Here is a 72,089-nt window from a genome sequence, read left to right as displayed (position 1 = left end):
GATAAGATTTCAGCGCATATAATAAAAATATAGGAACAAAGCGGATCCCCTTGTCTGATACCTCTAGTTGGGATGATGTAGCCATGGGGTGTACCATTGATGTTGATTGAGTATGTAACTGTTGTGACGCATAGCATAATGTAGTCTATAAAGGCTGGTGGAAAACCAAGTTTTGTAAAGGAGGTTCTGATGAATCCCCAGTATAATTTATCATAGGCTTTTTGGATATCAAGTTTGAGAGCTATTTTTGGATCTTTGGTTAGGTTAGAGGTTTTGATGTGATGGAAGAGTTCTCCAGCAATCGCTATGTTATCGTCTATTAATCTTTGTGGGACAAAAGCACTTTGAAAAGGGCTTATTAAGAATGGGAGCATTGGTCTAATTCGGTTGACTAGAATTTTTGAAATGATTTTATAGGTGACGTCACAGAGTGCTATGGGTCTGAACTGAGATGGTTTTGATGGATGGTCGATTTTAGGTATTAGTGTTATGTTCGTGTGATTCATGAGAGGATGGATATTTAGGTTATTAAAAAAACTTCGAACTATTGCTATCAATTGGAGATGAGTTGTTTCCCAGAAAACTTTAAAAAGCTTACTTGTGTAGCCATCCGGACCTGGAGCACTTTCTGAATTTATGGAGAAAAGGGATTGTTTGATTTCCGTTGTAGTTACTTCCTTTGTGAGTAGGTCCGCTTGTCTGGGAGTTAATCTTGGTCTGATATTTGTGAAAAGGTCTTCATTAATCACCGTAGGTGGGGCCGTATATTGCTGAGTGTAGTGATCTAGAATAAGTTGAACAACGTCTTCCTTCTTGTCAATCCAGTTGTTTTGTGAATCTTGTAATTGTTGTATATAGTTACAGGCTCTGTGGATGGTAGCTTTAGTATGGAAAAAGGTTGTGTTGAGATCCCCAGATTGTAACCATTGAATTCTAGATCTTTGTTGCCAGTATGTCGCATGGCATTGTAAGAGTTCTACATGATCTATCCTTAGCTGTTTTTCTTGATGTAGCCAGAATTCCAGGTCAGATCCCGATTGGGTTGCACATTGATGTTGTGTGTTCTTTACCTTGGTTGTTGATTTCTTGATCATAGTTGATAGGTGGACAAAGGTTTGTTTGTTCCATTCTAAGAGGTTTTGTCCAGTTGTTATGAGTTTTAGTTGGAGGTCGAGGGTAGGTTCACTATCTTGTTGTTACTCTCATGCCGATTCGACTATTTACTTGAGTTGGGGATGAGAGAGCCATAGGTGTTCAAATTTTTAATTTTTTGTTCCTTGCCAATCCATTGCTTTCCTTTGTAGCAGTATTGGGGCGTGATCAGATGCTATTCTTGGAAGATGAGTTATTGCTGCATGTGGATTTGCCGTTCGCCAATTTTGGGTTGCTAAGGCTCTATATAATCTTTCTTGAATGTTGTCCTGCCCCATTTGGTTGTTTGTCCAGATGTAAGGGTCTCCCCGGAATCCCAGATCTATAAAACCCATTTGATCCATCAGAGTGACTAAAGGTTGATATTGAGCATATGTTACTTGTCTGCCTCCTTTTTTTTTCCGATTGGTGTAGGACGTCATTGAAGTCTCCTAGCAATAACCAAGGAATGGAAGGATTGACGTTGCTAAAGATTGTTGGGAATTCCTGCCATAGATTTTTCCTTGTATCCGGATGCGGTGGTCCATAGATACTCGTGCAGAACCACGATTGCTCTGGAAGTGGTGGTGTAACTTTTGTATGAATGTAATTTTCAGAGTGGAATAGAATTTGGATATTTAGGTTATATTTCCACATCAAACATAATCCGCCTCGCCTTCCAATTTTTGGGACTGTGAAGTAATTATTGAATTGGAGGGTTTGTAATAATGTCCTCATGTGTTGGTCATTAGCTAATGTTTCAGAGAGAAACAATATGCTAGGTTTGTGAAGAGAGACTAACTCTTTTAAATGTTGAATTGAATGTGGGAGATTTATACCTTGGCAATTCCAGAATAGAATAGTCATTATGAGGATTAGATATATTGGTTCAAAAGGGTTTTGATAAAGGAGGTTAAATGAGAAGACTAAGAGGGAAAGGGAGGGAAAGGATGAATAAGGTTTTAAAGGGCTTTCAAGGGATTATGCTAACTTGAGCGATGCTTAAGACAAGATCAAACTCGACAAGACAGAGAAATTGCAAAACGAATGAAATTGAATTGATAAGACCAAAATAGTTCGAGAGGACTTACCTGGGAATTAGTCAGATCAGAGGGGCATGGGTTTTGGATTGAGGGTGTCATTTCTTCAAACCCGGCACGTTGCAACAGAGGCACTAAGGAGGTTAATGAAAAATGATTTTTTTTTCTTTTTTTTTAAGCAAGAAAAAGAGAAAATCGCACAGGAAGGTGATGTCCAAGGATAACAAAGTTCCTAGATTATTGAACACTAAACACAATAATTCTTTAAAGAAAATCCACTAGACAATTAAGAAGAGATTAAAAAAAAATCCTACTGAAAACAATTAAGAAGAGATTAAAAAATCCTAATGAAATTTGGAATAGGTAAGCCTGGCTAAATCAAAAGAATAAACTCATAAAGTCAAACAAGGGCATCTTAGAACAGCAAGGGACGGAGACTATACAAGACTAGCGTAAATAGAAAGGAGATGACCAGGAGCGGACATTGGCGGTGATTGTACATAGGTAAAAAGAGGGGATCAGACATAGGCAGGGAAGGCAACGAACCAAGTTTCCAAAAACAAATTGCATAACAAGAATCACACTACTTACTACTATATTATCAAAAGGACATTAGACATCCCTCCTAGATTAATTCAATCAAATCTGGAAAACTCAGGTACCCATTTTCTAACACTACCACAATTTCTAAAAAAAATTACACAATCTTAGAATAAACTATTCATATCTAAAACCACACCACCATGCAAATTCCTAATTGCCCTTCAACTACAAACCCAAAATGGAGCACTAGCAAGCCTTCCCCAGATCAACCATTCAAATCTAAAAACTCTTGGATCCCTGTTTTGATCACTACCACAATTTTAAAAGAGAATACCCAATCCTAGAATAAACCAATCATATATAAATTTGCACCATCAATCAAATTCCTAATTGCAATTCATCTACAGACTACTACCACACTTACATAAGAAGTTACCCAATCCTAGATTAATTAATTCATAAATAAAATCATGCCAACATGCAAAATCCTAATTGCATTTCATCTACAGACTCAAAGAGGAACACCAACAAGCGAAAGAACAAACAGTACAAGAGAGCCCCCTGTTTAACAAAAGAGAGCAAACAATAATCCACAGAAAACATATGTAAACAATTCAAAAGATCTTAATTCTTTATAACAAAACAATCAAAAAAAAAAAAAACACAGAATGAAGAAGAACATGAAACCAAACTGATTGAGAATCCTTGTATCATAACCTAAAAAACAAACCCCTTTGAAATCCCCTAAAATGTCAAGCCCTAGAAAAAACCCCATCGAAGAGTTACCTAAAATTGATAAAAGGAAAATCTAATCAATCCATACAGGAACAGGATTAAACATTAGACATCAAAAGTTCCGGTCTAGTTACTAAATCCTTCAAGAAATTCTTATTACAACAGAGATGTGAACAGATCTAAACATCGGAAAGTAAAAAAATTGGAAGAATACCTCGTCTCCGTCGACAGCCTCTCGTGCCTTAATCAAATCCTCAATTGCATCCCCATGCTCATAATCTACTTTCACCCCCAAGCAGTTCTAAAAATTTCTATCCAGACAGAAAAAAATTCGCCATGAACCGCCCGAGAACGAAGAGACAAGTCCTCTAGATGTTTTAACAGCCATCACCTAATTAACTACTAGTTGATGTTAATGTATCAGCTCATGATCGCTTGAAATTAGAAGATGCCTTTAATGGAATTTCTTCATCTTTGTCCTAGGCATCCTAACCACCTTTAAACAGATCCATTTGGGGGACTGCAAGTTCCCTAGAAGAAGAATAATGAACGGTACGGTATGCAACGCATCGTATAGCGTTCTGTCATTCTCAGCTTTTATTTGAATAAAAATTGCGCGTAAGACCATATTGAATTTATGCAAAACTATATGATTTAAGGAAGACGGGAAGATGATTAAAATCTGCTATGTATTTTTACGAGATAAAATCTCTTTTATCCGGACTTGTTCCCGGACAAAATGTTTTCGGTTTTCGGAAAAGAGATTAAGAAGCTAAACAAAAAAAGAGAACGTGAATGAAAAAGAAACGGGCGGTTGGGGATATAAAAAATAATTGGGGGACATAGAAAAAGGACAAAAACGAGAGTTAAATATCAAATTAGGGTCACCCATTAGCTAAGTATTTTAAGTAATTCCTAGTTTATCCCTCACTAATCAGGATTAGTGATTAATAATAATTAGTAAAATCTTAAGATTATTTGATAAATGATTAGTGTGTATTATTATTTGTTTTTGGTTGAGTAAGGTGAGAGTAGGAGGGAAAGAAAATTTGAGAGGGAAATTATTTTGGTGAAAATGGAGGATGATTGTGAAGAGAGAATTATTACTAAGAGGTTGATTTTTTTTCTTTGAATCCACCATTTTTGCAGCTGAAAAAGCTCGGTGCCGGCATGGACGTGGTATGAATACTATGCCGGAAGCATCCATACAGGCATGGTATTCATACTACGTCCATGCCGGCACCAAGCTTATCCAGGGGGTTTTGAAATTCAAAACCTATTTCGTTTTGAATTTTTTCTGGTTTTCATCACTTCCGGCACAGTTAGTTGATTCTCGAGCATGCCGGCATCGTCTTCCGGCATAGTATGTTGCTTAAATTTCTATGCCGGCACACGATGTAAAGTATCCAGAGAATTGAATTTTTTTCACTTGACTACCGGCATTGATAGATTTCTATCGAGCATGTCGGCATTTAGTTAGGCAATGAATGTTAGTTACCAAGCATGCCGACACCGTTTGCCGTCATGGTTTTCATCAATTCCGGCATGGTCTTCATCACTACCGGCATGGTCTTTATCACTTCCGACATGGTCTTCATCAATTCTGGCATGGTCTTCATCACTACCGGCATGGTCTTCATCACTTCCCAATGTAAAAAAAAATCGTTTTGAAAGTGAGGAGCCGGCAGAGAAGGAGAAGAAAATTTGAAAGGGAGTGGGTAAAATTTAGAATTTGAAAGGGAATGGGGAATAATTGGGTTTCAAACCCTGACCCTAAAAGAGATTAATAAGAAGTGAAGATGGAAATGGGGGATATGATTTTGTTTTTTGATTTTAAGTTTTCAGATTTTTATTTTGAGGGAAGGTTATTTTAGTATTTTCATACCCAAAAATCACCCCTTAACAAACACTACTGGTTGGGGGAAGTAATCTATATCCCCCAATTGGTTTTTATATCCCCCAATCGCGCGTTCGTAAAAAAACATTCGGAAATTGGGTTAATTGTCCAAATATTTTTAAAACACAGCTTTGATAGACGAGTAAAAATTAGTATGGGTGAAATGGACACCAAAAAAATAGCAAGAATGAATCTGGATTCATCTTGGGTTAAACATAGAAAATAGCGAAAACTGAATGCATCATGATATAAATTAAAAATAAGAAAATGGGTAAGATGAAACTGTTTACATCCTGGCTATTTTTATATTCTCGCCCATTTAAACAATATCGAATTTTACATGTATTTTTCACCCTGAAATTGTCGTTATTGGGTTAATTGAACAATTTTGTGAAAAAAATTCATCATTATTTTTTTCGAATCTCTTTATAAAAGTGCATCATTTTTATTGCTAAACACATTGACCAACCATCAAGCAGTTTGATGGTTAGTATGTTCCCCTCCCACAGCGGAAGTAGGGGTTTCGTCACGGTTGAAAAAATTGCTTAATGAGTTAAGGGTGAGACATATAATCTAAGATGACAAAAAAATTCTCGTCTTCACTGTCATCAATCTTGTAAAGCTTATTCAAATTCATCTATTTTTTCATGATCTACTCCTAATTTTGATATTTTAACATATTTTTGTTTTATTTTCGAGTAAGTTTTGATTACAATCGTTTTTATTAGGGTTATGACCTAGGTTTAGGTATTTCTCTTCTATCTCCGATTTTCAATTTCTGTTAATCTGATCTTGATGTTTAACTTTTATTCTTAGATTTTCTAATCAGTTATTTATTTTGATTTTTAATCTTAATTGTTGCTTTGAAGGTTTTCTCTCTGTTTGTTTTTTATTTTAGGTCATGAGATGAAAAAGGTGCAGAAGTGGGGTTTCAGTCTATCATCATGAGATTAATGAAGAAAGAACGCTTCAGTGAGGGGTTGGTTCTTAATGAAGATAGATTTTCCATTCAAAGGGTATGAACTGATTGCTTTAAAGGTTTCATTTACTGGTACGCATCGAGAATGGATAAAAATTTGAGATATCTTTTGTTGAAGGTTTTTTAACTATTATATGAAGAAGATTAATCTATTATCGAGATCCTACTTATTCTGTAGGGATTTGACTTAGCAGGACTGATGCTATTACTGGTATAAGGAATTTTTTGAAAATTGAATTTCAAAGTGTTGCTTTTTAGGTCTATTCTGTAACAATAGGTTAAGATGATTAAGTATAGGGTGATTTAACTACTGCAGAAGAATAATGAATTACGTTAATCTTTCAATGTGTTGCCTCTTTTAATGCATTAAAAGTTGTGTATTTATTTTTTATTTCAATTATAAAAGTGTTTTAATCTACATTGAGTGTGATTAATGAAGTTAAATACAGTTCTTATCTGGTGAAGATGGTTATCTCAGAATTCTTATTACATGTGGCATTAAAGAGTATGACCTGTTATCTTTTGTTATGATTCTCTAAGGAACAGATAGAGTAGGACTTATGAAATGTTGCTTCTAGTTTAATATTTGATACTTCTCAGAATCAGTGTTGTCAAGGCCTCTAATGCAAGCATGCTTGTTACTTAACTTCAATCCTCATTCTGCTTTAGTGTGTGAAGATACATCAGAAAGAATCCTACATTTGGCATTTAGTTATTAAGGAACACAAGCTTTAATCAGATGATTCTCTGTGCAACAAGTTTAATCAAAATGGTCTGAACAAATTATGCAATTAAGTGTCCAATTTTTTTTCATTTCTCTGCCATTAATTGTCACTTCTCAATATTAGTGTTGTCAAATAGAGGCCTATTTGATTGCTACTCAATTACTCTGCTAAGTCTACTTAATTTTGAGTCTGTTGGTGTGAAGTAAAGTGCATTAACTATAGATGAATAGAATTATCTCTCTAGATTCAATGTCCTGTCTTTTCATCTGCCTGCTTCAATCCTTTGGTCTTCCCTCTTCTGGTATAAATATGAAGCATTATATGTTTAAGCTTTTCATCCAACACTCTTTCTTTTCTATCAGTTTCATATACTTGTACCTTCTATTGATTTGCTTCTTTAGAAAGAATTTAAGACAGTTAGTTGTAATGGGTCAGTTTAGTAAGTTGGCATGGCCTGCTGATCAAGTGAGAGTACTTGATTTAGATGAAGATGTTGAAGAGTTCCCATTTAGGTTTGCTGCACTCCTCTGTGATGACAGTAAGAACTACCATAAGACTTCTGTAAAGCACCAACTCAATAAGGAATGGGAAATCAATTCTCCAGATTTCAAGTTAGCTAAACCTTTTATTAGGGGAATTGCGATTCAAAATTTGTTTGTGGTGATGTTCAAGAGGAATCAGGACAAGGAAATAACATATGCTGCAAGGCCTGCTTTACTGTTTGGTCGAATTTTTGCAGTTCAACAACTTAGTAATGTAGAATCCATCTTTGATCTGGTCTGAGAAATCACTCTAATGCCTGTGCAGATCAACATTCACTCAGACCTAGTTAATAAAGGCTTGGTTAGAGAAGTACTAGATCAGATAGGCAACTTTGTCACTGCTGACTCTCCTACGGGTAGTCTATATGAGGCAAAACTCATGGTACCTCTAAGAATTCCTCTCACTAGGAAGGTTGTTTTTAACACAAACAAAAGAACATATATCATGTATGCTTTCTATCCAAAATTGCCTTTTCGGGCATGTAAAAGATGTTTTGTTTTGTATCACAATGAAAATCAGTGCAGGGACATTCAAATGAGGATTCTAGTGAGGGCTCTTCCATCTCCAACTAGGCGTGCTTCACATGTTTCTGTTACCAAGAGGCAATCACTCTCAGAAGTTGGGGAGAGCTCGAATTCTGGTAGCCGTAAAGATGCTTCGTCTCCAGATGTTGTTGGCACTACTGTTGAACATTCGAAGCCCTCTGCTTTCTCATTCAGTCTTCATCCATCTGCTCCAATCAGGAATTCTGGATCTTTTTTCTTTGCCCCTGTTTTTTCATCAACAACACCTTGGTTTGCTCCTCTCACTATTAGGGAACCATCAATCAGTAGCACTCATAATGTTAATGGAAATATTGGTATGAACTTCACTGGATTTGCGCAATCTTATGAGAACATTACCTTTGGAACTGATGGACTGGTGCATGATAGGAAGGTCAAAAGATCTCGAACTTCTTTCGAATCTTTTGCTCAGGGTAATAGCTCAGGGTCATCTTCTTTTACCATGATCCACACTCCACATTGGCCTCCAGTCACTTCATTGCCATCTTTCAACCCTCCTGCTGAAATTGCTTTTAATTCGGGTGGTTCTTCTTTTTCATCTAATATTGGTAATGTAGATGCAAATGTCTTTTGGTCCACCACAACTTCTGCTTTTGCTCAGACTATCTTCTCAGCACCGGGATATGTCTATAGTACTGCTTCAAAGATGAATTGTGACTCTGAAATGATGATGTCCTCAAACTCTGATAAGGATTTCTCATCTCTTGCGGAACAAAAGGAGGAACCTTTGGAAGCTAGAATTATCGAACCTATGCCTCTGACAATGCTACCTTCGGAGCCGGATATTATAGATGAAGAATTCGAGAAGGAAGTTGATCTCATGATGATGGACTCTGACCCTATGGAAGCAGAGCCTTTGGATTCTCATAACCTAGTAAGTCCATTACCTTTAATCTAAATTTTCCCTTATTGTTTAACTTGCTCTAGCATCTTTTAATTTGTGTGATTCATTGTTGCATTAAGATTTGGAGGTTTTTCTTTTAATTACATCATGAAGTTTATTTCTTGGATTATGAATGGATGTTGCTCAGATAAAAAATGGTTGCATCTTAAAAATCTTTATAGAAAGCATAGACCTGCAGTAATCTGTCTTATTGAAACAATGGTAGATAGTGATTTTGTAAACAAATTTACTCACTTTTTGCCTTATGATTCTTGGTATGTTTTCCTGTTGTGGGTAAATCAGGTGGTCTGGCATTAGGTTACTTTAAAAATTCAAATATTGAAGTTTTAGGAAGTGCTCATAATATGATACATTTGGTATGCGACATCACCCCTGTCATCAAAAATTGTCTTGTTTCCTTCATATATGGTTCTTTAAGTAATTTAGGTATTATAAATCAATGGAATTATTTGAAACATTTAGCTGATTCAAACAACAGACGATGGCTCTTACTGGGTGATTTCAATTTTATATTGAATACTTCTGAGAAACAAGGTGGTAATCCAGAGAATTCCCTGGCTTCTGATTTTGTTAGAAATGCTCTATCTCAGTTAAATTTGCATGATGTTTACTCTTTTGGTAATCCTTACACTTGGTGTAATAGAAGATTCAAGAATCCTTCTGAGTTAATCTTTGAAAAGCTTGATAGAGGTTTTATCAATGATAAATGGGTATCGCTTCTTCCTCATACTAGGGTGACAAATTTGGGTAGATTATTCTCAGACCATTGCCCTATTCTTCTCCAATGTTTTCATCAAGTAGACAGTCTAGCTATTCCTTTTAAATACTTCAAATGCCGACAGTCTAGTCCATATTTTAAAGAGGTTCTTTTACGTTCTAGGGGAAAGGTTTGTAAAGGTTCATATAGCTATGTTATTACTGGAAATCTTAAAAACCTTAAGCATGATCTTAGTAGATGGAATATAAATACTTTTGGTCATATTAAAACAACCATTGGCAAGCTGAATACTGAAATAGAAAAACTCCAGAATATGACTTATAATCCCTCGATTGGTAGTTATATTATTAATTACTCTAAACAATTAGATTTTTGGTATGACATAGAGAACACTTTTTATAAACAGAAATCGAAGATAGATTACTTCACTCAATACGACAAGAATACTAATTTCTTTCATAATACAGTTAAGTTGAGAAACATGTACAACACGATATACACTTTAAAGGATAATCAAGGAAATTGGTTGTAAAATAGGGATCAAGTAATGTCACTCCTTATGGATCACTTTAAACGGATTTTTTCTTCTTCGATGCCATGTACTTCTGATATTGATGATGTGCTTAGGGATATTAAGCCAATTATTACAGAAGATATTAATATTGGTCTTGTTGCGATCCCTACTGTTGAAGAGATCTTTTCAACAGTGAAAATTATGGCTCCTTGGAAATCCCCTGGACCAGATGGTTTTCCGGGGGTTTTCTTCAGAGATAATTGGGAGTACGTCCCAACTGAAGTAATTAATCATGTTTAAGGTTTTTTCCGCAACAAATTTCTTCTTAAACAGCTTAATCATTCTTTCATTCCGTTGATTCCTAAGGTAAGTAACCCCTCGACACCTAATGATTTTCGTCCCATAAGCTTGTCCAATACTGTTTACAAAATAATATCAAAGATTTTAACAAATCGTTTAAAACCTATATTAGAGTCTTTAATATCTCCATATCAGTCTGCATTTATAGCTAACCGACAAATTCATAATAACATTATTATTAGTCATGAAATATTGCATTCTTTTAAGTCTAAAAGAAAAAAAAAATAAGGATGGGTTATGGCCATTAAGCCAGACTTATCGAAAGCTTTTGATCATCTTGAATGGACTTTCATAATTTCAATATTTAAGAAATTAGGTTTTTCAGAGGATTCGTGTCAGCTGCTACACCAATGCATTAGTACTGTGTCTTACTCTATACTAGTTAATGGTTCTCCTGGAGAAATGTTCTTTCCTACTAGGAGAATTAGGCAGGGATATTGTTTATCTCCTTATATATTTATTATCTGCATGGAAGTTTTCTCGCAACTTTTAGTTAAAGGTGAAAATGAAAATGTAATTCAGGGTTTTAAATTAAGAAAAAATAGTCCTCCTATTTCCCATTTATTTTTTTGCAGATGACTGCATGTTTTTTTCAAAAGCTTCTCTTACCTATGTTAAAAACTTAATGAAAATCATTAACAAGTTTGCGAAATCTTCAGGTCAAGCTATTAACCTTGAAAAATCTGGCTTTTTCACCAGTAAAAAAATGCCCCACAAACACATTAAGATGATTTCTAAAACTTTAGGTATTAAATTCGTTAGTAGTACAGAAAAATACTTAGGTACGCCTTTGTTTGTTGATAGGGATAAAACTAAAACATTTCGATTTCTTATTGAAAAATTTTACAGTAGACTTGGTAATTCGAAGAAAACTAATCTTAATGGTGCAGGAAGAATTGTTGTAACTAAGCATGTTTTAGCTAGTCTGTCTATATATCAGATGTCTTGCTTCCCTTTTCCTAAAAAAATTACTTCAAAAATTGACTCCATTCAAAGAAAGTTTTGGTGGTCTAAGAAAAATTAAAGAAAATGAGCTTATTTTCGCTCCTGGAGGGACATTGGGACATCTAAATTAAATGGTGGTCTTGGCATTAGGAACTCCTTTGCTACCAACAGAGTTCTTATTGCGAAACTAGGGTGGAGAATCTGTAAAACCAAACTCATCTAGTTTCTATCTTGCTTAAGGACAAGTACTTCCTAAACCAGAATTTGCTTGAAATAGATAAAGCTGCAACAACCTCTTCTTGTATCTGGAAGGGTATTGTAAACAGTTTGGCTTTTCTTAAGGCAAATATAGTATATAAGATTAATGATGGTAAGTCAGCAAGGATTTGGAATCACAATTGATTGTCTGGTTGTTCTTCTCCACCTACCCCTTGTAGTTCTAATTTTAGTAATTATAATCTGGTTAGTGACCTTCTTAATACTTATGATAACAGTTGGAATGTTGGTCTTCTTTACTCCCTATTTTCTCAAGATGATGCAGTTAGGATCATGTCTCTTAGGATAGATGTTAACAAAAAGGATGAAATTATGTGGGCCCATACAAAAATTGGTCAATTTACAGTAAAATCTGCATATAATGTGTATATGAATGAACCTGTCAATTCTGAAGATGTTTCTTTCTGGAAAAGGGTGTGGTCTTTAGATTTTTTACCAAAAATAAAGTTTTTCATATGGAAGATTTTTGCATATATGTTACCTGTCAATTCTCTGCTCAAGTTTTACAATTCTGCTATTGATGATTGTTGTCCTTTGTGTACAAATGAAGTAGAAACTGTGATGCATATGTATGTTCATTGTACGATTGCTTCTCATATTTGGTTTTCTCTCTCATTGCAACATCCAATTAGTAGTGATTATGATTATGATTGGATTGATGATATATATAATTCCTGGTTTGACAACAATTTAGAAAGGTCCCCTTATGTTGTGAATTGGCCAAGTGTTGGTGCAGTGGTTCTCTGGTCAATCTGGAAACTCAGATGTGATGTTATTTTTAGAAAGATTACAATAAATCTGGACAGTGTCATTATGGATATTAGAAGATCCCTTAATACTTATATTCTAGTTCCCTCTAAGCATAAGAATGTAACTTTAAAGACTGTGAATATCCCTAAGCAGGGCATAGATCACATTATTTTCATTGACGGTTATTTTAAATATTTTAACATGGGTATTGGTATTATTATGTTTGATATTGCAGGAAGCATAAAGAATTGTCATGCGGATTTTGGAATGGTTCACAGTGCTGTTGTTGCTGAGTCAATGACGCTAATTTTGGCTTGCTCCTGGGTGAGAGAGTTGAATCTTTCCAATGTCCTCTTTGTTAGCGACTTTCTTCAGTTGATTCATCTGGTGAATGAAGAAAAAGGAGAAATTGACTGGAGGAGTCTGCAGTTTTTAGAAGATTGTCGGAGTTCTTTTTCTTGTTGTGTGAATTCTAGGCTAGTTTATGTTAAGCGTGTTAGAAATAAAATAGTTAATCGACTTGCACGTCTAGCTAGGAAATTCAGCTTAAAAAACATTTGGAATCCTTCTCATCTTTTCCTACCACCCTTTATAGAAGAAGAGCCTTTGACTGATGTTTGTAACAGTTTGTTAAACATTTGGAATCCTTTTCCTCTTTTCCTACCACCCTTTATAGGAGAAGAGCCTTTGACTGATGTTTGTAACAGTTTGTTTTTGTAAAGTTATGATATGTTTTCTCGGCAAAAAAGATAAAAAAAATGGGGCCATGTCTTTTTCCAAACCATAAAAAAAAAAAAAATTAAACTGGGGTTCAATTTAATATAATCAGCTGAAAGCTATAGGTTTACGTGGAACTAAGAACAACTGCAGTGGTGTGAGTATAACCAAAGATTAAAGACCAAAAAAACGACCAAATTTGAGTTTAGTCTGGTATGTGACACTACGGGTAGAAGACTAAATTTGGTCGAGCGTGCACTATACGTACGCCCGATGAGATTCCAAAAACAAAAAAAAAAATTAAACATAAAAAAAATGGGGCAGAGGTATAAATCCCGCCCCATATATAAAGTGAATTAGAAAAAAGAGTTGGGCGGAGGTATAAACCCCGCCCCACCCAAAAGAAAAGAAAAATAAAAAAAATAAATGGGGCGGAGGTATAAAACACGTCTGGTGTGGGGCGGGGACTTTATACACCCGCCTGGTGGTGGGGCGTTAACTATACGTTCGCTCGACTATATTTGGTTTTGATCTTGGTCTTGAACCAAATATAGTCTGGGATTTGGTCTTTGATCCGGATTTTAATCGATAGTCTGTCCGTTGTGTCTCGTTTTTTGACCAAATATTTGGTTATAATGGCAACTGCAAGATGAAACTTAGCTTATATAAAGACAACTCTCTTCATTGATGTTTAGAAAATCTCTCAAAACTAAACACAAGCTCTAATCTTGCTCATATGATCAACCACAACTTTGGTGATCACATATATATAGAACTATGAATTCCTTTTCCTAGTCCTATTACCTTATTACATGTCTTTCCTTTTCTTAGAACTAGATGACTTCTAATTCCCTTAGGATTACACCAATTTCCTAATCTTGTCCTAACCAGCTTGTTAGTGACTTCTATGTTGAATTTAATTCAACATTCTCCCCCTTAAGCTTCAACTGTGCTTGTGAAAAATCTTGTACGTATGATGGTGCTCTCGTCTCCCATGGCTCGGTGTAGACAAGCTCTGATACCAATTAATGGCAACTGCAAGATGAAACTTAGCTTATATAAAGACAACTCTCTTCATTGATGTTTAGAAAATCTCTCAAAACTAAACACAAGCTCTAATCTTGCTCATATGATCAACCACAACTTTGATGATCATATATATAGAACTATGAATTCCTTTTCCTAGTCCTATTACCTTATTACATGTCTTTCCTTTTCTTAGAACTAGATGACTTCTAATCCCCTTAGGATTACATCAATTTCCTAATCTTGTCCTAACCAGCTTGTTAGTGACTTCTATGTTGAAGTTAATCCAACAGGTTATACTCGCCCATTGTGGTTGCTCTAACTGAAATGAACCATAAGCTATTAATATTTTCAGCTGACTATTTCTTTGAACTTCTTTATAAATTAACAAACAAGTTCATATAAATGTAATCATATTTTACGACAATAATTCGTATGAATGGGACGCATTATATATCTCCCTTTTGTCTTTTCTTTTGTGGTTCTTAGTGAGATACTTTCTCTATACTTTCTAGTAAAATTAACAACATATACTATGGAAACTTATGCATGCGACATTTTTGCATTTGTTGCAATTTATGCACGCTTGGAGAGGTGTGCAATTTATGCACGATATCTCCCAGCTGCAAAATAGGGTTGCTTGTGGTTCATATGTCCATTAGATTGGCCCGACTTTTTGTCGATGAGCGATAATTCATGTGCCAAGATACATACTATTAAGTTCTTTTTTTTTGTTTTGTTTATTTTTTTCTTCTTCTTCTAAAAAACATATTAAGGTACATTGTTAGGTACTCTTGTCCTACTTTACCCACAGAATTGCATCTTTCAGTATCTATCGGTACAGTATCAATCACGGATAATGTACTGTGCATCTTTTAGCTGTTTTTTTTTTTTTTTTGAAATTTACACGTTTACCATTATTTATCCTGGTGAGATTGGGGTATACCCTAATCTTAAAAACTAAAAAACGTTTAATCTTCTTCTAATCTATCTTCTCTAATCCCTCTCCTCTTCTCCTTCCTTCATCTTATTCCAAAAATCAACCAAAAATTTCAATTTTGATATTCTACTAAAAATGGTTTGATCCAGTAGCAAGAGAGATTCAATAGGTAACATGAGAAGATCCTAATCAAAGGGAAAAGGTAAGTAAAAAGTTGGAACTAGCAAACCCGAAAATCCAATCCCTGAGAATGTTGAAAAAAATCCTCCACCCGTGAAAAGAAGACTGTAAGTGATTTCTAAACTCAACTTATTATTCAGATGTGTAATATGATTGTTATATTAGGTTAAAAATCGAAAATTATGATTATCAGGGTTTTTGGTCGGCAAGGTCGATAATTTAAAACCATGCCGACTGTTGTTGTTTGTAAGCGCCGGCATGGTATCATTATGAATAATATGCCGACTTTTCATCGCAGCCATGGCGACTGTTAGACAATAACCAGGGCCGGCAGGGTATATTAACAAATCCTGCTGACTTACATCTAGTCGGCATTGTCTTAGACTTGTACCATGCGAACTTTAGGTCACAAAAACTTGATTTTCATTAGTTAAGTGTCGGCATCATTGTTGTATAAGACCATACCGACTTTGTATTCGTCGGCGTGGTTTATGATTACAACCCCTCCGACCATTATTTGGTCGGCATTGTGTAGATTCTAGACCCTACCGGATGTATTACCAGAACCATGTTTCAATGTTTAGAATTTTCATATCTCTTATTTGTGAATTGTTTAGGTTCCCAAAGGAAAAAAAAATGATCTACCTTGTACGGTAACTGTAGAAGAGTTATTAGAATTTATTGACGGAATTCATCCCAATGTACAAGATCCTAAAGATGAAACTGAAGAGAATTTCCCTGTAAGAAAGTTACTTCTGATGGGTAAGAAAGATCCTGAAGAATTCCTAAAGTTTATGCAGAGTCCTAGCAATCCCCTCAACTACGTTGAATGCACATCATCAAGGGAGGAAGAAGAGGAAGAACATTTTTCAGGGCACGTGACTTTTCTGGAGTGAACCCCTATTAGAATGAGGCTGGTGACTACATAGGTCCAGATAAGGGAAAGATGATGGTGCAAAAGCTAGTGATGGGGAGGAAGATAACAACAATGAGAAGGATCCATGAAATTCTTAAACTTTATTATGATTCACTTGGTTTAGAAACTTAGATTGTGGTTTGAACTCTTACATTATGTTTGTTTTGAACTCTTAGATTGTGGTTTTAGGCTTGTTAAACTTATGTTAATTTTCAGTTTCAGTTGATTTAGAACTTATTCTTTTTTGTGCAATTTTAGACAATATTAGAGTTTTACTGAGTCGGCATGGTGTGTAAACTCTACCTTGCCGACCATGCTAGGCTTTATATGCCACAATGCTGTCAGGGAGTGGTGGTCGGCATGGTTTGAAATCTCGATCTTGCCAACTTAAATGTTAGTTGCACTTTTCAGGTACAAAGTACAGCCCATTGAATGCTCAACGGCTAGAAATTTTAAAATCAAGATATTAGGTGTGTTGTTATTATAAAAGTATTCTCAACTTCATCTTCAACCTTGCATAAATAATGGAAGTTTCAAGTGAAACATAACCAAATATTTGTAGTCTTTGTACACTAAGTGGTCATTTTGCAAACGATTGTCCCTTTGAAGGAAGCAAATGCACTATTGAAGGTTGTAAGGGATTCTTATTTCTCATGAAAGCTGCAGTAGGAGATGCATATCATCCGTATGCTTCAAAATGCACTTATTGTGGGTTTTTCTATTCGATAGATGAGCGCCTAGCTCCGTATGAAGATGAAGTTGATAAAATAAACCTTCTACCATGCACAGATCCATGTTGCGACGGTAAGATGAAGATAATTACCTATCCTAAGAAATTGTGTGCTGGAAAAAGATACTATCTATGTCCCAAATGTGTTAGGGGCTTTAATTAAGGTTTGTATGCTCTAATTAAGTTTTTAAGATTTGTATTCGATGTAAAGTCGGCATTGTACTAAATTAAAAGCGCGCAGGTGAATATACAGTCGGCAGGTTTCTCTTAATACACCCTGCCGACTATAATGTATGAGAACATCCAGAAACAAGTTTTTTTTCTATTTTGATCGGCATGGTTATCCTCATAGACCATGCCGACCACGGAAAATCCGGCAACCTGACGAAACCAAGACCCTGCCGACCCTGGGACGGTCGGCACTGTAGGTGGGGAAAAACCTTAGCGACCGTCCCAGGCCTTTTTCCTGTGCTTTCATGCAGTGCAGCCGGTAGCCTGACGAATTTATAACATGTCGACCCTGTGATGGTCGGCAGGGTCGTATGACAAATACAATGCCGACCAAAGGAGTATACAAAAAAAAAACACATCCATTTCATTCATTTGTAGTACGCCAAAGTACATTACACAAAACACGAATGTGATTACAAAAGTACTCCAAAAAGATTCCTTATTCCCTAATCATAATCACTCATCACTCAGATCTATGGGAGGGAGTTCATTCAAATCTATTGAACCTCCTTTAGTCAAATCTATGGGATATTTGCTAGACTCATCTAAAACATTCCAAAGGTCCATGTTGTCCTCATAAAGTTTCACCCATTCCTTGCTCTTGTTGTTTATGAACTTCTCTCAGAAACTAAACCTACAAAGAGGAGGTAATGGACATTCCTTGTTGAGTTGTAGACCAATAAAATGATTTTTATCCACCAAAGCCATAACAATTCTTCTATGCTTGAGTTTCTCCACACAAACCGTATGTTTCGGTGCAAATGTTATAGATAGTCCTTTACTAAAAAAACGTACCACGCATGACCACGTATCCGCCAATAGATGGCCACACTCCGGCATTCTCATCCAATGCTCCCATTCCAAATCATTAGTGTAATGTGCAGAAGTATCGGGACCCCTAATATTGTGAGCTTGAGGCTGATCCGTCATCCGTACCAATGCAACAATCTACAAAACATCAAAGTTAGTTGATATGTATTACCAAAGTCGGCATGGTTGACATATAAACAGTACCGACCACAAAGTACCTGGCATGGTAGAAAAATCCAACAGTGCCGACCGAGATATAGTCGGCAGGGTCTACGTATCCACTACAATGCCGGCGTAAGCATTTTCAAATCGCGACTCCTGTGCAAAAAAACTAGAAGTCGGCAGGGCTCAAAGTTTCTTCCTTGCCGACACGGGTACTGCTCATGAAAAGTCGGCATATTGTTCAAATATAAACCACGCAGGCGCTTAAGGTCGGCATGATCGACAAGCGTCGACCTTGCCGATCCTAGGAAGCAAAAGTGAAAAAAAAAACCCAAAATCGATCATTTGCATGGAAAAAATCACAATCTTCACCACGTAGGTTGTCTACCTGATTACTTGCAACTCCATTCTCTTCTTCTGAGTCATTGGATTCTACGTTTGGCTCAAGATATTCATCACTTCCATTGCCATCTTGAGTTTGAGGAAAATAAAAGTGAGGATCATGCATGTAATCCATTTGATCATGATTTGGTAGGTCATCATACAAGTACGCATCTGTAGGAGGAAAGTTAGAAGATTCCCCCACTTCAAAATATGGATTTGAATTCCCCACCCCCAAACCTCCTCTACTACTTTATACTCTTTCCTACTCTCAATTATTTCCAAACCCACTCATATAATTCAACTAACTAACCTAACTAATTTAATTAATCTAATCATTTCAATTAAATTAATGTTAATCATTGCATGGACAATTTTTCCATTTAGAAAGTACAAGGATAAAGGGTGGCTTCTTTTACTTCATAATGATCTAGCTTTGTCTCATTAGATATACCCAATTAATTTGGATATACTCCAATCAAGCCAGGTTATTTATGCACGTTGCCAAGATGCCTAAAAATATCATATTGTATTGAGTCAAAAGGAAGGTCCTCGAGATATTTTAGCAGCCATCACCTAACCAGTTGTTGTTAATGCATCTACTCATGATCGCTTGAAATTAGAAGATGCCTTTAATAGAATTTCTTCATCCTTTTGCTCTTGATCATTAGTTCAAAAGGCATGTGAACGAGTTGCTTGCATTAACCTTTAAAGTCGACATAGGGTGCACGCCCTTCTTAAAACACATTCATTCTCACGGGCAAACTCTAAACATATTGATTGAACATATTTATAAAATTATCATGTATTCATTCATATTTATGAACAACCATATGAAATCAACATATACATCAAATACTTACTTTTACCATCGAACACTAACAATTCTTCATTCTAATTAGTCCCTACGTGAATTCTCAAGGCACACGATGTTAGCAGGGATAATTTTACCGAATTTTACCCCTTCCAGATTATAGTACAAAAGACTATCTAAATAGTCGTCACTAACAGTTTTCCAACCTAATTCAAAGACATTCAATATTTTACTATTTTATTTCATGAAATGGTTGTATTCTGCATTCTGCATTCTGCCACTTAATTCCGTCTATTTGTTTAAGTCAACTTGTATTAGATGCCTAATTCTAAATGCCTTATGCCTAGTTTCAATAAATCCACCGAGCCCATGTATGCACTTTCCAAAGGATAAGAACTTGGCAGATACTAGTTAAGCATCAAAGAATAACATAACTACAGTTTCCTCCAATATCACTGTGCAATAATCTATCCATACTTATTTTTGAGGACTACAACGTAGCCAAAACCACCATCATAGGTAAATTCACAATACATTATTTTTCTCGCTCGATAGTTATCATCTTAAAGCTAACTGGTCTCTTCATAGAAGGCTATATATTAAGCAAGAATACACCCCCTGCTGGATCATATTTTCATAAAACGCGTGATCAATGCAGATCGAATGATGCATCATTATTAGTTTATGAAATGAAGTTCACAGCAATAATATTATGTGCATAATAATCCTGACCTATTGAGCATAGGTTGGGTAGTCGTGTCTTATTTTACCAACAGCATTGCACCTTTCGATTATCTATAGTTACGCTATATCAATCACGGGTAGTGTACTGTGCACCTTTTAGCTCCTGTCTATAACTTACGTGACTCCATTTTACAAGTTGCCAAAATATCTGAAAAAATATCACAATGTTTTGAGTCAAATGGCATGTCCTACAGATATTTTAACAGCCACCACCTAACTGGTTGATGTTAATGTATCAACTCATGATTGCTTCAAAAAATCAACTCATGAGTCATGATGGCTTGAAATAATTTCTCCTTGCTTAACTCTTGAATAGCTCAAAAAGAATGTGAATGGGTTGCCTGCATTAAACTTAAGATTTAATAGTCGACATAAGGTGCACGCCTTAGTTAGAACACATTCCTATATGGACAACTTAATCACCTTTAAAAAAGAAAATCATCTCGCTGATGGCGAGTTCACCAGCAATCTAGCATGTTGTAGTATCGTAATTGTGGATTAAACAGTTTGATTTCATCTCACGATTCTCACCACTCGTATACACCGAATTGCATCCTCATACAGTACCTTATATGGTATGAACATGATTAGGTCGTCTTGTTGGAATCATTTGACCATTCCCATTACCGAATTTGAACATGATTAGCAGTTGACAACACGTTGTGTAGCATGCTCTATCATTTTCAACTTTGATCTGACAAATTATTTTGCATAAAAATATCTTTAAATATTTAATATATGCAAATCTATATGATAGGGGACGATGGCAACACGATTATAACAACTAAATAAAAATGAAACAACAAAAAGAACGAAAAACATTCATCATTGTTTTTGTGTCTAATCGCTATAAAAAGAAATGCATTACCGTGAAAGTTAAAACAGGAGTATGATTTTTTCGTATTCAAACATTGCCAATGCCATGCCCACCAAGTTGTGCTATATCCTATATGGAGTATGAATGTGATCAGATAGAAGTTGTAGGTTTATATGGAACTTACTGAACTGAGCTAGAAGCTACTTATTCCGTTGATAAAATCTATATTAAAAATTGAACATCCGTTTAGATTAATAAGTTCCAACAATACCTCAATTACTAATTACTTATACCTTCGGGTACTACGCATTTTTATTGTAATTTGTCTTTACAGCTCAACACATCTTAAGAATTCATTGTCTTATCATTCCCGTATTAGCAGGAATAATCTCATACATATATAAACCGTAGAAAGATGATCTAAATAGTTGTTTCCACTCATACCCCAAAAAATTGTCATGTTTTGTTTACTTGGACGCTTTCTCACTGTCCCAACCCAAAAACAGTCTAAGTAATTGGTCTGCATTCACCTCCTAATGTAATGCCATGTGCTTTATCGAGATTCAAATCTTCCAAAGTGTCCATGTAAGCACTTTTCAAAAGGATAAAAACTTGGTTGTTACTAGTTAAACATGTATGATGAACACAACCTCAGTTTCCTCCAATATCTCACTGTAAATATAATCTGGATACTTGTTTTCGATGATTGTGGTAGCAAACTTCAAAAGTAAATTAACAATCTTTTTTTTCTTTTGCTTCATTTGATCGTCTCAAAGCTAACTGGTCTTCATATAAGGATATACATTAAGAAATACATCTGCTGCTCGATCATATTTTCTTGTGCATTTCAAAATCATAAAAATCGTGTGATCAATGCAAACTGAATGGTGCATCATTAGTTCGTGAAATTAAATTCACAACAATAATGCCTCAGAATAGGTGCCTGTTTTGCTGATTGTGGCCGGACATGCCGTTCGGAGGCAACTTGCATGATATTGCCTATGAGTGATAAAGCATAGAGGTACATCAATTATATTCAAGCACCCAGAAACATATTATATACTCCCTTCGTTCATTTTTAATAGGCTGGTTTTTATAAATAAATATTTTTTAAAAAATAGGTTGGTTTCCTAATTGGGAAAGTCAAATGTTACTTTAAATTTCTGGGACCACTTTTCTCTTAACTTCTATTGATGACAAGTGTCATGTGGACCATTTCACTTTACTTCTTTTGCTGACAAGTGTTATGGGGACCATTTCACTTCACTTCTTTTATTGACAAATTTCATGAGGACCACGTTGAATGATTAGTTCTCTTAATTTCCTTAAATTTCTCTAAAAACAAAACCAGCCTATTAAAAAGGAACGGAGAGAGTACTTCATAAGGAGAGGCTTGAAATGACAACCCATCTCTGTTATATGTCTATGCTTGTGTTCAGCAAGACCATTTTGTTGATGTGTATGAGGACAAGAAACTCTAAACAGTATCCCAGACTCATCAAGAAACTCTTTGAACTTCCCTTTCACTAATTCCAGGGTACCATCACACTGATTTTTTTTTTTATTGAAGCAGACAATATATTCTCAATAGTAGTCTTTGAAAAGACGAGGGTAACCAAATACACCACAATATTTTTATTTGATCACAACCTATTAAATCTCTACCGTGTATAAACCTCTTGGAGCAACGATCATTCAAGGAATATTTCAACACAGTGTCCACTTGAAATAGGGTTAGTCCGAACTGGTCTAACACGTGAATAATTATATCAGACAAGTTGGGAAATCCAATACACTTTGTGTGATCGTCTATGGATATGAATCGAGACAATACTACGACAAAGTGTTCACTTGATAACCGAAACCTTATAAGATAAATATAAATTGCCTAGTTAATGTACAAGTGTAATTACTTTATTATAATATAAAAACAATTATAATGCGGAAATAAAGTAAAGCACACACCAGAATTTTTTTAACGAGGAAAACTACAATCTTGTAGAAAAACACCGGGACCTAGTCCAGATTTGAATACTTAATGAATTAAGACGCTACAAAAAGTAAACCTGTAACTTCGTGTAGACACTACTAAGTAAACTAAAATCCTAGTTACTCAGCTTCAGCAGTATTCTTGATTTGATAATATCTAGCAGAACCGAAGTTCTCAATAGATATTTGATACCCAATATCCTAGCAGAACAAACGTTCTCTTTAGGAGGAGATCTAGTATATCTTCTTTGATTCACAACAACTTCTTCTTCAATTCTTCAAAATCTTCAATCTTCGATTTAATCTTCAAAGTAACAATCTGTAAAAACAAACTTGATTCCTTATTGATTTGTCGCACAGAACGGAGTCTGTTAACAATGCAAATCAATGAATCTATCTTACAGATCTAGAAAGACTTAGATCCGTAGAAACGTTGATCTTTGATCTAGTTTGAGTGAGCCTTGTATCAGAAGAGAAGGTTCTCAAGAATAAACAAACTAGGTGCAATCAAAGATTCAACAACCGTTAGTCAATCAAATCAATCGAAAACAAAAGATAAACTGCAAGTATCTAGTTTCCCACCAACGGTACTAATAGAGCTTCTCAATCCCAAAGAAGACTTTAAACTGAGCGTCCGTAAGGGATTTCTCCTAATTAGGTTACTCTCCTCTCCGAATAGGCGGCTTCACCAGTAACAGTACAACAGAGGAAGTTTACTATCACGAAGGATTAGTTTGCCCGAAATGCAAAGTTCAAGTATTTATAGACAAGGAAATTTGGATACCAAGGAATTTCCAAAACCGAAAATATTCTCAAAGATATTCAATATATTCCAAATTCGGTTTCCATAATTCCTGAGAATGCTCTGTCCAAAATATTGATCGAAAATCTCCTTGGAAAATCTTTAGCTAGTAAATGCACATTACTAATTCTTATTTTCCATATATATAATTAAAACCTTAATTAAAAGATTCTTAACTTATTTAATTTATATCCTGGGATTTTCTTCCTTTTAGCTGTTAAGGAATATTTTTGAACAATAAAAGATATGCATTAATGCACGTGTTCAAAGTGTGTCGACATCCTTACACATTAACCAAATATATTTTCGGTATCTCTAATATTTCTAGAATAATAGAAAATTCGAAAAGATATTTTTGGATAATGTTTTGTGTTAAAAACACAAAACGTGCTCGGATTTGATTGAGACTTTTTGTGGCCGACTGCACATGTTCAAAGGATAGGTTCCCCCTTGTTGCACATGTCCATAGGATCGGTTCCCCACATATTTATGGTATCTAACTTGTATGTGTTGCACATGTCCATAGAATCCGTTCCCCTTTGCCTAAAAACGTGTTGCACATGTTCATAGGATCAGTTCCCATTTGCTACACCTCATACAAGGATTGATTCCCCTTTGTGATGTGTTGCACCTCTTACTAGGATCGGTTCCCCTTTACCCAGATTCGGTCATACACAAATCACAAACTCGATCATACCATCTCAGGTGATTACTTAAGATCGGTTTCACTAATAAAAGTCATACCAATACATAAGTCAGGCCTTTGTGAATAGTTTTACCAAGAACACAAACAAGTCGTGAGCGGTTATAATAAATCACACATATTCGATGTTCACAAGATATGCAATGAATAACAATCCCAATAACGCCTGGCGATTTCCTTTTCGATTCATAAACAAGTCTATGAACTTACTTCCTTAAAACACATGTGGAACATTGTTTCCTAGGACGAAATCCTCACCTTATACTCATACATAATCACAATAGCATTCAACCGATTATGTCGATGTCTTATATACAAAGTTCAATGGTTAAGCAATAAACCTCGTATTGTATTCCTTAATACTATGTCTATCTAGAGTGTAATCATGTTTCGCAGTTTTGTTTTCAATATACACGACTTGAAAGACACAAGATAGATATGGAACAAGTCAAGTCATAGTTACTAACCTCAAGCTGAAGGATAATGTCTTTGTTGTCTTCAATCCATCTTCAGATCTTTGTGAGTAACTGGAGCACAATACTTCTATCATTTCTAGTCTACCCTATCGAAGTTGACTGTAGTTTACATAATAACGACTCGAGTTTTGAAACTAAATATGACAACCAAACTTGACATACCAAAACTTGGTGGGTTCAACCGAGCAGTGCTCTAACAATCTCCCCCTTTGTCGATTTAGTGACAAAACTCTATTACATATGGAGAAACAAATTACAAAAATAACTCATTCTACATACGCATTCACATTTCAACAACAAAATAACCTGGAGATATTCAAACCATAAATGTCGTTGTTGACATTATAATAACAAAGCTATACTACTCCCCCTAAAGGAAAGATAGGTAGATTTTCAATCCATACTTCTTTGTTATACCACATAATATGATATGTTACTCCCCCTTAGTCCGTGCTTTCACTCTTTTGTTTAGATAAACGTTCAAGCACCAATGTTCTTTTCCTTAGCGATGCCAATTAATATAAAATCAATGCTAATATCACTTGTTTACTCCATATATTTCTCCCCCTTTTTGTCACAAAAATGACAAAGAAACGAAAAAATAAAGGACAACACGAAAAGAATCTTACAAATCTCTAAATAGACTTGCAAACCCGTTGAGTTAGGCACGAGGGTTCCACACATCATGTTCTGATAACTAATATCAAAACCGAAACTACAAGTAGTTTTATTTGATATGTTATCAAGGAAACAATTGTCTGAAACAATTTTTCCAATTTAGTTTAGCAAATCAAAAATAATAACTAAGCACATTAGTCCCTTTGCTAAACAGATTGTTCAAAAACAATCGCTTAATTCGATAAGACCAAAATAAAGATAAACTCCATTTTTCTCATCAGGTTCTAATTATCCATAAACTTAGACCTTTCAATTTTAAACAACACAAGTACTAGGTTAGTTAACTAGCATTCCTTATTAAGGCATTAGATTAGACTTGTATAACTGAAACCTCACTTCGATAAGTCTAACTAAGATCAGAATTAACCTAGTTTATCTTATCCGGAATCGAATTGGACTAAACAACTCATCCCGTACACAATATATTTCGTTAAGCCATAAATAATTCATACAAACCAAAATAAATCAACTTGCATAATTACTCATCTCAACCGGAAGCAATTGAAACAACATAGACAATATAAGCACCGCAATTGCACCGAAATTTTGTAAGCCTAAACAATTGATACCACACAATAAAGCAGGATAACAATAGTTTTTCTTAACCGGAACCAATTGAATCACACACATCATGGAATAAACATCAATTGTACCGAAAATTTGTTAATCAAAAGCAAAATATATGCACTAAAATCATGCTTTTCTTAAACAGGAAAATAATTAACTAACAAATTTGTTACCTCAAATTTTCTCATCCTCTTTTCCTCATTGTTCTTCTCATCCTTTCGCAAAGACATAAGAACAGCAAAAGCAACCTTTACCAGAGAAAGGTTGAGTGTTTTTAACTATTACGTGCCAATAGTAATAAGCAAATACCAAAGACTCATATGTATACTATATAATAGCTTATGAGAAATAAATTGATAATGGTATAATCGTGACTCACGTATGGGATTAATTGTCATCATCCTTTTATGATTATTTGATTAAGCAACCCAACAAGTTAGATATGAAATCCGCTAAATCAAAAGTAACAAAATCATAAAAAGGTAACCGATTATGAGACCTATCTCATATAACGACGACAACATGGAGATACATTCATTTATTCAAGAATGTTTAACACAATATTCTGAATGTCACGAGTATTGAAACTTATCATTCGAGTGTCATCATTGTGACTATCTTTTGATACCATACTGGTTGTCTTTAGAGAAGACTTTGGACTCCATTTAGAAATGGGTTTTGCTGAAGCAGCTTTGTTCTTCCTATTATTTCTTCCTGAAATCCAAGATGAATCTCTTGAGGAAACATTAGGGTAACTGAAATGTTGAAAACTCTAAGAGTTAGCCTTTCTCCAATTTGGAACATCAGATCCGGTCTATACAAAGTTATTGTTAGAGCATTGCTCGGTTGAACCCACTAACGTTGGTATGTCAAGTTAGTTGTCAATTTTAGTTTCCAAAAGGCATTCTTGATTTAAAATACTAAGATAGTTTCGGACTAGTTTCGGTCTAAGAAGTTGAATCGAAGCTATCCTTAAAGGATGAAGATTGAAGATTGAAGGCTACAAGTAGACATCACCAAGTACTTCATCAAAAAATGTATGTGATTGATTTCATTTGGATTCTTGTTCAATTCTACCTTTCTAATCTATCGAGATAAATGCTCACTCTATGAAACAATTCCTATGACGGTAAATGTACATTTATGTATATATACTTGAGGTTATTTGATTCATGACTTTAGTGATAATAACATTTATCCCTGTAAAGGATCTCATGTTATAGTGAATGAGCTTGTGAGTCCAATGAGCCAAGAATCACTCAATTCCGAGTTATAACGATAAAGTTATGAGTGATTTAACTTCATTAGTAGGAAACATTTCATGGGCTTTGGAGTGGTCCGCGAACTTGGGCCTAATACGTGACTAAAAGGGATTTTTGGACAAGTTGGTGATGTTTCCTTATCTAGGCAAGTTAGCTATTGGTCCAAACACTTTTGATTACCATATTGGAAGATTTTTTCATATATGTTACCTGTCAATTCTCTGCTCAAGTTTTACAATTCTGCTATTGATGATTGTTTTCCTTTGTGTAGAAATGAAGTAGAAACTGTGATGCATCTGTATGTTCATTGTCCGATTGCTTCTCATATTTGGTTTGCTCTCTCATTGCAACATCCAATTAGTAGTGATTATGATTGGATTGATGATATATATAATTCCTGGTTTGACAACAATTTAGGCAGCTCCCCTTATGTTGTGAATTGGCCAAGTGTTGGTGCAGTGGTTCTCTGGTCAATATGGAAACTCAGATGTGATGTTATTTTTAGAAAGATTACAATAAATCTGGACAGTGTCATTATGGATATTAGAAGATCCCTTATACTTATATTGTAGTTCCATCTAAGCATAAGAATGTAACTTTGATGATTGTGAATATCCCTAAGCAGGGCATAGATCACATTATTTTCATTGACGGTTCTTTTAAATACTTTAACATGGGTATTGGTATTATTATGTTTGATATTGCAGGAAGCATAAAGAATTGTCATGCGGATTTTGGAATGGTTCACAGTGTTGTTGTTGCTGAGTCAATGGCGCTAATTTTGGCTTGCTCCTGGGTGAGAGAGTTGAATCTTTCCAATGTCCTCTTTGTTAGCGACTTTCTTCAGTTGATTCATCTAGTGAATGAAGGAAAAGGAGAAATTGACTGGAGGAGTCTGCAGTTTTTAGAAGATTGTCGGAGTTCTTTTTCTTGTTGTGTGAATTCTAGGCTAGTTTATGTTAAGCGTGTTAGAAATAAAATAGTTAATCGACTTGCACGTCTAGCTAGGAAATTCATCTTAAAAAACATTTGGAATTCTTCTCCTCTTTTCCTACCACCCTTTATAGAAGAAGAGCCTTTGACTGATGTTTGTAACAGTTTGTTAAACATTTGGAATCCTTTTCCTCTTTTCCTACCACCCTTTATAGGAGAAGAGCCTTTTACTAATGTTTGTAACAGTTTGTTTTTGTAAAGTTATGATGTGTTTTCTCGGCAAAAAAAGATAAAAAGAAAAAATGGGGCCATGTCTTTTTCCAAACCATAAAAAAAATAAAGAAAAATTAAACTGGGGTTCAATTTAATATAATAAGCCGGAAGCTATAGGTTTACGTGGAACTAAGAGCAACTGTAGTGGTGCGAGTATAACCAAAGATTAAAGACCAAAAAAAACGACCAAATTTGAGTTTAGTCTGGTATGTGACACTACGGATAGAAGACTAAATTTGGTCGAGCGTGCACTGTACGTACGCCCGATGAGATTCTAAAAACAAAAAAAAAATTAAACAAAATAAAATGGGGCGGAGGTATAAAGTCCGCCCCATATATAAAGTGAATTAAAAAAAAGAGTGGGGCGGATGTATAAACCCCGCCCCACCCAAAAGAAAAAAAAATGGGGCGGAGGTATAAAACACGCCTGGTGTGGGGCAGGGACTTTATGCACGCCTGTTATGGGGCGTTAACTATACACCTGCCTGGTGGTGGGGCGTTAACTATACGTTCGCTCGACTATATTTTGTTTTGATCTTGGTCTTGAACCAAACATAGTCTAGGATTTGGTCCTTGATCCGGATTTTAATCGATAATCTGTCCGTTGTGTCTCGTTTTTTGACCCAATATTTGGTTATAATGGCAACTGCAAGATGAAACTTAGCTTATATAAAGACAACTCTCTTCATTGATGTTTAGAAAATCTCTCAAAACTAAACACAAGCTCTAATCTTGCTCATATGATCAACCACAACTTTGGTGATCACATATATATATAACTATGAATTCCTTTTCCTAGTCCTATTACCTTATTACATGTCTTTCCTTTTCTTAGAACTAGATGACTTCTAATTCCCTTAGGATTACACCAATTTCCTAATCTTGTCCTAACCAGCTTGCTAGTGACTTCTATGTTGAAGTTAATCCAACATTCTCCCCCTTAAGTTTCAACTGTGCTTGTGAAAAATCTTGTACGTATGATGGTGCTCTCGTCTCCCATGGCTCGGTGTAGACAAGCTCTGATACCAATTAATGGCAACTGCAAGATGAAACTTAGCTTATATAAAGACAACTCTCTTCATTGATGTTTAGAAAATCTCTCAAAACTAAACACAAGCTCTAATCTTGCTCATATGATCAACCACAACTTTGGTGATCACATATATATATAACTATGAATTCCTTTTCCTAGTCCTATTACCTTATTACATGTCTTTCCTTTTCTTAGAACTAGATGACTTCTAATTCCCTTAGGATTACACCAATTTCCTAATCTTGTCCTAACCAGCTTGCTAGTGACTTCTATGTTGAAGTTAATCCAACATTCTCCCCCTTAAGTTTCAACTGTGCTTGTGAAAAATCTTGTACGTATGATGGTGCTCTCGTCTCCCATGGCTCGGTGTAGACAAGCTCTGATACCAATTAATGGCAACTGCAAGATGAAACTTAGCTTATATAAAGACAACTCTCTTCATTGATGTTTAGAAAATCTCTCAAAACTAAACACAAGCTCTAATCTTGCTCATATGATCAACCACAACTTTGGTGATCATCTATATATAGAACTATGAATTCCTTTTCCTAGTCCTATTACCTTATTACATGTCTTTCCTTTTCTTAGAACTAGATGACTTCTAATCTCCTTAGGATTACATCAATTTCCTAATCTTGTCCTAACCAGCTTGTTAGTGACTTCTATGTTGAAGTTAATCCAACAGATTATACTCGCCCATTGTGGTTGCTCTAACTGAAATGAACCATAAGCTATTAATATTTTCAGCTGACTATTTCTTTGAACTTCTTTATAAATTAACAAACAAGTTCATATAAATGTAATCATATTTTACGAGTTTGAAATACAACAATACTTCAATTATTAATTACTTTTACCTATGGTATCAAGATTTTTTTCTTATCTTTATAAAAAAAATTCTGTTTGCAAAAAATTACGATTTCTAAATTGTAATACAAAATCGATCCTAAAGAGCTCGTTTAAGAAGTTTAATTTCACTAGCTCCTGTTTGATTTCATCTCTTGGACGTATTGTCCATTGTGCCTACCCAAATTGTCTTGTTTTAAGACAGTCTGCACCCACCTCCTCTATTTCAATACCGTGCGCTTCATAGAGCTTCAATCTATCCTGAGCGTCCAGGTGAGCACTTTTAATAGGATAATAATTTTCCTGTTACTAGTTAAAAATCAATGATGAACACCATCTCAGTTTCCTCCAATATATCTCATTGTAACAATCTGGATCGATACTTATTTTCTATGATTCTGATAGCCAATATCATAAGTAAATTACAATATTATGTTTTTTTGATTGATTTTTGTCGTCCCAAAGGTAACTGGTCTCTTCATATATGGTTATATACTAGGAACGAGTACACTTGTGCATTACTGGATCATGAAAATCGTATGATCAATGCTAAGTTAATGGTGCATCATCAGTTCATGGAATAAAAATTCACAACAATAATTCGTATGAATGGGACGCATTATATATCTCCCTTTTGTCTTTTCTTTTGTGGTTCTTAGTGAGATACTTTCTCTATACTTTCTAGTACAAATTAACAACATATACTATGGCAACTTATGCATGCGACATTTTTGCATTTGTTGCAATTTATGCACGCTTGGAGAGGTGTGCAATTTATGCACGATATCTCCCAGCTGCAAAATAGGGTTGCTTGTGGTTCATATGTCCATTAGATTGGCCCGACTTTTTGTCGATGAGCGATAATTCATGTGCCAAGATACATACTATTAAGTTCTTTTTTTTTGTTTTGTTTTTTTCTTTCTTCTTCTTCTAAAAAACATATTAAGGTACATTGTTAGGTACTCTTGTCCTACTTTACCCACAGAATTGCATCTTTCAGTATCTATCGGTACAGTATCAATCACGGATAATGTACTGTGCATCTTTTAGCTTTTTTTTTTTTTTTTTTTAAATTTACACCATTACCATTATTTATCCTGATGAGATTGGGGTATACCTAAATTTAAATGGACATGTGCCCTTACTAAGGGCAGGTCAAAACAGGATGAAATTACTTTAATATCCCTGCACTAATTAACCTAAAATTAAACCCTAATCTTAAAAACTAATAAACGTTTAATCTTCTTCTAATCTATTTTCTCTAATCCCTCTTCTCTTCTCCTTCCTTCATCTTATTCCAAAAATCAACCAAAAATTTCAATTTTGATATTCTACCAAAAATGGTTTGATCCAGTAGCAAGAGAGATTCAATAGGTAACATGAGAAGATCCTAATCAAAGGGAAAAGGTAAGTAAAAAGTTGGAACTAGCAAACCCGAAAATCCAATCCCTGAGAATGTTGAAAAAAATCCTCCACCCGTGAAAAGAAGACTTTAAGTGACTTCTAAACTCAACCCATTATTTAGATGTGTAATATGATTGTTATATTAGGTTAAAAATCGAAAATTATGATTATCAGGTTTTTTGGTCGGCAAGGTCGATAATTTAAAACCATGCCGACTGTTGTTGTTTGTAAGCGCCGGCATGGTATCATTATGAATAATCTGCCGACTTTTCATAGCAGCCATGGCGACTGTTAGACAATAACCAGGGCCGACAGGGTATATTAATAAACCCTGCCGACTTACATCTAGTCGGCATTGTCTTAGACTTGTACCATGCCAACTTTAGGTCACAGAAACTTGATTTTCATTAGTTAAGTGTCGGCATCTTTCTTGTATAAGACCATACCGACTTTGTATTCGTCGGCGTGGTTTATGATTACAACCCCTCCGACCATTGTTTGGTCGGCATTGTGTAGATTCTAGACCCTGCCGGATGTATTACCAGAACCATGTTTCAATGTTTAGAATTTTCATATCTCTTATTTGTGTATTGTTTAGGTTCCCAGAGGAAAAAAAAAAAAGAAGATCTACCTTTTACGGTAACTGCAGAAGAGCTATTAGAATTTATTGACGGAATTTATCCCAATGTGCAAGATCCGAAAGATGAAACTGAAGAGAATTTCCCTGTAAGAAAGTTACTTCTGATGGGTAAGAAAGATCCTGAAGAATTCCTAAGGTTTATGCAGAGTCCTAGCAATCCCCTCAACTACGTTGAATGCACATCATCAGGGGAGGAAGAAGAGGATGTTGATCCAAGAACATTTTTCAGGGCATATGACTTTTCTGGAGTGAACCCCTATTAGAATGAGGCTGGTGACTACATAGGTCCAGATAAGGGAAAGATGATGGTGCAAAATCTAGTGATAGGGAGGAAGATAACAACAATGAGAAGGATCCATGAAATTCTTAAACTTTATTATGTTTCACTTGGTTTAGAAACTTAGATTGTGGTTTGAACTCTTACATTATGTTTGTTTTGAACTCTTAGATTGTGGTTTTAGGCTTGTTAAACTTATGTTAATTTTCAGTTTCAGTTGCTTTAGAAATTATTCTTTTTTGTGCAATTTTAGACAATATTAGAGTTTTACTGAGTCGGCATGGTGTGTAAACTCTACCTTGCGGACCATACTAGGATTTATATGCCACAATGCTGTCAAGGAGTGGTGGTCGGCATGGTTTGAAATCTCGACCTTGCCGACTTAAATGTTAGTTGCACTTTTTAGGTACAAAGTACAGCCCATTGAATGCTCAACGGCTAGAAATTTTAAAATCAAGATATTAGGTGTGTTGTTATTATAAAAGTATTCTCAACTTCATCTTCAACCTTGCATAAATAATGGAAGTTTCAAGTGAAACATAACCAAATATTTGTAGTCTTTGTACACTAAGTGGTCATTTTGCAAACGATTGTCCCTTTGAAGGAAGAAAATGCACTATTGAAAGTTGTAAGGGATTCTTATTTCTCATGAAAGCTGCAGTAGGAGATGTATATCAGCCGTATGCTTCAAAATGCACTTGTTGTGGGTTTTTCTATTGGATAGATGAGCGCCTAGCTCCGTATGAAGATGAAGTTGCTAAAATCAACCTTATACCATGCACAGATCCATGTTGCGATGGTAAGATGAAGATAATTACCTATCCTAAGAAATTGTGTACCGGAAAAAGATACTATATATGTCCCAAATGTGTTAGGGTTCAGTTTTTAACGTTTGTATGCTTTAATTAAGGTTTGTATGCTCTAATTAAGTTTTTAAGGTTTGTATTCGATGCAAAGTCGGCATTGTACTAAATTAAAAGCGCACAGGTGAATATACAGTCGGCAGGTTTCTCTTAATACACCCCGACTATAATGTATGAGAACATCCAGAAACAAGTTTTTTTTCTATTTTGATCGGCATGGTTATCCTCATACACCATGCCGACCACGGAAAATACGGCAACCTGACGAAACCAAGACCCTGCCGACCCTGGGACGGTCGGCACTGTAGGTGGGGAAAAACCTTAGCGACCGTCCCAGGCCTTTTTCCTGTGCTTTCATGCAGTGCAGCCGGTAGCCTGACGAATTTATAACATGTCGACCCTGTGATGGTCGGCAGGGTCATATCACAAATACAATGCCGACCAAAGGAGTATACAACAAAAAAAACACATCCATTTCATTCATTTGTAGTACGCCAAAGTACATTACACAAAACACGAATGTGATTACAAAAGTACTCCAAAAAGATTCCTTATTCCCTAATCATAATCACTCATCACTCAAATCTATGGGAGTGAGTTCATTCAAATCTATTGAACCTCCTTTAGTTAAATCTATGTGATATTTGCTAGGCTCATCTAAAACATTCCAAAGGTCCATGTTGTTCTCATAAAGTTTCACCCATTCCTTGCTCTTGTTGTTTATGAACTTCTCCCAGAAACTAAACCTACAAAGAGGAGGTAATGGACATTCCTTGTTGAGTTGTAGACCAATAAAATGATTTTTATCCACCAAAGCCATAACAATTCTTCTATGCTTGAGTTTTTCCACACAAACCGTATGTTTCGGTGCAAATGTTATAGATAGTCCTTTACTAAAAAAACGTACCACGCATGACCACGTATCCGCCAATAGATGGCCACACTCCGTCATTCTCATCCAATGCTCCCATTCCAAATCATTAGTGTAATGTGCAGAAGTATCGGGACCCCTAATATTGTGAGCTTGAGGCTGATCCGTCATCGGTACCAATGCAACAATCTACAAAACATCAAAGTTAGTTGATATGTATTACCAAAGTCGGCATGGTCGACATATAAACAGTACCGACCACAAAGTACCTGGCATGGTAGAAAAATCCAACAGTGCCGACCGAGATATAGTCGGCAGGGTCTACGTATCCACTAAAATGCCGGCGTAAGCATTTTCAAATCGCGACTCCTGTGCAAAAAAACTGGAAGTCGGCAGGGTTCAAAGTTTCTACCTTGCCGACACGGGTACTGCTCATGAAAAGTCGGCATATTGTTCAAATATAAACCACGCAGGCGCTTAAGGTCGGCATGATCGACAAGCGTCGACCTTGCCAACCCTGGGAAGCAAAAGTGAAAAAAAAAACCCAAAATCGATCATTTGCATGGAAAAATCACATTCTTCACCACGTAGGTTGTCTACCTGATTACTTGCAACTCCATTCTCTTCTTCTGAGTCATTGGATTCTACGTTTGGCTCAATATATTCATCACTTCCATAGCCATCTTGAGTTTGAGGAAAATAAAAGTGAGGATCATGCATGTAATCCATTTGATCATGATTTGGTAGGTCATCATACAAGTACTCATCTGTAGGAGGAAAGTTAGAAGACTCCCCCACTTCAAAATATGGATTTGAATTCCCCACCCCCCAAACCTCCTCTACTACTTTATACTCTTTCCTACTCTCAATTATTTCCAAACCCACTCATATAATTCAACTAACTAACCTAACTAATTTAATTAATCTAATCATTTCAATTAAATTAGTGTTAATCATTGCATGGGCAATTTTACCATTTAAAAAGTACAAGGATAAAGGGTGGCTTCTTTTACTTCATAATGATCTAGTTTTTGTCTCATTAGATATACCCCAATTAATTTGGATATACCCCAATCAAGCCAGGTTATTTATGCACGTTATCAAGATGCCTAAAAATATCATATTGTATTGAGTCAAAAGGCATGTCCTCGAGATATTTTAGCAGCCATCACACAACCAGTTGTTGTTAATGCATCTACTCATGATCGCTTGAAATTAGAAGATGCCTTTAATAGAATTTCTTCATCCTTTTGCTCTTGATCATTAGTTCAAAAGGCATGTGAACGAGTTGCTTGCATTAACCTTTAGAGTCGACATATGGTGCACGCCCTTCTTAAAACACATTCATTCTCACGAGCAAACTCTAAACATATTGATTGAACATCTTTATAAAATTATCATGTATTCATTCATATTTATGAATAACCATATGAAATCAACATATACATCAAATACTTACTTTTACCATCAAACACTAACAATTCTTCATTCTAATTAGTCCCTCGAGATTCAAATCTTCCAAAGTGTCCATGTAAGCACTTTTCAAAAGGATAAAAACTTGGTTGTTACTAGTTAAACATGTATGATGAACACAACCTCAGTTTCCTCCAATATCTCACTGTAAATATAATCACGATACTTGTTTTCGATGATTGTGGTAGCAAACTTCAAAAGTAAATTAACAATCTTTTTTTTTTTTTTTGCTTCATTTGATCGTCTCAAAGCTACCTGGTCTTCATATAAGGATATACATTAAGAAATACATCTGCTGCTCGATCATATTTTCTTGTGCATTTCAAAATCATAAGAATCGTGTGATCAATGCAAACTGAATGGTGCATCATTAGTTCGTGAAATTAAATTCACAACAATAATGCCTCACAATAGGTGCCTGTTTTGCTGATTGTGGTCGGACTGCCGTTCGGAGGCAACTTGCATGATATTGCCTAGGAGTGATAAAGCATAGAGGTACATCAATTATATTCAAGCACCCAGAAACATATTATATACTCCCTCCGTTCCTTTTTAATAGGCTGGTTTCTATAGATAAATGTTTCAAAAAAAATAGGTTGGTTTTCTAATTGGGAAAGTCAAATGTTACTTTAATTTTCTGGGACCACTTTTTTCTTAACTTCTATTGATGACAAGTCTCATGTGGACCATTTCACTTTACTTCTTTTGCTGACAAGTGTGATGGGACCATTTCACTTCACTTCTTTTATTGACAAATTTCATGAGGACCACGTTCAATGATTAATTCTCTTAATTTCCTTAAATTTATCTAAAAACAAAACCAGCCTATTAAAAAGGAACGGAGGGAGTACTTCATAAGGAGAGGCTTGAAATGACAACCCATCTCTGTTATATGTGTATGCTTGTGTTCAGCAAGACCATTTGTTGATGTGTATGAGGACAAGAAACTCTAAACAGTATCCCGGACTCATCAAGAAACTCTTTGAACTTCCCTTTCACTAATTCCAGGGCACCATCACACTGATTTTTTTTTTATTGAAGCAGACAATATATTCTCAATAGTAGTCTTTGAAAAGACGAGGGTACCCAAATACACCACAATATTTTTATTTGATCACAACATATTCAATCTCTACCGTGTATAAACCTCTTGGAGCAACGATCACTCAAGGAATATTTCAACACAGTGTCCACTTGAAATAGGGTTAGTACGAACTGGTCTAACACGTGAATAATTATATCAGACAAGTTGGGAAATCCAATACACTTTGTGTGATCGTCTATGGATATGAATCGAGACAATACTACGACAAAGTGTTCACTTGATAACTGAAACCTTATAAGATAAATATCAATTGCCTAGTTAACGTACAAGTGTAATTACTTTAATTATAATATAAAAACAATTATAATGCGGAAATAAAGTAAAGCACACACCAGAATTTTGTTAACGAGGAAAACTACAATCTTGTAGAAAAACACCGGGACCTAGTCCAGATTTGAATACTTAATGAATTAAGACGCTACAAAAAGTAAACCTGTAACTTCGTGTAGACACTACTAAGTAAACTAAAATCCTAGTTACTCAGCTTCAGCAGTATTCTTGATTTGATAATATCTAGCAGAACCGAAGTTCTCAATAGATATTTGATACCGAATATCCTAGCAGAACAAACGTTCTCTTTAGGAGGAGATCTAGTATATCTTCTTTGATTCACAACAACTTCTTCTTCAATTCTTCAAAATCTTCAATCTTCGATTTAATCTTCAAAGTAACAATCTGCAAAAACAAACTTGATTCCTTATTGATTTGTCGCACAGAACGGAGTCTGTTAACAATGCAAATCAATGAATCTATCTTACGGATCTAGAAAGACTTAGAAACGTATAAACGTTGATCTTTGATCTAGTTTGAGTGAGCCTTGTATCAGAAGAGAAGGTTCTCAAGAATAAACAAACTAGGTGAAATCAATTCCGAGTTATAACGATAAAGTTATAGTGAATGAGCTTGTGAGTCCAATGAGCCAAGAATCACTCAATTCCGAGTTATAACGATAAAGTTATGAGTGATTTAAGTTCATTAGTAGGAAACATTCCATGGGCTTTGGAGTGGTCCGCGAACTTGGGCCCAATACGTACTAAAAGGGATTTTTGGACAAGTTGGTGATGTTTCCTTATCTAGGCAAGTTAGCTATTGGTCCAAACACTTTTGATTACCATATTAAAGTGTTTGTGATTCCTGCCTAAGTTAAAATGTGATTTATTCACATAAATATAATTTTTGCTAAATAAGTTATTTACTTAATTATTTTGGCAAGAGTTTTAACTTAGGAAAGACTCCCATATTTAGGAGAGTCTTGTACAAGGAAAATAGCTTTGCTTATCTTCCAAGCTATTGTTCATTATAAATAAGGAGTTCGCGAGTTTACACGTTTTTTATCCCTTTGGAAAAATGGCGTAAGCTCTGCAGGTCGTTTTCCACGCCTTCCGTTCTTCGTGAACGAGAGTGAGATAAAAGTCTTTGTATTAGGGATCACAAAGCCAAGTTGGATTTAATCTTCGTTATTGATCATACAACTTGTAATCTAGGTTTTTCACCTCTTGTCTATCCTATGGTTTTCTCTTCTGATATAAAACCATTCAAGAGTTGTTGATCATAAACCCTAGGTTTTGATAGATTTCAGTTTCCGATACCAACACTTGTTAGTCGAAATCGGAGACTAGAAAGAAAAACTTCTATTGAGGCATCTCGTAAAAATCCTTGAGAAGTTTGAAACAAGATATCTCTAGATTTATTCTAGTTGTTCTTATTGTAGAATTATTAGGGTTTTCTTAACTTGGAAATTGATCTTTGGAATCACCCAAGTTTATTTACGGAAATCAGGTTCACGGACTCCTTGTGTGTACGCATACTGATTGTAAGTTAAAACCCTAATCTACAAGTTTTTTTTGATATTACTTTTACCTAGTAATTATTTTTATCAAAATAAACACAAGATTTCCAAAACCTTGATTTACATCTGAAGGGAAATCAAAACGGTGTTTTGTGCAAACAAAATATCGAATCATATCAATCGTGGTGGTGTATCTTCTAAAGAGAAACTTGGGTTCTGCTAGAAGATTTGTGTGAAGAATTTATAAAGAGAATCGGTATTCTGCTAGGAGTTCTACAAGTGCTGAAGAAGGTATTACATCTAGTCCGAATAGGTAGTAGGAAATTGGTGTAACAACTTATTATCAGTGTGTGTTTATTCTGGATCAGGTCCCGGGATTTTTCTGCATTTGCGATTTCCTCGTTAACAAAATTTCCGTGTCTGTGTTATTTCTTTTCCGCATTATATTTTATTTATATAATAGAAATATCACAGGTTGTACATTAAGATCAGTCAGTTCTTGTATTCTGCCTTAGGGTTGTTGAGTAAATTGATTGACACTTGAACGTTGGTCTTTGGTACCGTTCAAGTTAATCCTCTTATATTCAATCGGGCTCACAAATCCCTATTTGTTGATTGCGGATTGAATCAAGAGATAGAGATATAAAACTCTTTGATATACTTTTTATAGATTGAGTCTAACTATCTAGTTGATTCTCTTGAAAGTATATTGAAGTTTGTCTATTCAGATAGCCAAACGAAATATTGGGTGGTGTTGTTAGACCCCCGCTTTTTCAATTAGTATCAGAGCAGGAAAACACGCTGAGACCTCATAAGTCTGTGTTTGTAGCAATCTGATTTTATGGACAGAGGTGTTATCTCTATAAACGTACCACCAGCCTTCGATGGCACAAACTACCTATGGTGGAAAAAATTTATGCGAGCTTTTCTTCAAGCACGTGATTTTCAAACATGGGTATATATAGTTAATGCCTATGATGCTCCCGTCGTGGCAGTTGGAGATGTAAATGTTCCCAAGAACATTGGTGAATACAGTCCTACCGAGATACTTGCTGCAAAGCAAAATTCCGATGGTTTGAATGCCATCATACATGCCATTACCCCAGATCTTCAGCACCACATGACTACGTGCAATAAGTCTAAAGATGCTTGGGATATCTTAGAAACCGTATTCGAAGGGAATGGCGCAGAGAAAGAAGCAAGGCTTCAAAATCTAGATTCTGACTGGGAAAACCTTCGCATGTCTGATGATGAAACCTTTGATGAGTTTAACCAAAGACTTTCTCAAATAGTTAACTCCTCATTTGCGTTAGGAAGAACTATTCCGGAGAAAGATATTGTGTGCAAAATTATCAGGTCTCTACCATGAAGATACGAGTCTAAGAAACATTCCATTGAAGAAGGAAATGATCTTTCAACACTCTCCAGAAATACTCTTGCTGGAAAGCTAAATATCTTTGATAATGAACACGCAAGAAAAGAGGTGATTTCTCTTAAAGCTGCAAAGAATTCTGAATCCTCCAAGGATAAATCTGGTTCGCCAGATATTAAAGATGTTACTCCACGACAATTTAGAAAAATCTTGAGAGACAGGAAAAAGAGTTTTTCTGAAAGTGTGTCATCTCCTAAGGATGATGTCCAATATTATACCTGTCGTGGGTTCGGGCACTTGTCTTTAGTATACCCTAGCTGGAGCCGTAGACAATCGGCATATGCAACAGATTTTCCTACTCTTGATGATGGACCTGAATATTATAATCCTCAAGAGCTCATAGGCGAGGTTGCATTAGCTTCTGGAAAAATTCTTTCGGATACTGATTCTGATTCTGACGAAGAACTGTTCCATGTTGATCCAGTTGCTAATAATCTTCTTAAAGAATGTCATCGGAAACTTTCGGAAGCTGATAGTACCATTTTCAGTGAGAAAGTTAAATATGACAGACTTTGTAGTCGGAATAAAGACTTGCAAGACCAACTTGATTCTAGTGGTGCAAGAGATTATCTCAACGAAATACGAAAGCTTAAAGAAGAAATTGTCGAAAGTCGAGATCGGGAAATTACTCTTCAAGCAAAGCTAGATAACTTGGAAAACATTGAGATGAACTTGTTATTTGATTCAGAACGAGAAGATCTCAAAGTTCAATGTGAATCATCCAAGAATGATCTAGTTATTGCGCTTGAGAAGGTCAAAATTTGGAAGAAGAAAACTTGAGATTAAAAGAGAGTTTGTCTAGAAATAGCAGCTCAGATAAATTAACCTCGATATTGGGAGCATGTAGAATTCATCGTGATACACGAGGATTGAGATATGAAGGAATAGACGCTCCTAGTATTTGCAAAGAGGTAAAATTTGTCAAAGATAAATATTATTCTCAACCAAAACCTTCCACGGTTGACAAAAGTAAAGTATCTCTACCAACTACGGATGGAGAAAAGAAGAAATCCTTCCAATCTCCAAAGCAAGCACATACATATTCAGGTAATACTAAACATAACTTTTTCCATTATACTAAACATTGTTTTTATTGTGGAAAACTAGGTTGCAAAGGAATTGCAGATTTCTAAAATGAGATAAAACCAGATATGATTCTGTTAGGATGACAAGATCTGATGTTCCAAAATGGAGAAAAACTGAGTCTCATAATATCAGTTCTTTCAATATTCCCCCAAAGAAGTTTCACAATTATATTGGGGAGAAAAAGAAATACATTGATCCAAAAGCTGCTCAGAAATGGGTACCAAAGAAGACTAATAAAGCAACGAGTACTATTAAGAAGGATCTCCCAGACAAGAGTTTTACAAGGGATAACATCTTAAAAAAGTATGGAACATTTATTGAAAGTTTCAAGGAAGTTGTTAAATTCCTAGACTCTATGCATGATTTTGTTTCGAATACCTGTCGTGAGCAAGATTTTGCTCACCTCAACACTACCTGATTGTGTTGAAAGTGCACCCTCACCAAGGAGCCCTACTAAATGCGGTGAGGATTGCAAAATAATTTGGGCGCACGTATTAAGTTGGGAAAATTCTGAATATGTGGAACAATTTATTGTTTCGAGCTGAGTTTAACTCGCTTATATATTCCTCGAAATATGTGTTGGTAAGATTTCGCTTCGATCAAGTTTATCTTTACCTAGTGACGAAAGTCATAATGTTTCAATCATTTTGGAAATTGCTCTGAAGAGAAAGGTCTATGAATAACGACTGAATAACGTCCTCTGAGAATGTTTCAATGGTTGGAATGAGAGTTTAGGTCTATATAACCAATGATGGATATAAGCATTGTGTGGTAACACATATGTGCATAAATCCTATTCCTTAATCTGAAGTTTTCGAACTTTGTTGATTGAGAGAAACCATAGGAATTGGCTTTGCCAAGTCCATGAACCCAGTCCGTGAACTCAGTCCGCGAACTGACGGAAGTTCTCTTACCGAGAATTTCTGCTGGGATTTCCAAAAACTCGTTTGCGAAATCATTCCGCGAACCTAGTCCGCGAACTGGCGGAAGTCTCTTTGCCGAGATTTTCTGCTGAGTTTGGAAAACTCTGCCGGTTATCTTAAGTCCGCGAACTTGTTTGCGAACTTGAGTGTGTTATGATCTAAAGATGTGCTCTGAACATAAACTTAAAAGACTAAGGAATGCAGTATGCAAACCGTGGCTATAAGTTCATGAGACGATTCAAGTGAATCGTATCATCTTTGTGTCAATTGTGTCTTGTGTAGTTACATAAGATCTCAAAGAAATTGAACAACTCTCTAACTAGTTCATTTAAGTCAATTGAACTAGTTATGGTAAAGAAGAATATGGTTAATATGGAAATCATCATATGGCTAGATACCACATGTATGAGTCTTAATTACCTAACTTGATTTGTGATTGAAATTCTTAAATTCAACAGGTTAGAAGCAATTATCAAAGTCATGGATGTTGGTTTTTATTCTTCCTTGTGGAAAAGTTTATTCTTCCTTCTAAGCATATCAAGTCTTGTTTATACAAGTTTGTATGTTAGAAAAGATGATCACATATTGTGTATTGTTACCATGAGATAGTTCTAAACATTTTAGTAACATGATCTCATGAGAGACTATCAATGATTGGTTCTTAAATCATATCTCCTTGTAGGATTTCTAAGATACATTATAAATCCTTCTCTCTGGAATAAGGTCGCTCTTGTTTTTCTTTCGGGAATGACATCAAATGGGGGAGAGATCTTTTTAACTTGTGCTTAATGGTAATATCTAGCGGGGTGTGCGGCTGTGGAATTTTACAGGGGTTATCATGTATATTTAAACTCCTTGATGAATGCTAATAGCTTCGGCTATATGATTGCATCTAAATTAATATGATGTGTGTCTTTTCTTTTAGTCATGAAATGTCTCTTTTGGAAATTTCATTATGATCCCGTTCTTGTACCTTTGCCAATTTTATTGACAAAAAGGGGGAGAATTAATATGTAGTTCACACTACAAATACATATGGTTTTCGGATCATTGTGTAAGGGGGAGTGGTTTCCATGATCGAGATGAAGTATTGACTAAGGGGGAGTGATACATATCACCGTAGTATTACTGTCAAAGTTGTGATACAATGAAATTTGATGCTATGTAATAATACTATGATGGATCTTCAACAAGTACAGGATGAGCACACTCATAGTTGAAGAACCAAAAAAATCAAGCATGTAGGTTTTTGGTTTTGTCAAGTACAATCCATATGTAAAATGGTTTTGTCACTAAAATTGACAAAGGGGGAGATTGTTAGAGAATTCCTCGGTTGAACCCACTAGCTTTGGTATGTCAAGTTAGTTGTCAATTTTAGTTTCCAAAATTCATTCTTGATTTAGCATACTAAAGATAGTTTCGGAATAGTTTTGGTCTAAGAAGTTGAATCGAAACTATCCTTAAAGGATGAAGATTGAAGATTGAAGGCTACAAGAAGACATCAACAAGTACTTCATCAACAAAGGTATGTTATTGATTTCATTTGGATTATTGCTCAATTCTACCTTTCTAATCTATCGAGATAAATGCTCACTCTATGGAACAATTCATATGACGGTAAATGTACATTTATGTATATATACTTGAGGTTATTTGATTCATGACTTTGGTGATTATAACCTTTATTCCTATAAAGGATATCATGTTATGTTATAGTGAATGAGCTTGTGAATCCAATGAGCCAAGAATCACTCAATTCCGAGTTATAACGATAAAGTTATGAGTGATTTAAGTTCATAAATAGGAAACATTCTATGGGCTTCGGAGTGGTCCGCGAACTTGGGCCCAATACGTGACTAAAAGGGATTTTTGGTCAAGTTCGTGTGTTTTCTTATCTAGGCAAGTTATCTATTGGTCCAAACACTTTTGATTACCATATTAAAGTGTCTGTGATTCCTGCATAAGTTAAAATGTGATTTATTCTCATAAATATAATTTTTGCTAAATAAGTTATTTATTTAATTATTTTGGCAACAGTTTTAACTTAGGAAAGACTCTCATATTTAGGAGAGTCTTGTAAAAGAAAAATAGCTTTGCTTAGCTTCCAAGCTATTGTTCATTATAAATAAAGAGTTCGCGAGTTTACACGTTTTTTATCCCTTTGGAAAATTGGCGTAAGCTCTGCAGGTTGTTTTCCACGTCTTCTGTTCTTCGTGAACGAGAGTGAGATAAACGTCTTTATATTAGGGATCATATATCCAAATTGGATTTAATCTTCGTGATTGATCATACAACTTGTAATCTAGGTTTTTCACCTCTTGTCTATTCTAAGGTTTTCTCTTCTGATATAAAACCATTCAAGAGTTGTTGATCATAAACCCTAGGTTTTTATAGATTTCAGTTTCCGATCGTATACCAACACATGTTAGTCGAAATTGGAGACTAGAAAGAAAAACTTCTATTGAGGCATCTCGTAAAAATCCTTGAGATGTTTGAAACAAGATATCTCTATATTTATTCTAGTTGTTCTTGTTGTAGAATTATTAGGATTTTATTAACTTGAAAACTGATCTTTGGAATCACCCAAGTTTACTTACGGAAATCAGGTTCACGGAATCCTTGTGTGTACGCATACTGATTGTAAGTTAAAACCCTAATCTACAAGTTTTTTTTGATATTACTTTTACCTAGTAATTGTTTTTATCAAAATAAACACAAGATTTCCAAAACCTTGATTTACATCTAAAGGGAAATCAAACCGGTGTTTTGTGCAAAAAAAATATCAAATCATATCAATCGTGGTGTATCTTCTAAAGAGAACCTTGGGTTCTGCTAGAAGATTTTTGTGAAGAATTTCTAAAGAGAATCGGTATTCTGCTAGGAGTTCTACAAGTGCTGAAGAAGGTATTACATGTGGTCCAAATAGGTAGTAGGAAATTGGTGTAACAACTTATTATCAGTGTATGTTTATTCTGGATTAGGTCCCGGGGTTTTTCTGCATTTGTGGTTTCCTCGTTAACAAGATTCTGGTGTCTATGTTATTTATTTTCCGCATTATATTTTATTTATATAATAGAAATATCACAGTTTGTACGTTAAGATCAATCAGTTCTTGTATCCGGCCTTAGGGTTATTGAGTGAATTGATTGACACTTGAACATTGGTCTTTGGTACCGTTCAAGTTAATCCTCTTATATTCAATCGGGCTCACAAATCCCTATTTGTTGATTGCGGATTGAATCAAGAGATAGAGATATAAAACTCTTTGATATATTTTTTATAGATTGAGTCTAACTATCTAGTTGATTCTCTTGAAAGTATATTGAAGTTTGTTTATTCAATTGCTAAACGAAATATTGGGTGGTGTTGTTAGACCCCCTCTTTTTCAGTTATCTCTCCTTTTTTAGTTTGAGTGATTCTGAGAAAACTTTGTAGAAGCCTGATAAGCAAACTTTGAACTATCATTACAATAATTCTTTTGTTCATTTTTAGGACAATGATGTCCTGATTTAGCATTATTGAGTTTAGACAATTTTGCGGAAACAAGTGCATCTATGGCTTTTTCATTCCTTTTACGGAACTTGCATCCTCTTTCCAAGTGTCCTTTATTTCCACAAACCATGGGGTTTAGTGTTACCTTGTTGTGGATTTTCTTTCATTGGAATTTGACGGAATTTACATTTTCCATCTTTTGCTGAAGATGAAGGTGCTACAGATTTTTCTTTTATGGAAGAGCAATCTTTTTTGGCAACTTTTGAAGCAATTTCTTCAGCAGAGTCTTTAGGCTTTAGAAACTTTGTCTCATGTTTAGCATTCAAAGTTTGTTTTCCTTTGTAGCCCAATCCTCGAGTGTCATGAGGAACTCTATTTGACTTCAACATTGAGTCAAGTTGTTTTGTGCTACTATCGAACTTTTTCAAGTCCATTTTTAGACTCATATTCTCTTTCTCCAACATTTTTATTTTTTCAAGAGCATCATCTAGATAAACATTATCAATTTGAACTTTATAATCTAAAGAAATTTCAGATTCGGTAGAATTACTTACCTTAGTGTTTTTTAGATTCTCAAACTCCGTATGTAGTTTCCTTTCTCGATCATGACTTTCTTCGATCTACTATCTGTAACTTCTCATGCATTCAGGATAATTACCAGCACCAATGATCACAATATCGTTCTCCAATTCATCAAGTTCCTTTTTCAATCTTTCATTCTCTTCACGAAGATCACAGTCGAGTGCCTTTGGCTCTGGGGCTTCTCGATCATCACCTTTTTGTTTTCTGTATTTTTCCGTGACTTCAAGATAAGTCTCATTATTACTTAAACGTTCTATATCCTTATATAGAATATCAATTTCCCTTTTAAGATTTTCATTCTCTTTGCAGAGTTTATCACATTCAAGTGTTTTTGACTCTAATGTTACTTCAATATCCTTTCCAGATGTGCATTCAACAGTTGCATGGAAGCTTTGTTATCTTGAACCTCGGAACAATTAGAGCTATCAGAATTATTTTGTTCTTTATTCTCTACACACTTTTGTGTTTTTTGAGAAGGAGAAGAATTCCTTTTCTTTTGTCTTAATAACTTTTTAAATTCTCGTGCAGTCGTATCAACACTACAATTCTCAGTTTTTGTATCTGAAGAACAAGCCTTAGTTTCAACTTTAAGGGTAATACCCACTTCATTCTTGAATTGATATTCAAGGTCAAAGATCTTTAATTTACCAACTAGAGCACTTCTAGATAGTGTGGAAAGATCATTAGCTTCCATGATGGCATGCTTTTTATATTCGTATCTTGGTGGTAAAGACCTTAGAATTTTGCACACAATATCTTTATCTGAAATAGTTTTTCCTAAAGCATAAGAGGCATTCACTATTTTGGAAAGTTTTTCATCAAACTCATCAAAGGTATCGTCTTCATCCATACGAAGATTTTCCCATCTAGAAGGTAGGGTTAGAAGCCTAGCTTCTTTTTCAGAGGCATTCCCTTCAAATAAGATATTAAGAATATCCCAAGCCTCCTTTGATGTTTTACACGTGGTTACATGATGATGGAGGTCTCGAGTTACAGCCTGTATAATGGCGTTTAATCCATAAGAATTTTGCTTCGAAAGCAATTTTTTTTCATTACTGAATTCTTTCAATTCCTTTAGTCTAAACTCAGTGGTTGAGTTGTCGACCAGTACTTTTGGGTGTACATACCCATCAATAACTAAAACCCAAGTGTTAAAGTCATGAGCTTGAAGAAAAGACTGCATAGCCATTTTCCACCACAGATAGTTTGAGCCATCAAACCCTGTAGGTACGTTAACCGAATCAATTATCATTTGATTCAAAAATTTATAGTTTGGATCACACCAAACACAAATTGTTAGATCTTTTCGTATTTGCGTGCTCTGATACCAATTGAAAAGACGAGGGTACCCAAATACACCACAATCTTTTTATTTGATCACAACCTATTCAATCTCTACCGTGTATAAACCTCTTGGAGCAACGATCACTCAAGGAATATTTCAACACAGTGTCCACTTGAAATAAGATTAGTCCGAACTGGTCTGACACGTGAATAATTATATCATACAAGTGGGGAAATCCAATACACTTTGTGTGATCGTCTATGGATATGATTCGAGACAATACTACGAAAAAGTGTTCACTTGATAACCGAAACCTTATAAGATAAATAACAAGTGCCTAGTTAACGTACAAGTTTAATTACTTTAATTATAATATAAAAACAATTATAATACGGAAATAAAGTAAAGCACACACCAGAATTTTGTTAACGAGGAAAATTACAATCTTGTAGAAAAACCCCGGGACCTAGTCCAGATTTGAATACTCTATGAATTAAGATGCTACAAAAAGTAAACCTGCAACTTCGTGTAGACACTACTAAGTAAACTAAAATCCTAGTTACTTAGCTTCAGCAGTATTCTTGATTTGATAATATCTAGCAGAACCGAAGTTCTCACAAGATATTTGATACCCAATATCCTAGCAGAACAAACGTTCTCTTTAGGAGTAGATCTAGTATATCTTCTTAATGATTCATAACAACTTCTTCTTCAATTCTTCAAAATCTTCAATCTGCAAAAACAAACTTGATTCCTTATTGATTTGTCGCACAAAACGGAGTCTATTAACAATGGCAAATCAATGAATCTATCATATGGATCTAGAAAGACTTAGATCCGTAGAAACGCTGATCTTTGATCTAGTTTGAGTGAGCCTTATATCAGAAGAGAAGGTTCTTAAGAATAAACAAACTAGGTGCAATCAAAGATTCAACAACCGTTATTCAATCAAATCAGTCGAAAACAAAAGATAAACGGCAAGTATCTAGTTTCCCACCAACGGTACTAATAGAGCTTTTCAATCCCAAAAAAGACTTTAAACTGAGCGGTCGTAAGAGATTTCTCCTAATTAGGTTATTCTCCTCTCCGAATAGGCGGCTTCACCAGTAACAGTACAACAGAGGAAGTTTACTGTCACGAAGGATTAGTTTGCCCGAAATGCAAACTTCAAGTATTTATAGACAAGGAAGTTTGGACAACAAGGAATTTCCAAAACCGAAAATATTCTCAAAGATATTCAATATATTCCAAATTCGGTTTCCATAATTCCTGAGAATGCTCTATCCAAAATATTAATCGAAAATCTCCTTGGAAAATCTTTAACTAGTAAATGCACATTACTAATTCTTATTTTCCATATATATAATTAAAACCTTAATTAAAAGATTCTTAACTTATTTAATTTAGATCTTGGGATTTTCTTCCCTTTAGTTGTTAAGGAATATCTTTGAACAATAAAAGATATGCATTAATGCACGTGTTCAAAAAATATTTCTATATTAATAGAAAATTCGAAAAAATATTTTTGGATAATTTTTTGTGTTAAAAACACAAAACGTGCTCGGATTTTATTGAGACTTTTTGTGGCCGACTGCACATGTTCAAAGGATAGATTCCCCCTTGTTGCACATGTTCATAGGATCGGTTCCCCAAATATTTATGGTATCTAACTTGTATCTGTTGCACATGTCCATAAGATCGGTTCCCCTTTGCCTAAAAACGTGTTGCACATGTTCATAGGATCGGTTCCCCTTTGCTGCACCTCATACAAGGATCGATTCCCCTTTGTGATGTGTTGCACCTCCTACTAGGATCGGTTCCCCTTTACCCATAGTCGGTCATACACAAATCACAAACTCGATCATACCATCTCAGGTGATTACTTAAGATCGGTTTCACTAATAAAAGTCATACCAATACATAAGTCATGCCTTTGTGAATAGTTTTACTAAGAACACAAACAAGTCGTGAGCGGTTATAATAAATCACACATATTGGATGTTCACAAGATATGCAATGAATAAAAATCCCAATAACGCCTGGCGATTTCCTTTTCGATTCATCAACAAGTTTATGAACATACTTCCTTAAAACACATGTAGAACATTGTTTCCTAGGACGAAATCCTCATCTTATACTCATACATAATCACAATAGCATTTAGCCGATTATGTCGATGTCTTATATACAAAGTTTAATGGTTAAGCAATAAACCTCGTATTGTATTCCTTAATACTATGTCTATCTAGAGTGTAATCATGCTTCGCAGTTTTGTTTTCAATATACACGACTTGAAAGACACAAGATAGATATGGAACAAGTCAAGTCATAGTTACTAACATCAAGCTGAAGGATAATGTCTTTGTTGTCTTCAATCCATCTTCAGATCTTTGTGAGTAACTGGAGCACAATACTTCTATCATTTATAGTCTATCCTATATATTGAAGTTGATTGTAGTTTACATAATAGCGACTCGAGTTTTGGAACTAAATATGACAACCAAACTTGACATACCAACGCTTGGTGGGTTCAACCGAGCAGTGCTCTAACAGTCTTAAAATCTTGAAAACATGCTAAACTCTCTGTTCTACACTTTAGTGGATATATCCAGTAATATCTTGAGAAATCATCAATGAACAGTATATAATACTTGAATCCCAAGGATGAAGTAGTTGAAGCTGGCCTCATATGTCACAATGGATAATATGTAAAAGTGTTGTTGTAGTTCTTTTTGATATAGAGAAGGGAAGTTTATTATGTTTACCCATCTGACAAGCCTCACAAAGACACTCTGTTGTTGATTCAAGTTGAATTGAGGAAGTAGAAGCAATTTTGTTGAGAACTAAAGTAGAAGTATGACGCAGTCTCTTATGCCAAAGTGCATTATTGGTCTTTGAAGTAGTTGCAGTTAGAGCAAACGAAGTAATTCCCTTCATAGGTTATAAGTTTTTCTTAATTTTTCCTTTATCCAAAACTCTTCTTGTTCTAACACATTTTATTTCATAACTCCATTCAAAAAACTCAGCAGATACTTTGTTATCCTTTGTGAACTTAGTTATTGACAACAAATTTTGTTTGATATTAGGTACATCATATAAAGCAACATCCAAATGAAACTGACTGGTGTTTGTATCAAGAACTATATATATTACCTGTTTTCTCAATTGGTAATAAAGTAACATCACCCACCATTACTTTATCGGTACCAGAATAATCCTTTGTGTCTCCCAAAAGATGAGCATCCTTTGTTAAATGACTTGTAGCACCTAAGTCCGGTAACCAAACTGAATCTCTATTTGGATCTGAATTAGTTACTTCTGCAGAATGAATGTGAATTACAGCAAAGGCTTGTTGCAAAGTATTAGATGCTCCAGATCCATCAGAAGTAGATGATGAAGGTGCAGATGTAAACGTAGAAGCAGTGACTTTATTAGGAATGTACCCAAAATGGCACATGTTTGTTGTATGACCCTTCTTCTTACAAATGTGGCACTCAACTTGCTAAAATCATTCACAGTAGGCTTGTTCTTATTATCATGCTTGGTTCTTGATGTAGGCGCACTATTATTCTTAGCATAATAAGTTGAACTATGAGAATCAATAACAGATGCAGTTCAACCCTTTCTGCTTTAAGCCATTGGTCATGATGTAAAAGTCTTGACATAACATCACTAAGAGAGAATGCAGTATCTCTATTCTAAGCAGATATAACAAATTTCCTATACTCTTTACCTAATCCCATTAAGACATACATTACTACATCAAATTCATCAACTCTTTCTCTTATGGCTGCTAATGAATCAATAATGACTTTTAATTCATCAAAATATGCAGAGATACTTTTACTACCTATCTTGATGGAATGAAGTTGACTACACAATAAAGATATTTCCTTGCAGAGAATTGCTGAATAAACTGTCTTTCTAGGTACATCCAAATCTGTCTTGCAGTCGAAAATCCAATAATCCCTCTTGAAATTGTTTCATCCAAAGTGGCATTCAAACATGACATAACAAATCGATTCATCTTGGTTCAATGATGAAATAAAGGATTGGTAAAGTTTCTTTAAAGATCGATTGTTCCAAACGGTTGAACACTAGAACCATCGACCATCTCATAAAAATCCGTAGTAATCAAAATCGACTCAAACTAATTCTTCCAGATCAAATAGTTAGGGTCATCTTCTCTGGGTGTGACAGATACAAAATTGATGATTATCTGGAAAAGTAATGTAGAATTATGGCCAACCATTGTAAAGAAATAACAAGAACTCAGAGAAATGAAAAGATCTGAGAAATTCTTGTGATGAACAGAGAAACTTGCAAGAATTGAAATAATGAGACCTAATTCTTGATTTAGAATTTGAGTATTCATAAAAACAAGAATGTAGATCTAGAGATATCAGTAGAATTGATGAAGAGATACTAAAAATTTTAAGAAATCGTAGAGATCAGAAGAAATTGTAGAAGCAGCGGAAATTGTTTTAAGCGATTTTAGGATCGAAGGATGAAAGAATCAAAATCTTTCTTAGAAGACTAATACCATGAAAGAAATGTTGAAAATATTTTTTTATTAAGTTTTTCATCACAGGATTCAATACAGACAGACTCTGTTAAATACATAGACATTTTAGACATGACAGTCTGTTATTACAGCGGTTACAGACAGTTTCAGGATACTTGTGTGTATCACACACTTACATAACTCATATGTTACGCACACAGTCTGACTCACATATTGACTGAATCTGAATCCTTACACTTGTAATATTATTTTGTTTTAAATATGTAATTTATTCTCTGTCACTCAATACGGTCTTTTTTCTTGAATCAATAGTATTTGATGCTTATTATTAAGTACCTTTCGGTTTGTTTAACTTCAGTACATCTTCTGAGCCCGTGTACCCACTTTCAAAAGGATAAGAACTTGGCAGATATAATTAACCATAAAAAAAAAAGAAAAACCACAGTTTCCTCCGATATCACAGTGCAATTCTCGATACTTACTTATTCTCACAATATATTATTTTTTTGCTATTTTTTTCTTTCTCAAAGCTAACTGGTCTCTTCATATGATCGAAGGTTATATATTAAGTATACATCTCGTTCTGGGTCATATTTTCTTGTGCTTTATACCGGATCATAAATCATGTGATCAATGCAAATCGAATGGTGCATCATTATTGTATGGAATAAAATTCATAGCAATAATTTGTATTTGTAACTTTAGAACGAGTCTTTCTCGAATAATTTGTATTTGTAAATTCATAGAAATAATGGTGCATCAATGCAAATCGATGTCTTCAAAGTCGCACCACTCATATGAGTTCAACTATAACAAGTTTCACCAGTACGACATCGATCGCGCATAGTGTACGTATGTATTGTGCATCCTTTTGCTAATTTTCTGCAAGTTGCCACAATATCTACTAAAACATATCACAATGTTTTGGGACTAAAAGGCATTCCCTCGGGATATTTTAGCAGCCATCAACTAGCTAGTTGTTGTCAATGCATCAACTCATAATGGCTTGAAATTAGAAGATATCTTTAGCAGAATTTCTTCATCCTTTTGCTCCTGAATCATTAGTTAAAAAGTATGCGGAATGAGTTGGTTGTATTAAACTTAAAGAATCGACATTGGGTGCACACGCTACTTAAAACACGTTTATCGAGAACATCTCAATCATCTTTAAACAGAAAAATCTGTCTGGCTGACAACGCTTCCACCAACAATTTAGTAAGAATGAAGCATGCTGTTTTATCATTTTTGTGACCTTAAATGATTTGATCTCATCATACTACTCCACAAATCAACCGTTTATGATTTTCTTTCTTTCTTTCTTTCTTTCTTTCTTTCAGGTATTGTTCACATATTTTTCATCTAGCAGCGTCATAGTAAGTTCACACATACCAGCCAACTCGTGCGCACCCGGATATATCCTACTATGGTGCCTTAATATGGCATATGAACATGATGAGCTCGTCTTGTGGGAATCATTTGACCATACCCATTGCCGACATGTCAGGATGTTGACCCATATAGCAACATCAACAGTTGTCAAATCACAACTTGCATGACCCAATTTTTTAAAACCATTAAATCTTTTTGAAAAAGTTAAGGTCCACACATCCCGACAAAGCAACTGTTTGACTAAAAAAGGTACATAACCAAAATCAACGGCCTAGATCAATCCAATCACCAACAAATCAACATCTCAAATCCAATTATTTTTCTCCCCAAGCACATCACTTCAAAAACACTCGTAAATTAGTGGGGTGCAATTATATCTTCGCCATTGGGCGCGCGTAATACGCACCACCTAAATCCAGCTCAAGTTAGCAAAAACAGCGCATCGAAATTTATTTTTTCTTCAACGGCTATTAGATAAATCGAAAATTTCCTTCTTCTTCATCGTCATCCATTTCTTTTTTCCAGCCCCTAATCTCTCTGGATCAAACAAATTTTCGTCAAAAATAACAAAATCATTTTTTCTAATTTCTTAATTTGATTTCTCTAGCTTTTTTTCTCCCATCTCTGATTTTTTTCAATGACAAGATTTTCTTGATTATCATCATCCCCAGCTCGTCGTAGGGCTTCACCAGAGCTCTCGATCGAGCTCCTTTCTCAAACACAAATTTCTTGAACCCTGATTTTGATCAAAGTTTAAGCTATTATCATCTCTTTAGTTTCTCCGATTTCTGTAAAAGATAATGTAAAGAAGACGAGAAATTAATTTTTAATGGGAGAGGATTGAATTTTATTTTATTTTATTTTGGGTGGATGATGACGAAGAGGAGATATAATAATAAATGAATTCAGAGGAGCCAAATTATTTAGTATCTCCGCCGCCGACGGACGAAGAAGAAGAGATGGAGCTGGCAGCGCAATTAAAACGGGGAATATCCCGGCAATTCTCCACCGGATCGATGAGGAAAAGTGGGAAATTTAGTTTTAAGAGGCAATCATCGTTAAACCCGAGAATTAATACATTGCGGTTTAGTTTCGGGAGGCAATCGAGTTTGGATCCGAATCGGAGGAATTCATTTCCTGATGAACTCACTGTTCCTGAGAATCTTGACTCGACGATGCAATTGTTGTTTTTGGCTTGTCAGGGTGATGTGAAGGGTGTTGAGGAATTGTTAAAGGAAGGGACGGATGTGAATAGTATTGATTTGGATGGAAGGACTGCGCTGCATATTGCTGCTTGTGAAGGCCATGTGGATGTTGTCAAGCTGTTGTTGAGTCGGAAAGCTAATATTGATGCTCGTGATCGGTGGGGGAGTACGGTTAGTTTTCGTTATCTCGTGCTATTTTTTGTTGCATTTGTTGAATTTGAATCCTATACTTGTGTGCCTATGTTTGTGAATATTGATAATTTGTGAATTGTGTTGAAATAGATTGTTTTAGAAGTTCGGTTGAAACCACGGTGAATTGAATGTTTTATGGCATGATTAGGCTTTTAAGATGATATAATTTTGTAGAGTTGTGGTCCATAATACTTTTGATGAAGACATTATGTTTACAAAACAAAAAAAAATACCAAGAATGAAGAAAAGTAGGAGCAATTGGATCATGTTTGTGGGGGTGTAAACTGCCTTAGAATAGGTGTCATGCTTTAAGATTTCAATTTGGATGCAATTAAGTTTATTATGGGATTTTGGACTTCGTGGTTTGGTGGTTTTGATCATTTTTACGTTTGATATTATTGGTCTTTAGTTGTTTCGTGGTAGTTTTCATGGTTTTCGGCGTGGTTAAGAGGGATTCTACTTGACAAAAATGATGTTACCGCTTACCAGTGTTTAATTCTACCTGTGGGACAATAAAAGTCTTGTGTCTGCAAAGTATGTGCAGTGATCATGTGAGCTTGTACTCTGATGCCCTACCCAGGCATCCATAAATGTCTTCTTTTGGCCCTACCCTGCAACTGAATTGAAAGTAGGATTGCAAGTTTGGGCACTAAACACCAATTGTAGATGTAACTGAAATGGTTAATAATCTCACATGATGCTATGCTGTTACCGACAACTTGATAAATTATTCATCCTCACCGAACCAGTCATAAATGCGCCCTGATGGAGCTTTAGAGACCAGGGTCCACAATCCTGTATGAAAAATTCTAACTAGGAGGGTAGTAAATCAATAGTGCATCACAATTTTATTTCTACTTTTCTGAAGTCTTTAATATATGTAATATTATACATTTAATGCTTATCCATTTAAGGAAATAGTACATTTTCTCCGTCTTGCAAACTTCTGCTATTGACATCACTCTCACTACCTCATTCAGCTCCTAGATACGAACGACCCTACAGTTTATATAAAGTAGTTACAGTTCCGCTTTTCATCTTTATGACAGAAACTGTTTAGAGTAGAAATTAGTGTTATTCATTTAATCATGGAATAGATATCCTTTTTATATGTTGTACTTTTCTGATAAAAAGTTTGTTGGTGATAGGCCGCTGCTGATGCCAAATATTATGGCAATACAGAGATTTACAATATCTTGAGGGCTCGAGGAGCCAAAGTTCCGGTAATTATTACTTTCTTTGATATTTGTATTGGGGTGAAAGGGAGAAATCTACCTTCCCTTCATACCACCGGGCTTTGTTAAATGTTCTTTTTTATATGCCTTGCAGAAAATCAGGAAAACCCCAATGGCAGTATCAAACCCTCGGGAAGTTCCAGAGTACGAGCTGAATCCATTAGAGCTGCAGATACGGAAGGGAGATGGTATTTCAAAGGTATGATTTATTTCCTTTACTGCACGTCATGATAAAGCTCCATTTCAGCCTTATCCATACCTGTTTCTTAATTATTTCATTCTTTTTTCATTCGTGTTGTTGGTGTATTCCTTTTTGTATTCTCAAAAGGGAAAATATTTCAAATTCAGTAAGTAGCTTTTGGTACTTTTGAAGTTACATTAATTGTAGAAATAAATTTCCTTTACAGGGCACGTATCAAGTGGCTAAATGGAATGGGACAAAGGTTGCTGTCAAAATACTCGATAAGGACGGTTATACTGATCCTGATGTAATGTATGTTATCTTGAATTTTTGTGCATTTTATCTCAAAAAGAGTGACTTCTTCTTTTTTCGCTTTTATAATTTTTCCGGTGTATCATAGTTATACCTATTATTTCCGTGACGGCTCAAATTCTTATTTTGGTATGTTCCTGTCACGCTAACAATGGTGTGATCTCTTCTGTGCCCCAACCTTATTAAGACAATAAAATATTTGCTCAGCCGAATCTTAAAAAGAGCATGGTTTAGTTAGCAAAATCAACTAGTTAGCTTACTTTATGTTTCTACCCTGTGTTGATGCACTATTTTCCACTCAATATAATGAAATCAACTTTATGGGAATGGTCTTGCTAAAAGACAATTTTTATTTATTAGTTACCAACTTTTTCTGTTGTATAGCATTGTCTTATAATTTTTCTCATCTTTGGAATAGAAATGCCTTCAAACTTGAGTTGACTCTGTTAGAGAGGGTGCGGCATCCAAATGTGGTTCAGTTTGTTGGAGCTGTTACTCAAAACATGCCCATGATGATTGTTTCAGAGTACCATCCAAAAGTAAGTATCCTTAATTGTGAATGCCTATAACCACACAAGTTTTAGTATTTGACCAACTTAAGCATCACTCTTTAGGACACAGTTGCAACTTACACCTTTTGTTTGCGGGAGTAGAGGCATGCTAGCTACATCTGTTTTCTAGGACCTCACTGTTATATTGGTATATATGCTTGACTTGGCAGAGGCTGCACTGTTAAGGGGTGAGTAGTTGGAGAGTTGATGAGTCATTAGGGTGCACTGTAAGATATCTTGGGTTTGACTTAATTATTGTCCTTGAAGTATTCTGCTGAAATTTTACCATCTCTTTGCTCTCTTTTCCTTTCTATATAGTTTGCTTCCAGGAGATTCTGCAGTATGTTTACTCATTGTGGCGTTAAGATGCATAATTATTCTTACGCTAACACTGAATTTACAGGGTGATCTTGGAACCTATCTACAAAAGAAAGGACGTTTGTCACCTTCAAAAGCTTTAAGATTTTCTCTCGATATTGCAAGGTATTTCACTATTTTGTTGAGGAAGTATCCTGTGGATTTAAAGTGACATGAAATCCTACTATTTTATTGTTGATTATAGCATATGTGATATGCATGTATCCTTGTGCGCAGGGGAATGAATTATCTCCATGAATGCAAACCAGATCCCATCATTCATTGCGATTTAAAGCCAAAGTAAGTGGCTGAAATGCAGGGCTGTTATGTTGAATAAGAAACTATAGTCATTTCTGTTATTTCCGATTGAGTTCACTTCAGTTTGGAATTTTATTCTGTACTCAAAGTGGGTGATGTACTGTTCTTTACTATTTGAAGTTTTTGGTAAGGTGCCAGAAATATTTTGCTGGATAGTGCGGGTCAGCTCAAGGTGGCAGGATTTGGTTTGATAAAATTATCAAAAATATCACCTGACAAAGCAAAACTAGCACATGCAGATGCCTTTGATGGTCCAAGTAAGTCTTTATACATGCTGTAAAACCGTCTAATTATGTGCAGTATTGTTATCTATGCGCGAGATTTCATGCATGCCGTAAAACTATCTAGTATGTGATATGCATGAGATTTCATTCTTTTGAAATTTTGAATAGAATAACGTTGCCATCTCGTCTTGCTAATGTAAATGAAACCTGATTTAAAGTGCAATCATCAAATTAAGTTGATTCAAAGTAAAATTACTTCTTTTTTCTAAAATCTATGGAAAAAGTCTTAAATTTCATGGGCTAATTGATGTGAGTTATGACATAATTTCAGATGTTGTTCCAACTGAATATTTAACGATGATTCATTTAGGTTCATACAGGGCACCTGAAATTTATAAGGATGAAATATTTGATAGAAGTGTCGACGCATTCTCATTTGGTCTCATTCTTCATGAGGTATGCTTTATTCCGTACTTCTGTTGTAATTGATGTATATTTATTTACTAACGTCTTTGTTCACTTTATCAGATGATTGAAGGAACACCCCCTTTTCATCCCAAGCCTGTAGATGAAGTTGCAAGAATGATATGTTTGGAGGGAATGAGACCACCATTAAAGACAAAATCAAGAACATATCCGCCGGACCTAAAAGAGTAAGTCTTGTTCCAACAACCTACTTGAGGTTTCTGTTTTGCATCAGAACTTGATATGCCTGTTTAGTTTGTGAAGCACTGACGAAGTTAAAATGAGTTATCCTCGTAAACACATTTGTGAATGAATCGACATTACTGAGATCTATGCTTCTTTTCTCCAGGTTGATTGAAGAATGTTGGGATGCAGAATCTGTGGTGAGGCCTACTTTTTCTGAGATTATCGTGCGGCTGGACAGAATAGTTGCCAACTGCTCCAAGCATGGATGGTGGAAAGACACCTTTAAGCTTCCTTGGTAATTCATCTCTTATTTCTCATCTCTGATTTTTAATATAGAAACTTTACCACATCCATGATTCCAAGACCATTAGCATTTTAATTGAAACACGAGTATATACGACCCAGAATCAGAAATGCTCATCTTCACGATCTTTGTCATGTTCCAAACATCAATTTACTTCCTTTGTCCGCAGGAAATGAGTAAGGAAGTCGTAATTTGATACGAAGAATGGAACAAAACCAAAACGTTTCAAGTGGCCGATGAACTTCCATAATCATACACAGGTTTTGGGAAAATTTGTTGTTGTTATTGTTGTACTATTTTGTTTTACTGTCTTGAATCGAGAACGAAATATCATGTGAAAAAAATAAAAAGGGCATAAGATAAAATTATAATCAGCCTTTTTCACTGTTTCTGAAGGAAATATAAAAGCTCTTTTGTATGTATAATGTGTGAGATGACTTCTGTTTAGATACTTCCTCGGCATCTATAAAATAATTCAAGCACTTCTGTTCTCCTTTTATATTAGTTTTACTTCTACTTTCCCTTGACATTCTCTTTGACTTGCTGAAGTTTCGTTTCAGTGGCCAATTGGGAAAAACTGAAAATTCTGATGTGCAGCATAAAAGAACAGAAATTAGTTGAACAACAGGTTAGATTCGTCGCTTGAAGTGTTAGAATAGGCATTGTTTGCGGAAAATGTGCACAGTCTGCAGGCTTAACTGCATAAGATTTTGGATACAAATTCATCAATGTTCTTGTCAGAGCTTCCACCTTCATCCACAGCCTGCTTAGCCAACTCCTTCCATCTGACAGCATTCTTCTTTATCTCTTCCTTTCTGTCGCCCTCCATTACTAATTTTACAGCTTCCTCCACATTCTCTCTGTTAACCAAACCTTTCTCATCTGCTTCGGCTCTAACACCAACTCCCCATACATCTGAAATGAACTTTGCATTAGTCGATTGATCCGTCCAGAGCGGCATTGCCACCATTGGCACACCTAAACTCAAAGCTTCAATCGTCGAGTTCCATCCACAATGTGTGATGAAACATCCAATCGCTTTGTGCGCCATCACCTCCAATTGCTGGCACCATTCAACAACCAAACCTTTTTCTGCTGTCTCCTCCACGAAGTTTTTAGGAAGTTTGTCTTCCACAGATAGCTTGACAACCCATAGAAAATGGTAGTTGCAATTCTCAAGTCCCCAAGCCAACTCTTTCATTTGTTCTTCTCCTAGATCATTCAGACTCCCAAATGATACGTAGACAACTGTAGCGACTTCTTTCTTGTCCAACCACTTCATGCAGGTATCAGTATCCGGCGAAAAGAGATGAAGACCGTAGTCATTGTTATCCTTCAGCCGTTTGTCTAGGTAAAATGACGGTACAGATGGTCCTACAGTGATCATTTTTGTTGCTGATTGCTTTTGCATCCACTTCACAACCTGTTGGAAAATAACAATGGCAAGAATCGCTTGCCATTAGTGAATTCACCAGACATTACATTTGCTTCAATTAGATGGATTTAAGAAGATTACCTCTTCCTCCAACTTGTCATATGTGTTGAACAACAACCAATCTGCTTCATCCACATTCCAAAACTGCTCCAGAACTAGAGTCAGGAAATCTGGGTAGGAGTCGATTTTATGAACAAAAGAAGGTAAATCCTGAGGTTCAAGTGTAACTGAACCAGGAACCAATGTTGCTGGTCCTTCTACAGGTGTAGGAAGCAACCCTTTATATACTTGGTAATAGATGGCACTAGCTGAACCAGATTGAGTAAAAAAACAGGCCCCAATCAGTCCTAGTTCTTTCGCCAACGGTAAAATCCACGGGATTAGAGAATCATATACTACACACTTAACAGGATAATCTGATGTTTCATGCTTTCCAATTAGCTTAGGTAAACTCTCTGCAACAGTGTCTTTGAATTGTTGCATGAAATTTCTGCTATTGAAGTCTTCTAGACCGTCTTGGCTTCCCTCAGAAAATGGTACTACTGAGACGGAGCTAGCTGCGGTTCGAACCGATTTCGAGGCGTGGAGAGTTGTAAACAATGTAACTTTAACTCCTTTGGATACTAAACGGTTTGAGAATTGGAGCATAGGATTTATATGGCCTTGTGCGGGGAATGGAAGAACCAAAACATGTAGAGATCTCAATGGAACTGGAGTCTCTTTCTCACCCATTTCTTACACTAAGCTTGGAAGTTCTTTATTCTTCTTTTTTCCATCTTTGTATTGCACAGCCCACATGCATCTCGTTGTATGGAGTCTGAGGACACTCTAAACTTTGGTGCTTTCACATGCAATACCGCATTTTCCAGACAACATTTATTAAAAACCAACTTTCACTTTACAGACAGAACAAGGCAAAAGAGCCCAAAAAGATTCACTTTACAAGCTCAAACAAACAGAAAATATGAAGTACTTGGTGATCAAGTCTGCCAGGGAAACTAGGCACAATCAAATTTCAGAGCATTTCCCCTCCTGAGTTCAAAAACATGCCACAAATTTCCAAGTGCAATTAAAATGAAACCAGAGGTGAAACATGGCTTCGCAGCAAAGAAATTTGTAAATTTTACAGTATTATTCAATAATGTAATATAGTAGTAAAAGATTTCTACAGCTCTCTTTGGTAGCAAGAGAGAAGGGCGATCGTCTTATTTAATACAATGCAGCCCTGTAAAAATATTGTTACATAAGATTTTAGATACAAATTAACAAGCACTAAGAAGTTTTACACTCAGGTGCATAAGATTTTAGATACAAATTCATCGATGTTCTTGTCAGAGCTTCCACCTTCATCGACAGCCTCCAGAGCCAACTCTTTCAGTCTGATAGCATTCTTATTTATCTCTTCTCTCCTCTCTCCTTCCATTACTAATTTTATTGATTCCTCTAATTCGTCTCTCGTAACCATCCCCTTCTCATCTGTTTTGGCTCGAACACCAACCTTCCATACATCCTCAACGAATTTTGCATTAGTCGGTTGATCAGTCCACTGTGGCATTGCCACCATAGGCACACCTAAACTTAATGCCTCAAGTATGGAGTTCCATCCGCAATGTGTTACGAAACACCCGACTGCTTTGTGTGCTAACACCTCCAGTTGTTGACACCATCCTGTCACCAAACCTTTACCAGAAGTCTCTTGCACAAAGTTTTTCGGGAGTTTAGATTCTTCAGTAGCTCTAACTACCCAAATGAAATTGTAGTTAGTATTCCGAATTCCCCAAGCTATTTCCTCCATTTGTTCCTCTCCTAAATTAGCCAAACTCCCGAAAGACATGTAGACAACTGATGCGGCTTCTTTCGTGTCTAACCACTTCGTGCAAGTGTCAGAATCTGGTGTAAAGAGATGAAGCCCGTATGCGTTATCCTCCAGTCTCTTGTCTAGGTAAAATGACGGCACTGTTGGTCCTATTGTGATCATTCTTGTTTGTGATTGCTTTGCCATCCAGTTCACCACCTGTATTTGTTATTAGTATTATTAGGAATGCAAGTACTACCAGAAGTAGAAAGAATTCATATATATTCAGAACCACATAAAACTTAGACTCCAACAATCCCAAGAATACTCTCTGCCATTGTCCAAAAAAGATCACAATCATCAAATGTGGCAGAGCCAACATTGAAGATAGAAACAATTCCCACTGTGTGTGGCCAAACAATGAACAAAAGAGTGTATTTAGGAGGGGCAGCAATGCATAAAATGGACTTCGGGGGCAGGAACAGTAGCATAGCACTTGGCTCCGTCACTGCTCCCAAAACCTAGTATATTTTCGCAAAGAACTCCTAGTTGCGGTTCTTAGTGACTGTAAGAACTACCAGAAGTACAGATAATTCAAAAAACCACATCGAACTCAGACTCCAAGTCTCTAACAAGTCCCAAGAATACTCTTCGACATTGTGCTAAAGATTACAACAATCAAACGTGGCAGAGCCAGGATTGAAGATAGGAGAGGGCAAAAAAAAAAAGAATCCCATTGTGTGTGGCCATACAATGAATGAAAGATAAAATTCAAGAGAGCTTATAATGTAAAAAAAAGACTTCGGGAGCAAGAGCAGAACTATGTAGGGGCAAGTGGAAGCATAAATATGCAAACCCCCACTTGCCCATACCTGGCTCCGCCCCTGCTCCCGAATCTTTTCACATAAAACCCCCTAATTGTGCCATTTTATTCATTGTCTGCTCCCACACAGGATATTTTTCTGTCTCCTCCTACCTTCAATCCTGGCTCCGCCACAATTTGAGAGTCAGTTGACAACAAATCGACTACGCCCAACAACCCTATGATCTACATCTACAGTCAAAATCATATAACTAGCAAACCGAAATTTGACAAAATATATGAGACCAAAAATGATCTACAATCAAATCCTAACATGACAATAACAGAAATATCAAACTCACACTTTTACCAATGGCCAACACTACTCTCTGATATGGTCTTACAGATCACAAAACAATCAACAACCTGGCCTGTGATCCACATGCAAAATTAAATTTAACTCTAAAGATAAAACTAATAAGGTTATAATAAGGTTTACCTGGTCCTCCAGCTTATCATAGGTATTAAAAAGTAACCAATCTACTTCATCATCACTAGAAAATTGACACAACACTAACAAAAGAATTACAGGATACACATCAGGTTTGTAAACGAAAGACAGTAACTCATTCGGTTCAAGTAACGGCAATCCAGGTAGCAATGTCGTCGGTCCATCTACAGGTAACGGAATGCAAGTCTAACCAGAAGTACAAAGAATTCATATATATTCAACAGTACATAGAACTTAGACTCCAACAATCCCCAAGAATACTCTCTGACATTTTCCAAAAGATCACAATTATCAAATTGGGGTGCAGCAAGGGCTGAAAGCAAGCCAGGGAAACAAAAAACATCCCATTTTGTGTGGCCTAACAATGAATAAATGATAAAATGTAGGAGGCTTTACAATGCATAAAACAATGAAGATAAAAAAAAATTCCCTGCGAGTGGCCAAACAATGAATACAAGAGTGAATTTAGGAGGGGTAGCAATGCATAAAATGGACTTCGGGGGCAGGAACAGTTGTGGAGCTATACGTGGGTAAGTGAAGACATAAATAGGCTTTCCCCCATTTGCCCACACTTGGCTCCACCACTGCACCCAAAACCTAGTACATTTTCACAAAGAACTCCTAGTTGCGTTCTTAGTATAAGGATTTAAGCACTACCAGAAGTACAGAGAATTTGAAAAACCACATCGAACTCAGACTCCAAGTTTCTCACCATTCCCAAGAATACTCTTTGACATTGTGCTATAAAGATCACAACCATCAAACGCGGCAGAGCCGGGATTGAAGATAAGCAGAGGGCAAAAAAACAAAATCCGATTATGTTTGGCCAAACAACGAATAAAAGATAAAATTTAGGAGGGCTTATAATGTACAAAAAAGACTTTGGGAGCAAGAGCAGAGCTACGTACGGACAAGTGGAAGCATAAATCTGCAATCCCCACTTGCCCATACCTGGCTTCCGCCCCTGCTCCCAAATCCTTTCACAGTAAAAAACCTTTAATTGTGCCATTTTATTCATTGTCTGCTCCTATATAGGATATTTTTTTTGCCCCATCCTACCTTCAATCCTGGCTCCGCCACAGTTTGAGAGTCAGTTGGCAACAAATTGGCTCCGCCACCAACAACCCTATGATCTACATCTACTGCCAAAATCATATAGGAAACCGAAATTTGACTAAAAAGACGAAACCAAAAATAAGCTCTACTAACAAATCCTAACATGACAATAACAGAGTTATCAAACTTACACTTCTAGAAATGGCCAACACTACTCTCTGACACGGTCTTATAGATCACAAAACAATCAATAACCTGGCCTATGATCCACATGCAAAATTAAATTTTACTCTAAAGATAAACTAATAAGGCAATAATAAGGTTTACCTGTTCCTCCAGCTTATCATAGGTATTAAAAAGTAACATCAACATTAGAAATTCGACACAACACTAACAAAGAATTGCAGGATACACATCAGGTTTATAAGCGAAAGACAGTAACTCATTCGGTTCAAGTAAAGGCAATCCAGGTACCACTGTCGTCGGTCCATCTACAGGTAACGGAATGCAAGTACAACCAGAAGTACAGACAATTCATACATAGTCAACACTACATAGAACTTAGACTCCAACAATCTCCAAGAATACTCTCCGACACTTTCCAAAAGATCACAATTATCAAATTGTGGTGCAGCCAGGGCTGAAAGCAAGCCAGGGCAAAGAAAATCCCATATTGTGTGGCCAAACAATGAATAAATGATAAAATTTAAGAGGATTTACAATACATAAAACAGACTTTGCGACCAGGAACAGGAACGGAGCCATATGTAGGCAAGTGGAGTCACAAATAGGCTTTTCCCCCACTTGCCCATACCTATCTCCGCCCCTGCTCCAAAAGTCTTAATTGAAACTCAAACCCTTTCCGTCCTAGCATCACTAATGTCGTAACTGTGGCAATGTGGCCAAAGTTTCATTCAGGATGCGTGACTTGCCCAGCAAGAGGCAAGCAAGCAAACTACTTGGCCAAAGTTTTAAAAATATTTTTAAACGTGGTTCGGAAGGAAACCGATATCCACCAAACTTCTTTGATAATTGAGTGTAGAAGTAGAAGTTTACAACGAAGTTTGTTGGATATCGGTTTTCTTCTAAACCACGTTAATAAAGATTCATAAAACCCTTACTTGCCTTCAATCCTGGCTCCGCCACAGTTTGAGAGTCAGTTGACAACAAATTGGCTCCGCCACCAACAACCCTATGATATACATATACTATAAAATCCTAACAAGCTCATATGACTAAAAAGAAGTGACTAATATTACTCTCTCATATGACTATTAAACTCTAACATGTCAATAACAGAGTTATCAAAATTACACTCTTAGCAATGGCCAACACTGCTCTCTGACATGGTCTTATAGATCACAAAACAATCAACAACCTGGCCTATGATCCACATACAAAATAATATTTAACTCTAAAGATAAAACTAATTACTAATAAGGCAATAATAAGATTTACCTGTTCCTCAAGCTCATCTTAGGTACAAAAAAGTAACCAATCTGCTTCATCAACATTAGAAAACCAACACAACACTAACAGAAGAATTGCAGGGGACATGTCAGGTTTGTAAATGAAAGAGGGTAACTCATTCGGTTCAAGTAACGGCAATCCAGGTACCAATTTCGTCGGTCCATCTACAAGTAACGGAATGCAAGTACAACCAGAAGAAGTACAGCGAATTCATACATATTCAAAACTCCATAGAACTTAGACTCCAACAATCCCAACAATATTGTCTGACATTTTCCAAAAGATCACAATTATTAAATTGTGGTGCAGCCAGGGCATAAAAAAGAATCTCATTTTGTGTGGCCAAACAATGAATAAATGATAACATTTAAGAGGCTTTACAAAGCATAAAACAGACTTTGGGAGCAGGAACAGGGACGGAGCCACATTTGGGTAAGTGGAAGCATAAAAATAGGTTTTTCCCCACTTGTCCATACTTGGCTCTCCCCCTGCTCCAAATCCTTGTATATTTTCACAAAAGCCCTTACTAGTATCATTTCATTCATTGTATATTCCTACACAGGATATGTTTTTTCCCCGTCCTACCTTCAATCCTGGCTGCGCCATAATTTGAGTGTCAGTTGGCAACAAATTGGCCCCGCCACCAACAACCTTATGATCTGCATCTACTGTCAAATTCCTAACAAGCTTATACGACTAGCAAAATTCAAATTTGACTGAGAAGATGGAACTAAAAAAGTAATAAGCTTCACTTCCCTGTTCCTCCAGCTTATCATAGGTGTTAAAAAGTAACCAATCTGCTTCATCAACATTTGCAAACCGGCTCAACACTAACGGAGGATACAGATCCGGTTTGTGAACGAAAGACGGTAACTCATCCGGTTCAAGTAACGGCAACCCAGGTACCAATCTCGTCAGTCCATCTACAGGCACCCCAATCAATCCTTTATTCACTTGGTAATAGATTGCACTAACAGCACTAGACTGTATAAAATGAAGCTCCAATCAATCCTAGCACCTTCGATAGTAATGCCCACGGCATAATAGAATCATACACAACACATTTGACAGGACACCTTAATCTTTCTTGCTTCTTAATAAATTCCTAACAACTACTGTCAAAATCCTAACAAGTTCCCTATAATCATCATCTGCTATCAAATCCAAACAAGCTGATATAACTAGCATAATTCAAAGTTATCTAAAAAGATAAAACTAATAAGGCAATAAGCTTTACCTGTTCCTCCAGCTTATCATAGGTGTTAAAAAGTAACCAATCTGCTTCATCAATATTTGAAAATCGACTTAAACACTACCAGAAGAATTGCAGGATACACATGAGGTTTGTAAACGAAAGATGGCAATTCATTCGGTTCAAGTAATGGCAGTCCAGAAACCAATGTCGCCGGTCCATCTATAGGTATACCAATCAGTCCTTTATTCACTTCGTAATAAACTGCACTAAGAGCACTAGACTGTAAAAAATGAAGCTCCAATCAATCCTAATTCTTTCACCGATGGCAATGCCCATGGCATAATAGAATCATACACCAGACATTTTAAAGGAATGTACGTACTACCTCATACAATCATACATATAAAAAACCTTCTTAAACTTGGACTCTCACAATCCCCAAGAATACTCTTTGACATTGTCCTAAGTATAACAATTCTCAAATTATGGCAGAGCCAGACTTCAAGATAGGAGAGGGCAAAAAAAGTAAAAATTTATTTTGTGTGGCCACACAATGAATAAAAAAAACTTAAGGAGGGCTTACAATACATAAAACAGACTTCGGGAGCAGGAACAGGGACGGAGTCATATGTGGGTAAGTGGAGGCATAAATAGGCTTTTCTCCACTTGCCCATAACTGGCTCCGCCCCTGCTCCAAATCCTTGTATATTTCCACAAAACCCCCTTAATTGCATGATTTCATTCATCGTATATTCCTACACAGGATATGTTTTTGCCTCCTCCTACCTTCAATCCTGGCTCCCCCACAATTTGTGAGTCAGTTGATAACAAATTGGCTCCGCGACCAACAACTCTATGATCTACATTACTATCAAATCCATGCTCATACAACTAGCGAACTGAAATTTGACTAAAATGATGAAACTAAACATACTATCAAATCCTAACATGTTAATAACAGAGTTATGGAACTTACACTACTCTCTGACATGGTCTTATAGATTACAAAACAATTGACAATCCAGACTATGATCGCATAAAAAATTAAAATTAACTCTAAAGATGGAACTAATGAGGCAATAAACTGCTTTACCTGCTCCTCCAGCTTATCATAGGTGTTAAAAAGCAACCAATCTGCTTCATCAACATTCGAAAACCGACTCAACACTAACGGAAGAATTGCAGGGTACACATCCGGTTTGTGAACGAAAGACGGCAGCTCATCCGGTTCAAGTAACGGCAATCCAGGTACCAACATAGTCGGTCCATCTACAGGCATCCCAATCAATCCTTTATTCACTTGGTAATAAATTGCACTTACAGCACTAGACTGTGTATAAAATGAAGCTCCAATTAATCCTAGTTCTTTCGCTAATGGCAATGCCCACGGCATAATAGAATCATAAACAACACATTTGACAGGACACCCTAATCTTTCTTGCTTCTTAATAAATTCCGGCAAGTTTTTGCAAACAGCAATTTCGATTTTCTTCATAAAATTATCTCCAGAAGAACTTTCAAAACCCTCGCCTTCTGAAAATGTTTCAACCGAGATGGAGCTGACACCGGGTTGCACCGATTTGGAGGCGAGTATGGTGGTGAACAGTGTGACTTTGATTCCTTTGGAAACTAAACGTTTAGAGAATTGGAGTATTGGGTTTATATGACCTTGAACTGGTAATGGAAGAACCAAAACATGTCCTGATTTTAGCAGATCTACATCATCCATAATAAAGCGGCAAAGTTAAGTACCTGGTTTTCAGGCGGAGTAGCTGAAATTAGATGCACCGAAGGAAGATGGTGAAGGAGATTAGGATTCAAAGAGATGCTGATACTGTGATCATCATCATCGTCGACGTCGATAAAATCAAGAAGAAGATGATGTTCAGTGGGAACCAGAGAGTGGGTGCCCATTTTGCTAGAGATCAAAATCCCTAATATTAAGACTTGTTTGTTTGCAGCTGACTCGGCGTCTGAATCTGAGTCAACACCTGACTCGGACCGAGTCAGCAGTCAGACCGTTTGTTTTCCATTTTGAGTCAGATCTGACTCGACCTCTGACTCGGACATAACCCCTGACTCGGACTCATTTGAGTCAGGTAACAAAATACCCCTGACTCATGGGACCAAACCACTGACTCACTTATTTCCGAGTCAGATGAGTCAGATCTGACTCAAAACAAACATATCGACTCAGATCCAGATGAGTCAGGTGATTTCACTCAGATCCAGATGATTCAGATCCAGACGACTCAGATGAGTCAGGAGTAAACAAACATGGTGTAAGTATTGCATTTTGATGTACCAAGTGGTCGATAATACCCCTGCTGGCTGCTGCCAACGTCACGACTTCTATCACAAGTGGAGGCCCAGTCGTCTTGCATTACTGATAACAGTAACTTCTGGTGTTCGGGATTTGGACATTTTTAGATATTTTCAGGTCGAACAGGTGCTTTTGGATTTCAAAGCTTTCATCTGTTGTTGAGTTTTTGCAATGGTTATTTGATTTCTGGATTACAGTTTCTGTGTTAAATTTCTTGTCCGAAAAGGTTTTTGATGTTGTGGAACAAATGTTATTGGTGGTATGTTGGCTGCTCTCTCATAAAAAAAAATGTTGGCCGCTCCAAAGTGTCAAGATGCATGAGCACCTCTACTCATGATGGACACATGTAATATTTCCTCTATCACTTCTTCTCATGTGCTTTGAAGACAAAAGATATCGAGAAAAGTCTATAGTATTTTTCTCCTCTTTTGGTTTTGCCTTCTCTCCTCAATATTTGAGCAATCTTGAAAACGAGGGATTTATTTTTTTTGGGCAGATGTAAAATGATTAAATCAATAATCATTTTCTCTTGTTAATTTACTCATTGATAATCAAAAGGAACTTGAACACCTAGGAGTCCATGAGTTTATTAATGAGCTCTGCTCCGTAAGCATGACGTAAACTAGTTCTCTCTCAGTCTTTCTGTTCTTGAAATTTTCCTGATGCAACTATCGGATTCTCCTAGTAATTCTTGCTACACTTGGTTCAATTTCCTTTTCATCCTTGGTTTCCTAAGCTACTTCATCAAGATTGCCATCAATTTTTGCACATACAGGACTACTCTCAACAATACTACAATCAACAGAAAAAAGAATACCTACACTTGCTGTAACATTACTACCACCATAACTGGAAAAGTACAAGAAATTAAGAACATATACCATCAAGTTTTACAAACCAGTGAAATTCTAGAGGTTCACAACCCTCAAATTAAACAAAATAACTTCAAGTCTATCAACCATAGTCACCAAACAATACTACTGATAACATCTTTTCTTATCAACAAAAAGTTACTACTAAAACCAACCACAAAGCCGACCGTCAGAAGAAGAAGGAAAATCATAAGAAGTCTGTCATTGCCATCATCTGCATCAACAAAAAGAAGGAAAGGAGCAAGTATCGAGAAATCCAATTAATAAAAATCATCTTCAAAATCTTACCAGATTCTGAAGACTTGGCTGCTTTCAATACCCCAGAAAGGACCACTAATAGTCCTCCTCATCGTAGCTCCAGTTTTCCCCCTCCTCGTATTGTGTATTATAGTCACTGCCTGATGATGCAGGAGAAACTGGAATGTCGTCAGATGACGAACTCTTATCACTATCATTATCATCATCTTCATCACTTTCATCTTCCAAGAGTTCTTCATCACCATCACTGGGTTCTCCTTCACGCATGGTTCTGGCAAAGATCTTTGGATTGGCTCTCTCATCATCAAATCTTATGCGAAGTTTCATATCATGATAAGCCTCCATTCTCTTCCATTCATCTGCAACATCGTAATCCTCTTCACTGGTGTTCATCTCTTCCACTGGGTATTCAAACCCATTCTCTGATTCCTCTGAATCACTCTCAGTGGCATTCCCAAAACCTTTCGGTTTCTTTGCTCTTGCTGAGAGGAGTCAGAAATTAAGTCAAGCAAGATGTTGACCTATTTTTCTTTAGAAGATGATCAAAGAGAATGATGTACTGTGAGACTTCTTCTTCGATATTGTCCTTCTTCTGAATCACTTTCATCATAAAGTTCATCTAACTGTTCATCAAGACGAGCTTCCCAGTAAAGTGTGAATTCTGAAGAGGATGACGAAACAGAATTCTCAGCAGAACCAGGACAATTAACCAAGTTGGAATGTCCCTGAGCTAGTGGTGCGTGATCAAAGGTGTTCTCGTCCATATCAAATCGCTATAAACACGGACTTATGAGGTCTTTAATGTGTTTTCCTTCTCTGATACCAATTGAAAATGCGGGGGTCTAACAACCACACCCGAAAATTCGTTTGGCAATCTGAGAGGACTTACTCTAATATACTTTCTAGAGAATCAACTAGACAGTCAGACTCAATCTAGAGAAAATTATATCAAAGAGTTTAATATCTCTATTTCACAATGTAATCAGCAAATCAAACAGATAGAAATCCGCGAGCCTAATTATTATGTGAACCAACTTGAACGGTACCAAAGAC

The 72,089-nt window shown here is 35.9% G+C and overlaps 3 protein-coding genes across 4 annotated transcripts; 1 reads left to right on the top strand and 2 right to left on the bottom strand.

Annotated features, from left to right (window-relative positions):
* The first annotated feature begins 54,281 nt into the window (after positions 1-54,281).
* Positions 54,282-59,802, top strand: LOC113318456 (integrin-linked protein kinase 1-like). 2 transcript variants are annotated; one of them, XM_026566621.1, is made up of 12 exons: positions 54,284-55,165; positions 56,335-56,409; positions 56,516-56,620; positions 56,829-56,914; positions 57,333-57,453; positions 57,869-57,948; positions 58,060-58,122; positions 58,279-58,397; positions 58,735-58,820; positions 58,893-59,017; positions 59,179-59,310; positions 59,489-59,802. In XM_026566621.1, exons 1-12 carry the CDS (start codon positions 54,689-54,691, stop codon positions 59,493-59,495), a joined length of 1,476 nt encoding a protein of 491 aa, XP_026422406.1. In that variant the 5' UTR covers positions 54,284-54,688; the 3' UTR covers positions 59,496-59,802. The 2 variants fall into 2 exon arrangements, with proteins under 2 accessions (XP_026422413.1, XP_026422406.1); XM_026566628.1 differs by lacking the exon at positions 59,489-59,802 and having other exon boundaries at positions 54,282-55,165; positions 59,179-59,314.
* A 153-nt stretch (positions 59,803-59,955) lies between these two features.
* Positions 59,956-61,700, bottom strand: LOC113318470 (UDP-glycosyltransferase 74E2-like). Its single transcript, XM_026566638.1, has 2 exons — positions 60,836-61,700; positions 59,956-60,742 (listed from the first exon to the last, which is right to left on the bottom strand). Exons 1-2 carry the CDS (start codon positions 61,484-61,486, stop codon positions 60,014-60,016), a joined length of 1,380 nt encoding a protein of 459 aa, XP_026422423.1. The 5' UTR covers positions 61,487-61,700; the 3' UTR covers positions 59,956-60,013.
* Positions 61,701-61,852: 152 nt separating this feature from the next.
* LOC113318479 (UDP-glycosyltransferase 74E2-like) lies at positions 61,853-69,484 on the bottom strand. Its single transcript, XM_026566647.1, has 2 exons — positions 68,677-69,484; positions 61,853-62,768 (listed from the first exon to the last, which is right to left on the bottom strand). Exons 1-2 carry the CDS (start codon positions 69,310-69,312, stop codon positions 62,043-62,045), a joined length of 1,362 nt encoding a protein of 453 aa, XP_026422432.1. The 5' UTR covers positions 69,313-69,484; the 3' UTR covers positions 61,853-62,042.
* Between the last annotated feature and the right edge of the window lie 2,605 nt (positions 69,485-72,089).

Source organism: Papaver somniferum, chromosome 1, assembly GCF_003573695.1.
Source record: "Papaver somniferum cultivar HN1 chromosome 1, ASM357369v1, whole genome shotgun sequence".
NCBI classification, from domain to species: Eukaryota; Viridiplantae; Streptophyta; class Magnoliopsida; order Ranunculales; family Papaveraceae; genus Papaver; species Papaver somniferum.
The sequence above is the reverse complement of the archived record's forward strand: the minus strand, read 5'-3'. Positions and strand labels throughout refer to the sequence as shown.

Bases quoted from the DNA above. Each gene is read 5' to 3' on its own strand.
- LOC113318456 (XM_026566621.1), top strand. From the start codon at position 54,689: ATGAATTCAGAGGAGCCAAATTATTTAGTATCTCCGCCGCCGACGGAC. The intron at 56,915-57,332 runs GTATGTTATCTT...TCTTTGGAATAG, and splicing joins TATACTGATCCTGATGTAAT to AAATGCCTTCAAACTTGAGT. The intron at 58,821-58,892 runs GTATGCTTTATT...TCACTTTATCAG, and splicing joins TTGGTCTCATTCTTCATGAG to ATGATTGAAGGAACACCCCC.
- LOC113318470 (XM_026566638.1), bottom strand. From the start codon at position 61,486: ATGGGTGAGAAAGAGACTCCAGTTCCATTGAGATCTCTACATGTTTTG. The intron at 60,743-60,835 runs GTAATCTTCTTA...ATTTTCCAACAG, and splicing joins ATGACAAGTTGGAGGAAGAG to GTTGTGAAGTGGATGCAAAA.
- LOC113318479 (XM_026566647.1), bottom strand. From the start codon at position 69,312: ATGGATGATGTAGATCTGCTAAAATCAGGACATGTTTTGGTTCTTCCA. The intron at 62,769-68,676 runs GTAAAGCAGTTT...TAACAAATACAG, and splicing joins ATGATAAGCTGGAGGAGCAG to GTGGTGAACTGGATGGCAAA.